The sequence below is a fragment of the Neolamprologus brichardi genome, chromosome 19, assembly GCF_056152115.1.
Source record: "Neolamprologus brichardi isolate AB-2024 chromosome 19, ASM5615211v1, whole genome shotgun sequence".
In the NCBI taxonomy this organism is placed as follows: Eukaryota; Metazoa; Chordata; class Actinopteri; order Cichliformes; family Cichlidae; genus Neolamprologus; species Neolamprologus brichardi.
In genome coordinates this window covers 11,744,296-11,816,384 of record NC_142122.1, presented here as the reverse complement: position 1 = coordinate 11,816,384, position 72,089 = coordinate 11,744,296, and the positions used below count along the sequence as shown (strand labels likewise).

The following is a 72,089-nucleotide window of genomic DNA, read 5'->3' as shown; positions in this document are numbered from 1 at the left end:
TATTCACAGGGGAGCACACTTTCTGATCCTACTCACACTCCTCGTGTATTTTCCTGCCCGTTCGTTGGCCCACTCCGCACAACCTGAAGTTCAAGCCTGAGAGATGCCTCCTGGTACTCCTGACGACAGGAGTTTAAGAAAAATAGCTGCGGCTAAAAGGCTTGGCAAGGTATTCTACATGGGCATCCGAGTGTGTTTGTTTGAGGGGGTACACTTGACCTCCTCCCTCTCGAGGAGCAATGGAGGAGACAGTGGAGAGCTTCTCAGGGCTGCCAGTCAGACTTTATCCTCTCATGGTGTGGCTGCTGCTGCATGTCTCAGCTCACACCTCCACAATGAAAACACAGTGAATAAATTGTCATGTTGAGTGTTTGATGTTGCACCTTTTTGTTCAACAAATTACTGCGTTTCTGGCTCGTAGTGTTTATTTAGAAGAATTATTTGTGGTTTTACCCTTTTTAAAAACATCTTACAGCCTTGAAATTGAAATTTGAATTAATTGAGCTGCTCTTTATAGTTGTTTTGTAACAACGTTCTTTTTGCTTTACATTTGGCACTAAAAAATAACTTGTGTCATTGTTACATTCAGGAGAAGATGTGAGGTAGACTCAAAAAACACACACAAAATGCTCAGAACCAGGAATTTCCTTCCTTTGTGTGTCCATGTGTTGGGGTGGCAGTGGGGTTATTGGAAGTCATTCTGGCGGCAAAGAGATTATTCTTGTCACTGGGGGGCTGTGTGATGTCCTTGGCTTGTGACCTTTCCACATATTTGCAAAAAATGCGTTGTCCAGAAGTTGCAAAAAACTCTTGGGAATGAAGCCTTGATGCCATGAAATCCTGCAGTGCAGTACTACAATAAAAAAATCTTTTGTCACCTTCTTCAGTTTACTTTCATTATTTTTTTATTGAAAACTTTAACAAGAGATTGAATAAATCCAAGGTCACACGTCGTCCACATGCTGCACATATACTCTATAAAAATCCCCGAGAAAAACAGTCTCACTCGGTCTCAGAACTTTGAATCACGCCTCTAACTTGGTTTTGTTTTCACCGTGTCTCATCCACTCTCAAGATGATAGTGCTGATTGTGATTTGTATTTTCAAAGCTGGGGCGGGAAAGCGTGTGGGTGGGTGTTAAGGGGGTGTAGGTGTTTGCAGCAGGAAAAAGACAATACAATTAAATGATTAATGCACAGAGGGGCCACTGACAATTAAAACTATTATAGAAATTAAAATGGCATTATGTCACAGTGGAAAGCTGATGATACCCGTGCCGTCTTTTTAAAAGCAATTTTCATAATTCCAATAATTGAAATTACGGCATATTCATTCATTTACTGGGTGAGGAGGGCTAAGAGCGGCTACTAATGAAATGCAATCATTAGCATCCAAACAAAGTAATTGGGTCGTCTTTTATCCTTGGAGATAGGTGATAAGGCACAATCACCCCCATCACCCCCTCCATCAAAATGCAAAAGCAAGTAATTAAAGCACAGACAAAGATGAGACCAGCGCTGCTGCTGTGCTGTACACCTCTGAAAACAGTACTGATTGCCTTGATTAGAGACCTTACTGTACCCTCTGATTTTGTTTATGGATACTCTGGCATTCTTGGGGAAAAGAAGGGGTTGTGGGTGGATGGGTGTGAGTTCTTAATGTGTTTCTGAAATTGCAAGAAAACACATTCAGAAAGATGAGAAATTCTCCAAAAATGTTATATATACATTAAAGCATATGCCACGGTTGGTGCTTTTGCAGGCGATGGAGCTTGAAACTCCCACCTAAGCGCACATTTGTCTCAGTTAGATATTAGCTCCTTGTACATGCTTAAGTAAATGGAAAGTAGTACTACTCTGTAGTGACAATTACCAACCTGCTCCCGAGGACAGAGCGGCAAGAGAGGGGAGGATGGCTGGAGGTGGAGAGGTGAGTGGAGAAGAAGAGAGAGGTTGAAATGAGAGGAAGATGGGCACATGAAGAGTCTTGAAGAAAAGAGCTCCTTCTCACTCGTCTCTCTAGTGGGGACGCCATTCTCTCTCCCCTTTCTTGGCTACCTCCTCTGTGGCGTTCAGGGTGCTTCTTCCCAGTATGCCCCCTTCCCCCAACCCACATCCCCACACCCCTCTTCCACCATCCTGGGAGAGTGTCATTAGGCCCTCCTGGAGGGGAGTCAAGAATATAATGCGAGAGGGGCCAACTTCTAAAAAAAGAGCCCAGTGGAACCTTTTCTACTTGTGCTGTCCCCTCATTAACAGCCTCCTCTGCTCTATGCCAGCTCCAAACTTCAATCACACCTTCTTCTTTGCGCCCATCTTCATCTCCAGTGTAAGGTAGCTTGTGTATCTACCCCCCTGAGGGCCAGGGAGGGAGTCCATTTCTTGCTAGTTCGGCAGAGAGTTGACACAGTCACCTCCTCCTAGGCCCTAACACTATACTTCCACCTCTTCTGTGATGGACTGATGGGCGAATAACAAAAGAACCTAGAGGGGAAAGAAACTCCTCTTCTTATAGCCTTGGCCCTGAAGCCCACCATTCCATTTCGCAGCCTGTGAAAGTAGGGCTTTTCATCTCAAAAGATCAACACATTTCTCTCCTGCAGGCACCTACACCACTTCTCTCTCCCATTTTCTCCCTCTCCTCTCTTTCTATACACCTCTCTCATTCTTACTCCTTGGCAAATGGGAAAACTGTCCTTGGTTGGATTCTGTTTTTCAAAGGAATCAATTCTCCTTTGTACACACTTGATCTGACCCTGTGACAGGCATTAAGTGTGTCTTCTGCCTGATACAGAGGCTCGTGTTCTGTGTGCTGATGGACGCTGCCCATTATCACACACAAGTGCAAGCACACACTCATGGACATTCACAAAAAGGGGCATTTGTTCACATATCCATGCATGCAGACACATGTCCACATTCACACAAGCATGGATTCACGGTCATGCTGCACCGAGCCACTTGCATGCAAACAACAACAGACACATACTGATTCACACAGTCTTGGTGAGTGTGGCCTTTGAGATAATGTGCAGAGAGTATTGGTAAAATCCCTGTGACTGAGAATTCATCAGGTATGCCCTGCTGAGCTCAAACGAATGGCTTTGACAGGAGCACTAAATGGGTTGAAGAGGTCACAAGGCAGAAATGTTCAAAACTGAAGATAAATTGGGAAGAAAAATGAGGAGTGATGATGAAATTTGAGGTTATTTATGGGCACCAACCAGCTGCAGGTAAACGTGCAGCCTTGAGTAGTGAAATCGATAGCTTCTGATGGGATTAACAAAATAAGAAATATTAGAACACTAATGACTTTATGACCTGTTACTTTAGTGGGGAATGAGTTGTGAACACACCACTGACATGTGATCACCTTTCAAGATAAAAAACCCTGCTTAGAACAACAAATACGACAAGTAGAATGCAATGGGATGTTTTTAGAGCTCGTATTAAAAACATTTGACTGAAAACATCTGCAAACTGCAGGAAAGAAATGGTGCTGTGAGAACATAGAACCAAAACTCTAAATTTACAAGTAAGATAACACAGCTCCGTTAACCATATCAGGGATGGTAACACACAATGTATAATAACAATGTTATACTATAATATTATACTGCTTGCAGGAAACCTCAGGCCCAGTCTTTGCATGCCTTAGAAGTAAGGAGCTGAATTTTGAAAAAGCTTAGTCAGTGATCAGTCAGTACACTTGTGTCCATGAAAGCACAGAAAGAATATGTTAGAGGGAAACATTTGCTAATTATACTGATATTTTATCTTTTTGGAAAACTCATATCACTTTAAAAATATGCTATATTTTTCATGACTGGCACTTATTGTCTGTTACACAGTTTTCAGTGCAGCTGAAGCCTTCCACAGTGTAATATTATAGTCCCAACATAAAAAAAGATGCTTGATCATGTCTTTTTCATATAAATAATATCGATGTTAATGTTTTCCAAAAGATGCTGTGTCAAAGGTAAGTGAAAACAAAATGCAAAACTTTCCAACCAAAAGGTTGGAAAAGTACCTGGTACTAAAAAGAAACAGTCGCATGGACATTTTGCAACTAATTAGGTTTATTTGCAACAGTTCAGTAACAAGACTGGGTATAAAAAGAACATCTTAGAGAGGCAGACTTTCTTAGAGGTCAAGATGGGCAAAGGTTGCCCAGTCTGCGAAAGAACTTGGTCTGCATATTGTGGAGTCATTTCTGAATGATGTTCCTCAAAGTATTTGTTTGAGTATTTCATTTTATACAGCACATAATATCATCAAAAGATGCTGAGAAGCTGAAGAAATCTGTTAAATCTGCCAAGAGGCAGATCAATATTGGATATCTGTCTGTCTGTCTTTCATTATTCAGATAGAAGACTAGTCCTGTCTGTTCTGATTTCATTCTCAACTAGAATATACAGATCTCCATCACTTGTCCTGTCTTTATTCTCAGCTTTACCTGTCTTTTGAATGCTCTTTAATTGTCTGTGATTTCTCTGTTGTTGGTGTGTGTTGCTGCAGATACAAAACCCCACAGAGCTTTGAAAAGGCAAAAAATGAGAAAAGAGGCTGAGGAAAAGCGAAAGGGGAGACGAAAGAATGTGTTTGATTAGCGCAAGTTTGCTCAAGCTCAAGTTCACCATTGTGTTCCTTGTGGATGTGTGAATGTTACTGCGAACAGAGAGGCTAAGAAAAGACAGACATGTGAAACATGCACACTGACATTTCTTAATCAAATATGGCAATCAGGGGGCCAACCAACAGTATACCATTTGCAATCCCTTTTAATTCATAATCAAAATCTGAGCAAATGAGGCAGAAATTGAGAAAGACTGAGGGGTGGGAGGGAGAAAGAGAGAAGGAAAGAGAGGGAGAGAGATGCAGGTCATTACATCTCTTTTTACTGGCCCGATGAGAGCAATGTAGAATTAATCAGAGGCCATTAGGCTGTATTTACTTACCACTGCAGGGGCTCAGATCTCTCTCTCCCTCTTTCTCTGGATACAATCCCTGATATGATCCTACTCTGCCCCAGCCCTATAACAGAAGATGGAGCAGGGCTAAGAATAAGGGTATAACGAGAATGATCCCGCATACAAGTGTGTGTGTGTGTGTGTGTGTGTGTGTGTGTGTGTGTGTGTGTGAGAGAGTGTGCATGTGAGCTTGTGTCTGTATTTCTGGACATTATGTTGCATCATGTGGGTGTTGTATGCACCGAGGACCCGAGTGGTACAGAGAGGAAAGGAGGGGAGCTGGAGAGATGCTCTTAAATCAGAGTGTGTAATCCCCTGTGGGGTCAGCCTGCGGCCTCTGATGTTGACTCACAACTCAGGCTATCACACATCTCTCTCCCTCTCTCTCCTAATGCACTGCTGCCATTACTCACCCAGGTCCCGCCAGTGCCCAAATCTCTCTGATAATGGGTCTGATAAAGGACAAAGTTAGCACCATTTTAAGAAAATGGAGATCACACCTCTTATAAAAGGAAAAACTTGAGTTTTTAAATGGTGTGATATTTGATATTTATGGTTAATAACTATATTATTAATGCTTTATAGAGTAACTTCTTGGTTGCACACTGCTGGTCTATGATACTAGAAATATTAACAGTGTTACATAAATTAAAGAAATATGAACAAGCACTTGGTGAAGGTGGAAAGACAAAATTCCCCTTTAACAGGAAGAAACCTCTGGCAGAACCAGGCTCAGTGAACACACATGCAGTGACCTGTTGAGTTGAGGGGAAAGAGAAGAGAGCAAAGAGAGACAGGAGAACAAACAATGGGAAAGAGAGAGAGTTTTACAATTAGTAATGATTAAATGCAGAATGGTGTATAAACACACAGGGAGTGAAAAGATTTTTCAAAATGGAAGCTTCTAAGCCTAATCTTAAAAGTAGAGAGTACAGAAAGGGTATGAATCCATACCCGTTCTTCTTTTGAAAAAACTAGGAATCCAAAGTGAGTCTGCAGTCTAAGAGAGTTCTGTTTGGATAATAGTACTATGAGGTTTTTACAATATGATGCGGCCTTAATATTCAAGATTTTGTATGTAAGGAGAAGTTGACATAAAAAAAAGAGTGCTATTGAATGACAGTTCTTTCAGTTTTTACTACATCATAAAATGTTTCCTCTGTAAAGTTGACCTTGGATTCTATCTGTATTATTATTGTACCCCTGCACAAAAACACCTGAAAAGTCCTATCTGAAACGAGTTGTTTTAGCTTCATTCTCCGTCACTGTAACGAGGCAATTCCTTGCAAAATTCAACAAGTGGGTGGAACTTCTGTGCTCAGTGCATCTGTGCTCACAGCCAGAAACCGAACATGACCAGTATTAGAGAAACACCGTCCTCTTGACATCATAAACATCCAAAAGGGGATCAACTGTCTAAGTGTTGAGAGTAGGGATGCAACGATACCAATTTTTTCAAACCGATACGATACCGATACTTGGATCTGAGTACAAAAACCGATACTTCTACCACACACACACACACAAATACAATGAATTGGAAGACAGGTTTTATTTTATTCTCTGCCGATAAAAAATAAAATCTTAATAAAAATGACCACAAAAAAATTTCAAGTGAAAAATAAGCACTTCTGTTATATTATTGCAGAGTCTCCACATTGTAATTTAACAAAATATCACTGAACTTTTGGCAATGTCTCGAGCTTTCAGAATAATAAATAAACACTTCTGTTTGGAATAAAATAAATACAAATTAGGTTTGAGAATAAAATAAACTTTTAAATTATTGCAGAGTGTCCATAATGTAAACAAACAAACAAAATAACTTAAGTATTCGGCATTGACGAACAAACTCCTCATCTGCCCGTGGATCATCAGTCCACTGTGCCGTTAAACCAAGAACTGACATAGTGCACACACTGCTTGTCTTTACCTCTTCAGAAAGTTTTGGCACCATTATCTCCCTGATTTTCCACGACCGGCATTGGCTGGTCATCCAGAGCGATAAAATGAGTCAGAGCCTCTGTTATTTTAACTGCCCGTGGATTTTCTCTTGACATTTTTCATCGCTTTTCCAAAACCTGATGTAACCTGGACGTGTGTCCCTCTATCTATAAAGAGATGATCTATACTGCTCGCCCAAGTGCAATGTCTACAATATCCGAATCTAGGTTTGGGAAGGAGATTGGCAGTAGCAACTCTGTAAGAGCAATAAGACTTCCAACCCACATAACACGCACAACCACAGGTTTGTGAAACAAAGTTTGCTTTATATATATTTTCCTTGGATCAGTTCCCTTTGCTCATCCTCAATGTAGGGATACCTTTAAATGCAGTAACCATCTCAAATGCATAACAAAAATAATTGAACAATCAAAATAGATTTAAGACAAGAAACACAATATTTCAACACCCCAAGAAAAGGAAAAAAAGAAAAGAAAATAGCATGTGAGTGTCCAGTTCCTTATGGTGTCAGTTTATCCAGTTACCCACTGCCCTGGGTTAAGAACTGAAAACGACCTGAATCTCAGGCGAGGAAAAAGTAGCAAAAGAAAATGATAAAGTATCTCTCAGGTGGGCTTCCCTTTGTTTTTTCCCTACCGCCCTCCTGGTACGGCAGGCATCCACGTGTTGGCGTCCTGACACACAGAAGGCCTCCACAGCAGCAACAGTGTCTTAGACCCACGATACCAGCTCCTCACTTGGCACACATGGAACTGTACCTCAAAAAAAAAAAACAGTCTGCACACAAATACGCAGAATGTTAGATGTCCACATTCCTTAAATGTCCTTGTTCCTAATGTCCTTGGTTCTTTTAAATATTAAAATAAATTTGCATCTTGTGAAACATTAAAAGTAAATACACTGGTATTACTGTGCATCACCCGCAGTTACAGCTATAGCACAGCTATTGCACGTGAACTGCGCATAACCACTTAGCTGGCCGCGGCTGAACTAGCAGGCCCAAAAAAGAAAAACACTAGACACTCATAATAAACAAACTGTCACAACATCACAATACTATAAAAAACACATCTTAAACATCATTAAACACATTTACTACTATTCTGACTGGTTAGTTATTTTTTTTCAGTGCATTGAACTGCAATAGCGGTACTAAGTGAGCTAGGCTAACTCACCAGAATAGTTCAAAAAGTTCGAAGAAACACTCCGACTCCTTCGAGGTAGGTACCCGTCTGTGGTTCACCGCTAACGACAGCTCTCTCACAAATGTTAATTGAACCTCTTTTTTTTCTCTCTTTCAACTGGAAAACAGTGCTCCGCGGCAGCATGGAGTTTTTCCTTGCCGTCTTTGTTCCCCTACACCACACATTCGCGCGCACCGAGCTGCAGATGATGCCTTCAGGGCATGCCCAGAAATTAAACTATCAAACAAGAACTACGATGCATTCAAAGAACCCTGTACTTCTGATTGCTGTAAATCTTACCAGGGTTACACTGAGTTAAAGTTGGCTGTTCCAGTCCACACTGCTGACATTTTGTTTAGCCTTGCTACAGCAGCCTCCAGTTTCTCTTTTTTTATCTGGAGCCGCCAGTCTCACTGCCTAACCCTGTGCCTGTTTAGCGCGGGATGTCCCCCTAGTGGCCAATCTAAAAAACTACAACAGAAATGACAAGCCACCCTCTGATTAATGAAATAAGTTAGTATCGGTTCATGGTATCGGTTAACTTTTACGAGTATGAGTACACACACATTTTACAGTATCGGCCCCGATACCCAATACCAGTATCGGTATCGGTGCATCCCTAGTTGAGAGCAGTCTGTACCACAAGGTTTTGGTTCTGATTGATTACTTGCCTAAACACTAATCTCATGATTTGAAATTTTGGCTATGTTTAATATGGATAGTGGAGCAGTATATATTCATTGAACACTTTAAAAGGTACATCGTGCAAGTACTGAGTTGGACCCTTTTTGCCTTCAGAACTTTTTCCCAGAATTTCTTTGTGGCATAGATTCAACAATGCACTGGACACCTTCTTTTATCATAAAGGCATGAAGATGGGCAGTCCTCGGATAGGTTGTAATGTATAAATGATACTCAGTTGGTAGGTGCCCAAAGCATGCCAGGAAAATACCCCACACCATCACACCACCAACACCCGCATGAACAATTGCTAACAAGGCAAGATGGATTCAGGCTTTCATGTTGTTTACACCGAAACTGGACTCTAGCGTTGCAACAGAAATTGGTCTTCTGCTGTTGTACGCCATTTGTTTCAAGGTTCAACATCTGTCTCTTCTGCAATGCTTATTGTCAGGATCCTGGGTCTCCTGACCCAGCGTTTTTAGTTCTTTGTGATTCTTGTATTTTGTACTCGTGTGATTTATTCTATGGTTTTAGTTTTGATCCCTTGCCCTTCATGTTTCTCTGTGCCCCCTCTGTTCTGTGTATGTCTGTTTGCATGTTTGAGCTTCTTGTTTTCTGTCACTCTGTATTGTGAATTATGTTCTCATGGTTGGTCTTTTGTACTCCCTCGAGTCTAGTTTCTTGTGTTCCAAGCTTAGTATTTCCCTCTGTGTATTTTGGTTCTTAGAGTCCTCTGCCTTATGGTTTATGTCTGTGTTTCTTAGTTGCTGTCTCCACCGTCTCTGTGTTATACTTCCTGTTTTCCTTTGAAGGTCTGTGTCTTATCTGAATGTGTCCTGCTTTGCTTCCTTGTCTCGTCAGTTCTGATTTCTCCCAGCTGTGCTTTCCTTCTGTGTCTCATTCCCCTCGTTACTTCCCAGTGTATTTAAACCCTGCGTTTCTCTGAGTCAGTGTTGTGTTGTCCCTAATGCTGTGTGGATCTCCCTATGTCTCCCTGTGAGTTTAGTTTGTCATTTCTCTAGTTTAGTTTGCTTTTGTATGCTTTTCCCAGCCAGCAAATAAAGCTGTGGTTTTGAGTTCATCCCTCGTGTCTAAGAACCTGCATTTTGGGTCCAATTCCTGCCTGCCACATAGCGATTCATGACAGAACGACGCGACCACAACATTGATCCAGCAGACTTACCCGGGGAGAGCGATCTGATACGAGTCCAACGCCTAGTCGAGTGGATAACCCACACTTCTAATACGAGGGCAAAGCTCTGCTCAGCTATCCTTACCTCACTTAGGTGCCCAGCCAGAAGCTCATTTAGCTGCCCAGCCAGAAGCTCTCTTAGCTGCCCAGCCACGAGCTGCGTCTCCTGTGTCCCCGCTAGCTGCTTCTCCCGTGTCCCTGCTAGCACAGTCGTTAACTCCACCACAAGCTCCATTCTCACCTCTACCATCACTTCAGTCATCCACTCAACCACCGGTTTCACTTTTGCTACAACAATCTCCACAACTTCTTTTGAAGTCTGTAGCTCAGTCTTCAGCCCCGCTACCTGTAGCTCTCTCTCAACTCCACTCTCACCACAACCATTACAACAGCTGCCAGTTCAGTCCCCTAGTTTGTTACATATTCACCCATCTGGTCAGCTACATGTTCAGCCAGGGGTCCCCACACCCTCTGGCTCTGCATCTGCTCCTGCTGGAAGCTCGGGAGAGCCCGGCCAGCACTTCCTCGTCTCCGCTGGGGGTTCTGGAGGGCCCGGCCAGCAACCTGCCTCTGCTGGAGGGTCCGAGGGGCCCGTCCAGCCGTCGCCCACAGCATCACCATCATTGGCCTCGCCTCGCCTTCCGCACGGTCGACCACCTGAAGGTCCGTGTCTTATCTGAATGTGTCCTGCTTTGCTTCCTTGTCTTGTCAGTTCTGATTTCTCCCAGCTATGCCCTCCTTCTGTGTCTCATTCCCCTTGTTACTTCCCAGTGTATTTAAACCCTGTGTTTCTCTGAGTCACTCATGCTGTGTGGATCTCCCTGTGTCTCCCTGTGAGTTTAGTTTGTCATTTCTCCAGTTTAGTTTAGTTTGCTTTTGTATGCTTTTCCCGGCCAGCAAATAAAGCTGTGGTTTTGAGTTCATCCCTCGTGTCTAAGAACCTGCATTTTGGGTCCAATTCCTGCCTGCCACATAGCGATTCATGACACTTATAGATGTTTTGACTATCTAGTATTAGATATTATTAAAAATAATAATAATAACAAAATAAAGAAGGTTCAACATACTCTGCATTCAGAGATGCAGAATATGCACACCTTGGTTTTTGACTTCCTTTCAGCTTAAAGCAGTCTAGTCATTCTCCTCTGACTTCCATGACATTTGTCCTGGTTCCTAGGACTGTGATTTCTGGGCAGAGACCGCTGATGTTGTGCCTGAAATCTGCTGGAGCCATTCTTCCAGTTTTAGGGTTACAGGTCCTAACGATGCTATTACCTTCTACTTCTGCACCAGTTGTTCCTTCAGCTCCTGGTACTTCCCCTGGTTTCTGATGTTGGTGTTTGCTGGGGTTGCCACATCTATCTCAAACAGTCTTCTGCTCCAGCTGCTGGCCAACCAACCATAATGGTGGTTGACACCATTATGGTTGGTTGGCCAGCAGCTGCTTTTCTGTCTGGAAGCTGAAGTCCTAAAAGACCTTAGCCCTGTAGTTCTTTACCATCTATGTTTGCATCTTTCATCGGGACAGTAAACTATACCAGCCACTTGGTTGTACTTCTTAGTATATGCTGTCCCTTCTTGATCTTACATCCTGCTACAATGTGTTGGATATTTCCCTGGGCATCTTTGCACAGTCTGTAACTTGGGTCAGGTCTTTTGAGGTGGCCCTTTCTAGTTTCTAATAGGATTTCTTTATGTCAAGCACTTCCTTTGTCTGTCTATGGTTCCTCCCGTGGAGGGGCTTGGTCACCCATGATAGTTCTCCTCCTGTTCCACATTACCCTCCCTCTTCAGCTGGCTCAGGCACTCCTAAAGCAGCTTTTTCTGCTGTTCCAAGATCAGCTGGATGAGGTGGCCAGAGTGAGGAATAAGCATCTCTGTGAGTTGAAGTAAAAACATGCAAAATCCAGACAGACTTTGCATGTTTTCAAATCACATATTCATAAATCATACACCTCAATGTCCCAGTTGACCAGCACGTTTGAATCTGGAACAATGTAGAGCTCAGAGGACATGTTTAGTTGACCAGTTGTGAGTTCTTTTTGACAGTAAACCACCTTTATGTTGTTTTTGGTCAATTCTATCAATTGCTATATTTCTGTTTCAAAAATATTAATTATAGCTGCTTTAAAAAACAGACATATGCTAGTATAGATCTTAATGCATGGTTGTCATGATTTTTTGTCAGAATGTTTACTCATTTAGTTGGGGTTACAATGCTTCATTTGTGGGGTGAAGGGTGGGGGCGTTTTTTAATTGATGTATATTTAAATGTAAAAATTAAAAAGTAATGTTAGAAATAGATTTCACATTTTCATTCATATTCATGTTTCATTACATAATTCAGGAGTATTTCAATACCTGACAAACAAAAACCTGCCATTTAATGAACATTAAAGGCACGTTTATGATCTCTAAAGCATTAATAAATTACTTATTAACATCCATTAAGTAACTGGGTTCAACTGATAAAGCTTATGTGAAGGATGCCTTATTAGAACATGTTCAATGCGAGAAGAGACTCTCTGCTTTGAGAAAAAAAACAAGTTTTCTATTAGTTATTTTGTCATGTGACCTGAAAATGCAACTTTAGGGTCAGCTTTCAGCGACTGTTGACGTTAATTTACCAGTTGAGACGGCACTTTAAAGTCCCTGGCACTGACTGACCACGCCATTACAGAACAAACCTTTTTAAACAACTGATAGTGAGACAAAGGAGGCTGCAGCATACTTTCTGTGGGCGATATGAGCAAACAGTTAATGACGTTTACTCAAGATTACACGGAGCTCACCACCAAAGGAGTCTGTCTTAGAAAGAGAAAGAACCAGCAGAAAAGAGAAATACGCCAAAGAACAAAAGGAAGGCAATTCAATGCTTCGGTCATTTAGTCTACATTGTTGTTTGTCTGTTTGTTGGGTGTGCCAGAGGAGTGGAGGAATGCTATGTTTAGAAGTGAATAATTTGTCCAGGCCTTGAATGACACATACAGGCACAACTCTGACTGACTGCACACAAAAGCATGTGATGAAAGCATTTCATGAATAAATCATAATTTAAGAAGAATAAAGATTTCTCAAACAGTATCACTCATCATGTAATGCAATAAGTCAGTGTGACACCAAAGAATACTTACTTGGATCATGCTGATTGCGCTTAGAGCAAAAAAACGTCAGTCAAAGTCTTAGGCTGAGAGTAAATGACAGAAAAATTATGTTACTTTAGGTAGACTTGTTTTTTCAGAGCCTAAACATTGTACTTAAGTAATCTATGTCCCCTTCTAGCAGATGGGATCGGTTTACTAAAATCACAGACTGAGTAGTCAAACAAATAAGTATTCATAGAGGCCAGGTGAAAAAAACAAACAAAAATAAAAAGTAAAAAAAACAATCCTATTTCTCAGAAATGCACTGAAATACAAGTAGAGACTAAAATTCATTGAAGAGTACACAAGAAATGTCTAAAATATATAAATGTGCTAATGCAGATTTTTTGTTTTTGTTCTAAACACAGCACGGACACCTGCATAAAATATGAGGACCTAAGGAAATCTGGTACTCATTTACACAGTGAGAGTGTAAAAGTGGCATTCCTTTGGAGTCATACTAAATTGTAGTTAAAAAAAAACAGTGATGGGAATAAAGAGTCAGTTGTATTTGAGGACTGGTAACAAATTGTCCATTCTAACTCTAAGCTTATCAGCTCCTTTATGCATTTGGACATTGCAAAACATTGCACACCAAAAAAAAAGAAGAAGCCAAAAATATAGGCATTTTTGCCTATTACTTTATTGGTTATACAACTAGACATTTTTGTTATGTGAGTGAATGGACCATTGAAAGGTGTTTCAGAGAAAGTGTGCATGAAAGGTAAAAGAAAATTGATGCTTAATCTAAGTTATTGATTTGAAAACCTAACTTGAACCAGCAGTGCATGTATATCTAAAGGGTTTGGCTGTAAAGGTTAACTGAAGTTCCCACACCATTAAAGGACTAAAGTTTAGTGTCAAATTTCCTTTCATGTCCCCAACAAACAGAGCCAGACGGCTGTCTCTTCCGCCCAGATACGTCTGCAGCCGTACTGTAAAAAGCACCACAACAACTGCAGCTGATTCCTCCCCGAACGTGTAATTTTCTCATTTAGCTCACAAGCGTTTGGCCCGACACCAATTAGCACAGGGCCCTGACCTCGGATGTCTGTACCAGGAGACATGGCGCTCAACGACGCACCACGTGGTGTGCCTCAATCAGCCACTTGCAACCTCTTTTCTATTTTGCAGCCATCAAATCATTGCTATATACATAATTCATACACCTCAGATTTGGAGGTTTATTATAACCCCTCTTTTACTCTGAGGGTATGATTATATGTCAGCTTCAACTTTATAAAAATAGGAGAAAAGGGCTGTCTTTCTCTCTCATCTACATGCCATCATTTTGCATAGAGTTAAATGTTGTTGCAGTTTGTGATATCAAGTAAGTTTATTAATTTCTGCATCTCTGGCTATTACACACTAGTGATAGTGAATGTTAATGTGTGTGCTCTTGAAAATAATATTTTGTCTGGCTATGTTATGCAATACCAAATCTCGCCATACGGGGGTGGGGTCATACCAGAGTGCTAGTGCTGTCACCCATGCCCTCTTAATATTGAGAGAGCCATGAATGTCAAAGGGGAGGGTGTAATTGGTTTCAGGGATATCTAAATGTAATGGGTAGATTTATAATATGAAATTTTGATTACTGCCGAGAACCAGGAGGCAGATCCTGTGTTTTCTTGTTCAGGTATATGATGGAGACGAGTGTGAGGAAAGTATCATTACAATGTTCTGTATTAACTTGTAATTCTAAAAAATTAGAGCTTTCATCCTGGGAAACTTCATGCAGGACTATAAATAGTAAGTAATACATGTGAAATGTAACTGTGGTTTTACATTAGAGTGCACTGAGCTCATTAGATTGGAGTAAATGAAGTTGTTATTAACCTCTTGAGTTCATCTTATTTGAAAAATGTTCATTTTTGTGGAATCACGCTGTATTCGATTAGCATCCTGCTATATTTATTTTCGAATAATTAAGGTACGTTTGCACTGGTTTCTGCAAGCTTGTGATGTATATTGGTGCGAACAGGTGTTTATGTATGTAAATGTATACATGTGAGCATATGCGAGTCCATTTGCACATGTGTGCATGCACATGTGTAAGTGTGCAGCATGCACATGTCTCTCCTCCTTGACGTTGTCTGTGCACCCCACCAGGCAGCTCTTGGCCTCCTCCTTTCATTGCTAAGAAACCATCCATTCTGTGTGAGTAATCAGAGCTGTGCCTCCAGGAGCCCAGCCAAGCCTCTCATCCTTGGGCTGCTCAAGAGCTGCTTTAATTAACCATCATACCACAGATGGGATCGATTTTTTCCCCCCTCCACCCCCTCTATCTCACCCTTTCTCTATGCCTCTCTCGCTCCCGCTCTCTCGTTGCCTCTCTCTCTCTCTCTTGCCCTTCTATCTCTGCTGCTTCTTTCCTCCACCCTTCTCTCCCATACACAAGTCCCATAATTGCACTGGAACGGTGCCAGCCGCCAGTCAGGCCCCAGACTACAGGCCTCTCCTCTCTCTCTGTTCTCCTCCTCAGCCCCTGGCCTCACCTGCTCAATACCTTATTAGTGTCGGGATCTGTAGAGAGTCATTGCGGATTAACTAAAGAGATGTGAGATTGATTTCTGCCCCTGCAGATAAAATTGAAGTTTTCTTCATGTGTGTGCACATGAGCACAAGTGTGTGTATGTGTGCGTCTGTGTGCGCGTGGGTATGTGTCAACGAGGGATGGAGGCTGAAAAAGAAAAATAAGAGTAGGAAAGATGGTTCTTTTTTTAAAAAAAAGACAAAGCCAGGCTCTTTTAGGCTGCAGCCTTGTGTGAATATACTGGATCCATGTGCATGTTGTGTGTGTTTGTGCATTACTCTCTCTTCAGTATGTATGAGGGTTTTTGAAATGAGGGTTTGCTAATTTGCTATTGGAAGACCCACTTGAGCCTCTACCTCTCACACAACAAATTAATCCCCCCTCTTGCTTTACCTTCATTGGTTTTCATGTAGCGCTATGAAAGCACTACACAGACCCGTATCCCTCCTGTGTTACAGTGTATTCGTGAAAGAGCTTCTCCATCCATACACATGACCACACACATAGGGAAAAAAAAACCATACATGCACACCCACCTCCATGACAAATCTGAAAGTCCAATCTCTGATTCTAATCTTCCGGAGGAAGAGTCACCAGAAATGCCCTATTCTTGTACGTATGTTCAGGTAAATAGCGCCCTATTGATTATTCATGGTTCAGGGATGGCTATAAATGTGTCAACGAGGTCTCAGAGGAAGGCAGTTGGGTGAGAGATTAACATCTATTTCAGAGATAGGTGAATTTGTAGTGGAGGAGAGGTGGGTGGGGGTGGGGGTGGGGGTGGTCGCAGGCAGATTGTGTGTGAGCGGGGAGTTGCAGGAGGTTGGGGCTGGAGCGAGGTGGAGGGTTGTCTCCTCAGGATTGTGCTGTAATCACAGGCCTCCGTCTACATGGCACATCTCAAGAGTGGTGTCAGCTGGGCTCTCTTCTGTTTGCTAATAGCAGGGGGTCAGGCCTCGCTCACAAAGAGGTGCGTTTGATCCCCAGGTATGGGACACAGAGGGAAGAAGATGACACTACTGAATACTAACAGGTTGTGCTACATGCCTGCTTATCTTTTGTATAATGTGAGTGTGTGTGTGTGTTTGACGTCCTAATGGTATGTGCTTTGCAAAGAGATTAGAGGGTGTAAAGGTTGAAATATGAGCTTGTTTCAAATAAACCATCCAAACCAAAAACAAGAAAAACAGAAGAAATCATATAGGGTCTAAGTGACACATACTAAGACCTACATTATTAGTTCTTAGACTGGTATTAGATATATGCACAGCAATAATAATATAAGAATGCATAACATAAAAGAGAGACTATTTTAACTAGCCTTGAGAAGCCAAAGAAACTTTCCAAACAAACTAGCCCTGTTCTTGTTGTTGTGTGATGGCAGGTGCATTGCCTTTGTGTGTTACAGCTGCTGATTTGTAGTGCGGTGTTTGTGCGTTTGTATAGAAGCCGTTGCGGTGGCGGTTGTGTAGCAGTTCACGGGTTCCAGGGCCCAGCTGCCAGAGTGAGGCAGAAGAGTCAGACATCATTGTGGTGTGATTTCCTCCTCTCCTTGCAGATGGAGTGTTTTTGTCAGAGCGAGGGCCACAGTGATTGCCTCTTCGCCACCGGTGTCAGCCCAGGATAATACTGCAGCCGTCCCCCCAGGAACAAAACAGGATCAGCACAATCCATTTTCTTTTTCACGGCCAAAATGGAATAATTTCAAAGAGACAATCCTTGGTAGTCTCCAAAGCCCAGGAAAAATCAAAAGACAACCATTATGGCAAAAACTGTGAAAGAGGTGTCCCACCTTTCTCCTTGGCTCTGCCAAATACGATGCCCAGCTCTAACTAACAAGCACGGCTACAGATAGACAATGAAAGTGGATTGAAGAGCAAAGCTAGCAATCTCACAAAACGCAGCACTAAAGCGACACATGACAGATTCATGCACAGAGACTACAGATGAAGAAGCAGCAAGTGTAGTCCCCAGCATGGCCCCTTACATTAAATACCACACTCAGATCTTTATATTTAAAATATTGTGGTTTTATCTTTGAGTCCATACATCTGCAGCAATCTGAGTTCTATGGCAACCTGCCCTTTACAATCCTAATGACACTTCAGCAAAGTGTGGTGGCTGAGAGAGGGCGGGAGCTGGGAGGCTTTCCCTCAGAAAGAGCTGAGAGCATCTTATTGGAAAAAGGGGCTAAGAGTGTTGTTGTTGTGATGCCTGACTCCATATTCTTGGGTCATAGATATTCAAGAAGCGCTCCTCCCTTTCCATTTTCTCTTCCTGTTGCCATAGCACATCAGTCGGGACATGCAGTCCTATACTCAGCCACCTGCAAATGAATATCCGTGGAGAGATGGCAGTGTGACGGGGCTTGAGCATGATGGTTTTATGTTTAATAAAGATGGGGACATGCTGGAAAACTCTCCTGAAAGTGATTTTTTTCTGCACATTATGGTGCAACAGAAATAATCAAAAGTGTCTTATCCACACCTTTTTTTTGTGCATTTAAGAGAAATAACTCTTCACACATTTCTCAAGAACTTGGCATGACACATCTCAGGTTTAAAGCTCTGCTATGCACAGGTGCTTGAAGGACAATATCGGAGTAGTAGTCTATTATTGTACAGTGTGAATGAATGAAGAGTGATTGAGTGCAGTACTCCACGCCACCTATATAAAGCAGAAGTATTGCAATGTGAGGGCCAGAGAGAGGGAGAGAGAGAGAGAGTATGAGAGAGCTCTAGAGGCCTAAATGGGGCAAAGGGAAGTGGAAGTGTCCAGTAGGGGGTCTGCTGCTGTGGGAAGAGAGGGAAGGTGGGGGAGGAGGGCTTGCTCTATGCAGTGCCTGGGCCAATGCATGAGGGTTTGTGGCTAAGTGTCTCATCAGCATCCAGCTCAGGTGCTGCCAGGACCCACGCACTAACTATGCCCTGACTTGATTGTAATTGCCTGAATTCAACTCCCGCTGCTCCCTCCTGGCAATATCACAGGCACATTTAACTCCAGAGAGCCTGGGGACTGTGCAGCAGGGCCACAGAGAGCAGCTGACTGCCTCTTGTTGAAGCCTGTGGGCTACAGGGGGATCCTCTCTTGTGCTGTCTGCTTTGTGGGGGAGGGTCACAGGTGCATGCACTCTCTTTATCTGGGTGTTTATGAACATGAAACAAATGCGTCTGGATTGGATATAACCTGAGAGTGATGGTATTTGCTGTGTTTTTCATGTTGCTTAAAGAGAGTGAAATTTTGCCACCGGCGTCCCGGGCCACCAAAAACCTTTACATGCAAAATGTGTGCTAGCAGCAAGCACTAGTCCTGAAATTGGAATTATCCGTGTGGTTTCAGAGCTATGAGAACCATAAATTATTTAACATTATCTTTAAAATTTCCACACAATCAAATGGCAGAAAATAACACTCCCTGTTCCTGTCAGCCTGTGTTTATCATGTCCAATTCAAAACCAAAGTATACACTTGATTGCTTCATTTTGCCACCCACAATATTTTTATTTTACACATAGTTGTGATGCTGCATACTGTAGTTATGCTAATGTTTTGTGGGTTGAAAATCACTCAACAGAAACGGTGAGATGGAAAAAGAAAAAAAAGCCCAGACCACCATCAACGATGTTGCATTAAGTCCATTGGGACTTTCTCCTAAAATGCATCTGAATTTGGCTCCAAATCTATAGTTATAGAAAACTGAAGCTGCGAGCATTTGAGCCCCTTTTGTGACATTTGCGACTGACAAGGGCATGGATAAAGTACTTCTCCCTTACGGCGACAAAAGCCCATATTCAAACACAACATCGAAAATTACAAGAAAAAAATAGATTTTCCAGTGGTAATACGTAATCTATGTTTCCTAATCGTCCAGCTTTGAAAACTGCAGCAGGGTTAACTTAAAAAAGTTAGCCTGTGGCGCTCCTCATCCTGTGATAATAGGCCTGTCTGTAATGAAGAACAGGCTTGTTGCCAACAGGTGGTCTCTTTAAAAGACCAGAGCCACAGCACTCAGGATGGGGAAAAAACTGCCATGGCAAAATGTGTCAGAATCTAATGTTCTGCAGAGTGAAAAGCCTGTTTTCTGTCTTTTGTTCCCAGCTAGAGATTCAGCCTTGTTCCTCATTGTTCAGGGCACAAACGAGCAACAGTCTTTTTTGACACTGAGCCACAGATGAATAAAGACTGGAGCTGACTAGTCACAGGAAAGAGCTTTCTTTTTGGAGGACTTGGAGCCCATTAGGAGTTTCTGAGATATGAATGGATATGAATCCTCTCCTTCGACCCCACAAAAAATACTGGACCCACGGAAGACAAGGAACACCTCTGTGTCTTTTTACTGAGGTTCCCAAGGACATTTTAAGACATCTGGCAGAGGAAGGACTGATTGACAGCCAGGAATTACATAGAGTCAAAAAGGAAGTGGCTCTTTGTTCATTTGGAAGGGTACAGGTACACTATTCCTACATAGCCATAGAGCACCAACCACTGACACTAGTGTTGACATATTGACTTTGTGTTCTTGATATAAGCAGTAGGAAAGAGGAGAGGTAATTGCCATGATTTGAAACTGCATTACTGTGACATAAACTTTACATTTTTGTTAGATCCACCGTAGGAAGCTGCATGCATAATGTGCCAGTGAATAAATCAGACAGGATAAAGATAATGAGATATTTAGGAAGCCACTTCACGTAGACGCTAGATAGCGTATTTGGCTCAATGGGCAGATGATGGGTGGATCCCAGAGAAAGCAGCCCACAAAATACGAGCTTTTGTCCAACTCCATAATCCATTTGTTACACTCAGACCAATTTGTCCTCATTAACCCTCATAAGGGGACTGTGTTTGAGACAAAAGCTCCAGAGGAACAATGAGAATACCCCCGGCCTCCCCGCGTCCACATCGCCACAGCTCAAGTGCTCCCCTTCCCAGCACATTGTGGCCCCTTGTTGCCTAGAAGGTTCCAGTCTATGAGCAAGAGATGGACAGACCCCAACAAGCGGGGTTCACCTGAAAGAAGGGGTGAAAAGAAATTTCCCCATTTCCGCGTTAGAATGAAATATCTTCCGAAAAACACAATGCGACGTCTGCCGTTGTATTCAGGTCACTCCATCAATCAACTCTGAAATAAATCTTGACAAGATGTACAAAGAGCAACTGGAGAGAAAAGGAAGGGGAGTTACAGTAATTTCCCAAGACGTGAGAAAGTTGTGTTTTTCTGGACTTGTCAGTTTGTCACACCTGCTGCAAAAATTATATTGAAAATGACATTGCTATTTTTATTCAGTTAGAAGAAGAAGAATTTCTGTCCTGTGTGTCTGAAAAATAGACTGTGCCTGGGTCTGCTAGCCATGAATTCAAGCTGCTGGTTTTTATAACATATATACAATATTATAATATAGAATTTAAAAAAATTTTTTTTCGATCAATCTGTTGAGTTTTATGTTTTAAAAACAAATTGAGTGCTTTTCTCGCCTCTAAACTGGGCTCATTCACTTCACAGTATTAAAACCCAGCTAATTTGAATGTTTATGACACTTCATATTTGCACTAAATTTAAGAGGATATTATTGCACATTTTATATAATTACATTCATTGGACAGGTCTTGTTAGTACTTACTTTACATTTATTTATTTATTTCATGACATCAACTCTCCAAGATAATATGCAATGGTCCTTCCTTCTCTGAATCTCTGAATTGATGCAAGTTCTACTAAAATCAAATTTTCCTTATAAATATTTAACGTTTTCAGATTATCATCTCGACCAGCTGTGGCCGTAGTGTGTTAAAAACAGTGCCATTTCTAATACCAATGAACACTTATGGGGGTAAAAGTTAAGTATTTTTTTTCCTTTTGATAAATTTGCTGCTCAAAAATACGACTTTAAATGCAGAAATCTGCGTGACAAATACTTGTGTTAGTATTTTTCTTAAGCTTCTACATACATCCTCTTTTACTGAAGCAGTTTCAAGATAAAGCAACAGCCCTTCAGACTTGCTGATAGCTGGAAAAAAAGAAATCATAATTACAGCTTCACTCACTAGCGAAGTTAAAGCTCTATGCAAAAGCCTTTTATGAACATGTCACAGTGTCAAACGCAGCAGCGTCCCATTTAATGCTGGTTTGTTGGGTCTCCAATATGTTTCCCAAACAGAGTTGCAGTAATCAGGTCATTTGTTATAATGACAACCATTAGGGGTGATCATCGTCACACAGCAGTCAGGCAGATAAATCAGGTGCACTCTCCCTCCTTTCTCTGATTCATCTCGACTAGACACACACACAATGTCATGCATAAACGCACACACTTGCCTTCCTATCATTAGGGTGTGAAAATGAAAATGTCAAAGATCCAATATACATGCATTCTATAATGTTAAATTTAAGAGTATTTTAGGTTATGTGTTATCTATTTGAGCTGAAATTTGAAACTACTTATTTTTTATAAAGTTATAATATAAGCAAAAATATACTGATTATAAGGCTGGATACTATGTTGACATTTGCTTTCATTTAAAAAACAAATTATTCACAGTGAAATTGTTTTTTGATCAATCTGCTTAATATTATTTGCACTACTAATTTCTACCTATAAAAGTCACAAACTGCATTTAGCTTGAGTTTTAGATTTAACTAATATAGTAATAGCTGTGATGAAACCACGAGTCAGGGTTTTCATGGAGGAAAATATAGATTTATTTACAGAAAATTTATATTTCATTTAACTGTTATAGCAGTACACGATTTCCATCCAATATCATCAAATGTCACATGAAGAGTTTTTTGGAGTTTTTAATGACACAGACGATGAGAATGCTGCTAATGAGTAGCTGAGAGTTGGAGGAAAAGAAAATGATGACACACTAAATGCTTGAACAGCTGAACTCGAGTATTTGTTTGCGCTTATGAATATATCACAATGTACAATCTGTTCCAAATTCAGGCCCAAACTCAGTCGCCCTCTTCAGCAGAGCTGCTTTCACTGCGCTTATCTTCTCATCCAGCTCTGTCAGGCTGCAGGACTGAAGGACAAAGTAAGAAAAAAACTGATCAGCTCACTTGATATAGGTTAACCTCCACTTACAAAGTACTGCGAGAGGAAAGGAAACGCAACAAACCTGAGCAGAGGACGTCTTTTGTCGTTTGTGCAGGTGACTCTACAAAGCAAGCACACAAATACACATAAGACCTTCTTAATTAGGGCAATTTTTAAACAAGCTTTGAGAAGCATACTGAGGTGCTCATCTGTGCTCCTTCCTACTTTGCCCTCTCAAGGACAGAAAAAAGTATTATCCCAGAAAGGAATACAATGCAGTAGAAAAAGGGAATACACAAAGCTGAGGATAAGGAAAGGCTCCATTTTAATCTAAAACATTTTTTGTGTCCTTATTGGATGCTTTTACAATAAATAGGTAAACAATAAACACTGAGAGACAGATAAAGGTGGCCTCACCTAACAAGACCTTCATCAAAAATGAATAGAAAACTTCATGTATGTGAGACTGCGTAAGCTTCTGTACCTTTAGTTCCAATTTTCAAACACGGTCAAATTTTTTATTGATATGTTGCTGTCTAATTTTGTTAGGAAGCTTCCATTAATATTCAGTATTTAAACGCTGTCCCTGGAATCATGGGCCAACTGTGTACAGCTTTTTGGAAAACACCAAACTAATGCAAAAAAGGGAGGGCTGGGTTGGAGGGGCGGGGGCGAACTTGGAATATAAAAGACCCCCATCCTCATCAGTTTATTCAAAGACACTCAACAACTCTTGCTCAGCTCACACAAACATGCAGTGAGTCAAAAGCAGATGGAGAGCAGCATACTCACAGAAGCAGCATGCTGTGCTGAGAAATACCAGGATGAAGAGACATGTAGCATCTCAAGTACACTTAGATAACTAACACACTGGACAGACTCCTTCAGCTTGGGAAATCAGAGTCTGTGTGACTGCTGATGTCTGACAGGTTGAATAGAAAGTCCAATAAATTACCTACTGTCATCTTTTGAGTCAGCGTCATCTCAAAAGCAATGAACAGTTGTCAATTCTGAGATTCATCCGTCTGCCCTCACCTAAACGTTTACGTAAATCTAACCAAAGGCACTGCAGTTCTGATTTAAATCAGCTTAAGTGTTACTTGAAGAGTGAAACGTGTTGAAGTATCAAAGCATAACAGAAGAAATTCCATTCTCATAACCCACAAACTCCTTTCAGTAAGTAGATATCACTCTGAAATGATTTTTCCTACAACAAACCAATACTCTCCATGCCAATTTAGGCATCATACACAACTGAGCTGACAGTGTGTAAAATGGACAAACTAAAATTCGACAAACTAAAATTCGAACTAAACTAAAGCCTTACCAATGCAGTATCTTTTGTCTTTCTCCAATACGAAAAGGGTGCCATCTGTCGTGAATTGAACCTTAAACTAGCATCCTGATCACAACCAGAGCCTCAATACTCAAAAGTCATTAAGAAGTGCAAACTAGTTGCAACTCCATTTGGAAATGGAAGCAAAGTTGTTTTCAGTTCCAATTTGACAACATAAAAGCACTTCAAAACAAAACGGAGAAGGAGCAGACTGTCGTGTTCAACAATTTCCAAATTCTCTATGATTATTATGACTTGAATAAGGAAGAAAAATCACTGACAACACGTTGGGGGGAACCCCCCCCCCCCCCCACACACACACACACACAAAAACCCTAATCAGAGCAGGACGCATGATTTATATGCTCCACATTAACACGCCTGTAAACTTCAGTCTCACGAGGGCCCGGAGAGTCTTTTGTGTGAACAGGGAGGTGTGCCTTCATGGTTAGTTTCTTTCAGTCAGACTCCTCAGGTGAAATGCAGCACCTGCTTACTGTATGAATCGCAGCAGACAGGCTGGCAGCTGGCAATAAACTGGCTAAAACTGACACAAATTGTGCAACTCATAGTATTTCACTAAGACACATGGCAATTAAACTACATTCAGTGCCTTAAAATATATTCTCATTCCTCTTTCAAACATGTATGCCCTCTGCCATAAATAACTATTAACGCCTTTGATGTATCTGTATTTGTATTTTGAAGCCAGAGGACTCACTGTGGATTGAAAGTACTCAGGCGAGAGTCCCTCCAACTCGAGTATACGATCCTCCAACTTCTTGAGTCGCTGGTAGACACTCAATGGAACTGGACCCACTAAGGAGTAAAACACTTGTTGAACAGTTTGAAAATTTATTACTGCACAAGACTTGAAATTTAGAGTAGGAGCAAACAAAGAATGACTGATAACAACAGATAAACCAAATAATAGATCACTTTATAAATAAAGGCTTACTATAAGTAAAAAATACAGTGCCAATAAAAGGTGTCATGTAATTGCTGAGTTAAATATATTGTATAATGTTATATACAAGACAAAAATAATTTGAGCCTTACAATAACTTCCTGTCTCTCACCTGCTGGAAGTTTGAGGTGAGCCTCGATGTTGTTGAGTCGTTCCTCTATGGCTGCATTTCCACAGTCTCTCGTCAATGGCCCCCTCTGTTTATCCCCAGCCTCTGCTTGGTCTCCCCCACTACGGGTCTGGGGTCCGTAAGTGTTTACCACTCGTGTGACTGCCCAGCCAAGAAACAAACACAGAAGATACAACTCGGTCCTAAACAGATTCTAGTAAACAACATGTTTTAGTTTAATTACACAAATGATAGTTTAAAAAAGAAGCTGTTAAAAATTGTGACATTTTCTTACCTTTTACGTGGCTTTTAAAACCCGGGTAAGGAGTGAATACTGCATCTGTTCTGGCACAGCTGTTTTCTACAGATGATCACATTTAATATAAATTGCAATTAGAATTACCAAATGCAATTAAACATGATTACCAAAAGCTGTATATGTATATCACACCTGAATAACAACTACTCCTGATTTCTGTTACTGGTGTCTCACACAGGCTTTGAATTTAAAAAAGGTTCTTCTGTCTCGTGTTTTTCTGGACTAAGCGGGTTGTGTTTTGAGGCCGAGTGTGTTAGCTACTTCAGCCCCACTCTTGGAGCAGTTCAGCCTGACCTCTCGCCTGTGGAAATCAGCTCTCTCCCAAACATTGGCAATCTGTGTGCAGGCACCCTCTCCACCCTGCCCCCCCCCCTCTCCCATTCTCACCCTGATTGCAGTCGATCACGTTGCAAAACTCGCGTACATTGTTTTCATTGATCTCCATCTGCTTGCGTTCCATAAATGCAGATATTCTTCGCTCAATCTAGGGTTACAATGAAGACAACATAATAAGATACAATGGATTGATGAGGTGGCAAGAATGCTATGTTTTTGACTATTTAACGATAATGATGTGGGACAAATAGGGTGCGTCAATTTACATTTCACAAATTTCCAGGTAGCCAAAAAAGTTGAACTGCTTGCCATCATCACATGATGGAATATGAATACTGTTTGCTTGGCTACCAAAATAAATGCACAACAGAATGGGGCCTCTTGTCCTTCATCCACATGCAATCTCAGAGTAATGAGCATCCACTTCATAATCCATCAAGGACCTGGCCCTCTCTCAAAACCCTCCAGCAATGTGGTCTGTTCTACCCCACCGCAGCACTAAAGGACCCCTTATTCTCTACCGAACTCAGCTTATCAGGTCTCCATCAAGCATTTGCTTTGCTGCGGCACGTCATGTGCACATCCTCTGGAGCAATTACTTATGATTATTCATTTGCTTGACAGAGTGTAAAGAGGGCTCTAAAATTTCACTGCCAGAACAGCTGACAGATCTGCTGACAGCGACCAACCTCTGACTTCCCAGCTCGGATCTGAACCATGACGTCATCAGCCGCCGTCTTGCTCTCTGTAGCCCCGGAGCTGTGCGAATGGTGCTCAGACTGCGTGGCCGTATGTGCACTGCTTGAAGATGAGATGACAGCATCTTCTGATGTGTTCTTTAAAGAGGATGCATCAGCCTCAGCATCCAACAATGCCTTTAGGCTTTCTGAAACAGCCTAAATAAACAGCAGGCCAGAAAGAAGAATATTAGATGTAATTATTTAAAGCTCTGAAGAATAATCGAAAATTTAAAATTCAGATATTGTTAATTCTAATCTACTTTTATTTCCTTGCAATGCTAACACAATAAAAAGCTGCATAATAATCTATGTCAGCTCTTGAAATTCCTCTAATGTTTTTACCTGTAATTTAGCGATATGTCCTTGTAATGAGCTGTAAACATGAGCAGGTGGAGATGATTGGAGATTCACAGCGCTGGGGTTGACATCTATTTTCAAAGCAGCATCCCCAAATTTCAGCTTAATTTCAGGAAAGACAACGTGTGGATGTTACTGTGGATCAGCATTTAACATGCAATTGCATGCCAACAGGACAATATATACATTTGTCTCATATATGCAAGTTACAATTGATTGATGTGAAAATACATAAACTATTTTTGATAATTAACTGGGTAATTATTATTGATTTGTTACTGTTCAAGAAAAAGCATTTAGTGGTATCAGCTTCAATTTAATGTAAAATACAGGATTAGTTTCCTCTTGTTTTCAGCTGTTTTTTGTCACTGTAAAATTAATACATTTGGCTTTGCAATGGTGGTCAATCAATACATAATTAAAAATAAGATTATCCCAGACTTAGGAAAATAATGAACTTCGATAGATTCATAAAGCGAGTGAAAGGCGATGGTTTTATTTTATTTAATGCATATTTTATTTGTGCTTTACCACACAAATAGCAGGGCTTGAGATCATTTACTGCATGTATGGAATAAAGAGGTTTATTTAGATGTGTATTCAATCCAATATGAGAAGCACGGCAACAGGGATAATGACATGAAACATTGCTGTTACTGATGAAACAGAATGCCTAGTTAAGCCCAGTCAAGGCATAAGCTCGATCTTATATCTTAAATTACTTTAAAAACAACACTGAACCATTTAAAGCACAGTTACTTTGCAACAATCTGCTTGTCAAAAAAAGCACCACAGCGCTGTGTGAGTGACAATGAATGAACAGTGTGGGTCCGCTAAACAGCCCTGCTAACACCACATTGCTAAAAACATTAGCATGCAGCCAGCTAACACCCCGGACTGAAAGGAGCGATGTCCGAAACAAGGCAGCTTAAACAATCCAAACAAACCTCTTCCCCGAAGTCTGCTAGCAGTTGCAGTAACGAATCCATACAGTCTGTATAGCTGGACATTTTACTGGAGTCACTGGGAGGAGCATGATTTCTACTTAGCTTCATTGCCTCCGCCATTGCTGTTCGACAAGCCGAAGAATACTGTGCGCTGATTGGTTCGAGTGCAGGCTCCACACACGCATGCGTACACGCACACAACCGTAGTTGTGAGAATATTAATATTACTGCTATAATACTAGTAATAATAAATGCTTAAATTAAATTCACTATTTTTACTGGGTTGTATTGTGCAAGTATTTCTGAAAGCTTTAAGGCATTTCTCTTTTTCAGTCTTTTAACAGATTGAAAGGAAATTGTTTACATAATTCTTAAAGTCAAGGATCAACTTTTAAAACTGCAATTACAATTAAGTATATATCAGTTTTCTGTAGATATAGATGTTAGATACTTAGATATTATCAGGCTCCATGTTAGCAAATTGAAAAAAAAAAACAAAAAAACCCCCCCAAACAAACAGCATAAAAAACAAATAAAGTTCTAAAATGTGAAATTTAAAAATCTTTGAACTGTTCTTCGACGCAGGGTGGGTAAGATCATCTATATATATATAGGAAATCTGATTTTATAAAACTTTGAAAAACCTGTTTTATAGCTTTATTTCCAAACTTCATGCACATTTCATCTTTTACCCAACTGTTTCTACTTCTCTTCAGTCTGTTCCCATAAAATCCAAACTAAATATGCCTATTAATGACTATCATCAAATATAATAGCCCTCTTCATGCATTAGTGACCCTGTGGTTTTATACAGTAATCTATTAGCAGTCAAGCAACATTTTATTGATGCCTCTAGTCAAGTTATTAAGCTAATGTTGTAACGTCATACACTGGTAGACAGTTCTATTAATAATCAAGTATTATTTTAATATTAATAAAATAATTGTATGACTTGTATTCTCTACCTGAAAACAAGCCTGTAAGTAGTGCCACATCTGGAACATATTATTAAATGCCCAAAGATGTCCAGTCTCTGAACTTTCTCTTTTAACGTCTTTTAAAGCATGTTTTAAATCATTTATTCTCTGTTGTCTTATGGCACGTTTATCTGTCTAATTTTATTTTCACTATATGTTTAGAGTGCCAGTTCTTATATATTTGTATGACCTGCAATTTGTATTACGTTTATTTTAAAACACTGTGAAAGCAGTCTCCCCGTCTACTGAACTCACTCAAATGTGCCGTTAACTGTATTCTCAGTCACTTACTTTTCAAACAGGCGAAAGAATGGTCACTCAATTATAAAGATATTGTCCCTCTGACCGCAGTGGACTGTGCAGCAGGGCATTGGGATGGGAACCTGGTTACAATGGCGTATTTTTCTGTGTTGAGTGACTGTGGGAAAATCTCCCTCCTCTATTCAGACATTTTTCCCTTCTTTTCATATAATGAGGAGAGAGACTGATGAAGGAAACAACAGAAAAAGAACAATTACAGGCAAAGAGAAGGCACAACCACTCAGAACTCAATAATGCTCTTTAGGAGGGTTAATCATTTTAGGAAGGGGTCTGAAGACAAGCCTTTTTACTTTAATTCATGTCTGAGGTGATATTTTCCCCCCCAAAACAGGAAGGAACTGTAACACTTGACATGGTTTGACATGCTGAGCTATTGCTGAATGTTCCCACACAGCAAGGCGCTCAGAAATTAAAAAACTGCTCATTTAATTTGGCTGGCTTCAGACCAAAGAGCTGTTTATTCTTCTAACGGGGAAGAGTTGTGATTTAAGGCATTTATATGAGCCATTAAAAAAACATGATAGCCTACTTGAGCTCAGTGTTTTTACATTTAGCTATATTTACATTTTGAAACCAAAACTAAGTATTACAGATATTCACAATCTTTAAATGTCACCTTTTCCTCTAATATGTTCCTACATCTTAAAAAGAATTTTAGAGGATTAAAAAAAACAGTGGTTGAAGAAGTATTTACAAGTACCACAGCCTAAAAATATATTGTTCATGCACAACGGCCTTAGTCATTGTTGGCTTACACTGTGGGGTCATTATTACTGATGCATCAACATAAGTAGTACTGTATTTATCTAATTGGCTGAAAATAAGGTACAGCAAACTGATTTAAATGCACTAACTTGTTTCCAGAGAATGATTTGACCTCGGGTTTTTCTTGCTGTTATTAAATCATATTAATTGTAGATTCCTAACATAACATTAGAATTTATAACCATTTATTAAGTATTTATGCACTGCTTGTAAATGCTAAAGCCATTATAGAGAATTGCTAAAAAGTGTTACAAGGATACCTTAATGGTTCTTTGTGCAACTTAATAAGATTTTTTTTTCTTTGCTTTACAAGAATGTGGTCTTGGCAGGCAGAGGGAATTTGTGCTATACAGGAAATAAGGTGGTCCTAGTGTTAGAGGGAAGTGAGTGAAGAGGGATTGTTGCTGCCTCTTGCCTCAGCCACATCAGCCACCTGCAGGAAAGTAAAAAGGTCCGCTTTTGAGCCTGTCTGCTGCACGGTGGCAGATTATGTTGACAGAGCATGAGACGGAGTAAAGGCCAGACATGAGGATCAGGAGAAAGAGGCAGCACAATGTAAAGAGCGAAGTGGATTGCAGTAAGAAGGTTTTGTCTCATTTCCACCAGAGAGGAATAATTAAAAGTATTCCTTTCTTGTGAGTTTGGGACCAAGCTTCCCACAGATCAGCTCATTACGTACTGCTTTTAAGTAATAAAAAGATATATGTGGAAACAAATGTAAATTTTGCAGAAAAAATGTTTTTTAAAAAAAGACTAGTCATGGTGCTGGATTTGAGAGTGATTTCAGTAGCTTTTTACAGACTTTTTCTGAACTGCTTTGGCACATTACTTGCAACACTTTTGGAATTCTTAGTTCTGAAGATGTGCATGAACTGTAAAGGTAAAATGTTTATGTACTGTTGTCTTCTATGTCCACTCATATAGTGGAAATCACTGGGCTGCCACTTTTGTCCACTTGGTCACAGATTCCCACTGAACTCCTAATCCTCCCTATGAAGTGTAACAGGGGAAGAACTGCTTTGTTTGGTAGACCCATCAACTGCAGTTCTCTTTCTATTTGCTGTTGTTTCTCCTTGTTACACTGCCACACATCCTCGCTTGTCTCCCTATACTAACGCTATTGTCCCAGAAAAAGGTTTATTTGGGCTCCTACTAGTTCATAAACTGTTGTAAATCTATATCTATATACAAGCATTTATACATATATAATTATATGGACTTTTACATGTGATGGCTTATACAAAGAAATAATGCTATTATATTTTGGAGAATAAAACTTTTCAGTTGATAGAAACACTTTTTTTTTTAAACACAAATACATTTTTTTTTAAATTTTTTTTACACTAGACAACTAGTCATTAGACTTTGCTTTTAGGTGCTTTGGAGTCCTCCCACCGTCCAAAGCTGTACTTGTTAATTGGTGTGGATGTAAGAGTGTGTGGTTGTCTGTCTCTCTGCTGACCCGGTGATGGAGTGGTGACCTGCCGAGGATGTTCTCTGCCTCTATTCCCACTCACCCCAGGACCTAGAATTGTGTGATACCAACACGTTCGGGCTGGTGATACAGTATTGACAATAGTACCATGTTTATCGGGTTTAAGTTTATGATTATCGACATAGTTTAGGATGCAAGTCAATTACCATTAGTTAACTGGCAACAAAAATAGTAAATTAGTAAATTCAAATTTTTTATTTGTATAGCACTTTTCACGATAAATATCACAAAATGCTTCACAATGAAAATAATAAAACATAAAAACATGTAGTCCACAGATCTCGAGCTCAAAGGGAGCTTGAAAGCACTGTCATGAAAGCTCTGTCTCCTTAGTTTTTTTTGTCTTGTGTGCTGCACAGCTAGCAGATCCTAATCTCATGACCCCAGGGACCTGCAGGGGATGTATGCATGTAAAGGCTCACTGATGTGCACTGTTGCTCAATAATGCAGGGCTCTAAAAGTCAAAAAACAAAATCTTAAAGCAGACTCTCAAGTTAACTGGGAGCTAGTGGAACTAAATTAGCAACAGTGAGAGGTGGGAGGCGAGTGACTTGGAAGACTTATTCAAAAGTTTCGTGGCAGCATTCTGAACCACTTGCAAATGTTCGAAAGAGGTTTTGTTAAGACATGTGAACAATGAATATAAATAATCCAGATGTGATGAAATAAAGACATGACTAAATCAGAGTATGACACAGTGGAGCTCAGCTTAGCAATATTTCTTAAGTGATAAAAGCAAGCGTGAACCAGATATTTAACATTAGCAAAGTTAAAGCTGAATCAAAGTGTTCTATAGACATTTTGGCAAATGTAGCAAGTGTAACTACAATTTCCATCAGAAATGTGTTCAGGGCACAAAAAAGGACTTTTATTTTCTCCTGGAAAATTTTCAGCCATCCAGCTGATAATAAAATCTAACCAACTAGACAACTATTTAACTTAGAAACAGCTTGAAGCTTAAAACAGATATATAACAAGATGTCATCTGCATAGAGTGATAAGAAATTTTAAATTATGCTGAAAAGGGACTAGATATAAGAAAAAAAGAAAAGGCCCCAAAACAGTACCTTGCAGCACACACTATAGGCAAGAGAACTGGAAAAACATCTTTACTTGGAAGCAGCTACAGGAATTATTCAGAATCTTTTTCCTGCTTACACTAAGGGAAACCCAGCTCTTCATAATTCATTGTGAGTTAGCAATGCAATGTGATGCAGCCTCAACTAAAAGTTAGCCACAAGGGACAGGGAGGTAAGTTATTGCTTTAAGCCACTTCTGATTGTGAAGAGCATTAATAATATGGACAAAGTGTTAAGGATCCTCATGAAGTTATTAATTGGCTTTTACTGCTGTGCACTGCTGTTTCTGCCACATTTAGTCTACAATCACAAGAGAAAGATGTAAGTCTATACCAGCACTCAAGCTCTTTCCTGTGCGTTTGCTTAATCAGCTTAATACAGGTCAATTTGAATGTTATGGAGCAATTCAAGAGGTCTGGTGTTTGATCAGTGTTCATATACGGTTTTACCTTCTTTTTTTCAAATGTAGCTTTTAACAGCTTTATCAGAACACAATAGAAATTGTTTCATGGTAGTTTATCAAGTGAAACTTAATGATTCCAGCTGAGCAAGCATTTGGTGACAGTGCAGAGGAAGAACTCCTCTAACAAGAAGAAACCTGTTGCATGACCAAATCCAGGGAAGGCTGCCTGTAATGAATAGGATGAGTGGAGAAAATATCAGTATTGAAAAACAGAAAATAACCACCAAGCCTTGGTGAGCCAGTAAGCTTAGATCAGAAATATTCAGATAGAGAGCCAGACTTAGAAAGGCACAGAGATAGTGAGAAAAACAGAGAGAATACAAAGTTAATTAAATGAGAGCAGCAGTACTGGATGATGGAGGTCAACCAGGAACTGGGTCCTGTAGCAGCATAGTCAGGAGCTGCCAGCTCTAAGCTTTGCTTCAAAAGTAGAAAGGGTTTCTGACCCTTAAATCAAACCTGGTTCAACAGGGGATCAGTTTAAAAACACAACGAAGCTTAGTCATTAAGGGAATTAATTTTATTTTTATTTCTGGAAGATGAATTTGATCTTTATTGCTAGTTCTGATCAGTACTGATTTTGGATCGCTGCCAGGCTTTTATGGGGTTATTCTGATAAGGAATTAGAATAGGGAAGTAAAACATGTGTAGACTACTTTTCAGCATCACTCTGACAGAGGATAGTCCTAACTTTGACAAGGTATAAGGCCTAAGGATATATTTTTTTAAAATAATATACAATATTTAATGAAATGTTCTGCTCATAAATGCTCACAATAAAAACAGATGCCATGGTAATGCCAACCAGAGTAACTGTTTTCAAGGTCTTAAAAACAAAACTTCTTGATTTAGAAATTAAAAAGTTTACAATTCACAATGTTCTTATAGTTCAATGGATTTACTTGGTCTGATTTACAGGTAAAAGTAAATTTTTGGGTAATGTGAAAAGTATTGGCTCTACCATAGATCCTTGAGGAACTCCATGACTAACTTCTGCATGTGGAGAGGAGTAAACATGAGAAAACTGGAATCTAGTGAACAAAATTAAGATTATGGATAAAACAGTGGGAGTTTTGAGTGAAGTTCACCCGTGAAGCCGTGATGAAGTTGCCATTCTCAAGAGAATGTTAAAGTTACCCACTATAATTTATGTGTAATAGCACTATTCTGAGAATTTTAGATAAAAACCAGAGTATAGGCCTGGAGGATAATACACAATCCAGTTGTTTTTTCCATTTTAGTTTTCAAATTAGTTTTAGTCTAGTAACCAAGGAGATGTTTGGTTAATTAAGAGCATTTCTTTCATTCTTTCAATTAATGAATTACTCTTACAGTAGTTATTTGTAGTAATGAACCTACAGAGACTGTTACTTCACTAGCAGTTTCTAAACAGATGCAATTTAAGAATATGTATTATAGTCTGGCAATACATAGTCACTAACTATTACAGTCACAATGAAAGCTACAGCTATGACTACAGCTGTGAAATGTATGTAGTGGAATATAAAATTGCACCAGTACTGTACTTAAGTAAATGCAGCCAATTACATTTCACTACTGGTTGGGTTTCATACTTATAAAAGTCTGACCAAGTCACCAGTGGCAACTTAGTCCACCTACATTGTCCTTAACGCAGCTGAGACAGTAGTCAGCAGAGCCTAAATGGCTGAAGTGAAGAGCGGTGAGTCAGAGTGCTTCAATCACTCAGCAGTCTTTCCCTGAGAGGCTGTATGTAGATAGTTCCCTTGTTATTATGTCTTCGGTTAGAGCTATGGAAACGTGTCCGAATCATATTCGTGTGCGCCTTAACACTTAACATGAGATATCTGTCATGAATAATGATAGAGAAAGCATAAAGGAAAGTGATGTTGTAGTGGGGATGCACAATGTTTCTGAGGATCACCAGCAATTTTAGTAGAAGCCCTGCATGTACAGCTGGTGGAAAAAGTATTCCAATTCTCAAGTAAAGGTACAAAACTACGCCTCTTAATCAAAATGTACATATAGTACAAATGTTTCAAATGTAACAGGATTCATTATTCATCTCAATAAAACCACCAGTGTGGTTTTTTAAGTCATTTTGAATCTTTTTTCTAATAGACCTACTTCTTATGTACCATTGTAAAGTTTTAAATGAATGGGATGGAGCTAATATGGGTGAATGGGTTTTTATCTGTAGAGCTTAGAGATAATGGTTCAAAAAAGTGAAAAATATCCCGTGGGCAGCAATTAAAAGGGTGAAAATGCCTTGTTGATGTCACTGTAGATTCCTATGCAACCAAACAAGCTATGCAGAAGAGCATCTCTGAATGCACACATTCAACGTTGAATCAGATGGGGTACAGCAGAAGAGCACACTGTGTTCCACTCCTCTCAGAACAGGAAAATGAGGGTAAAATCCACATAAGCTCAAAAAATTGCACAAAAGAAGACTGGAAAAATACAACCTGGCCTCATGAGTCTTAATTTTTGCAACATTTGGAAGGTAGAGTTGTAAACAACATGAAAGCTTAAATCCATTCTGCTATCAATATCACCAGTTCAGGCTGCTGCTGGTGGTGTAATTGTGTGGCAGATATTTTTCTGGTACACTTTGGGCCCTTTAGCACCAACTGAATATTTTTTAAACACTGCAGCCTACCTGAGTATTGTTGCTGACCATGCTCATCCCTTTATGAGCACAGTGTGCCCATCCTCAAATGGCTGATTCCAGCAGGATAATGCACCATGTCAGAAAACTCTAATCATGTCAAACTTGTTTCTTGAACATGAGAATGAATTTACTGTACTCAAATGGCCTCAACAGTTACCACATTTTAATCCAGTAGAGCAGCTTTAGGATGCAATAGAACAAGACATTTGCATTGTGAATGAGCAGCTGAAATCTGCAACAACTGTGTGATGCTACCATGTCAATACGTACCAAAATCGTCCTTGCTGAGTCTGCCATGAAGAATTAAGGAAGTTCTGAAAGCAAAGGGGGGCAAAACTGATATATGTGTCACAGGGTAACTAATGAAGTGGCTGGCTTATTACTAAATTATAGGTAGTGTTATTCCATAAATATTTATATGTTGTTTGCTTTTATGGATACTTAAAAGAAAGGTTGGTTTTTTTTGTACAAAGTTGGTTACAAATGCAGAAATGGTACATGAAGAGCATGGACTTGGTTAAAACAACACACTAATTTTTTGTGTTTTGGATGTCAGATGTCCACATCACTGTTCCCTTTAAGCTGAGCACGTGAGCAATCGTGCACTGCTGACACAGTCTCCGCGCACTGAAAAATAGCGATATAAAATAAATACATGTTTTTACTTTTACTCCAATTCAGGCTGGATCTTTTTTTTGTGCGCAGCGCAGATTTTCTGTGTGGGGAGACCGTGTCAGCAGCGCGCGATTGCTCACACGCACAGCTTAGAGGGAACACATGTATAATAAATTAAAATTTGTATCTAAAATGCAGTGAAAGTGAAATGGAAAAGTAAACAAGTACTTTTTATTAAAGAAATATACTTTGCATCTTTTCATTGTTGTTACTTGTTTGGATTGATCCTGCTAGGAATTGAAAGAGCAGTGACAAAATAATTCTGTAACACTGAAAAGAAACCCAACTAAAAATGTGTTACTTTTCACTCAGTTCCCAGGTAATGCACCTAATCTCAGTCTGCAACTCTGTCTCCCTGCGGGCCTGTAAATACATCCTACCATATTACTCCCCCATTCCCCATTGCATGACACCATCCCTGCCCCCACCTTCAGCTGACTGCACCTGTCACCTGGGGGCCTCTGCCTACATTCAGGATCAATTTACATAACCTCATTTAGCAGTTCACAAATCAGAGCCATTAAGAGCTACTAACAGGAACCAAGGGTTCTAATTTAGCTTGCCTTTCACAGTGGGAAAATTGTTCAGTTCAGGCCTACAAATAAAGATTCAGGTCTTGGCTTTGATTGTTGATTGTGATGGTAAATGTACAGATGATTAGAACAGATTTTCTCCCTGTATTGATTTCCTGCCAAAACACAGCAGGCACTGGTCCTGTACTGGGAAACCACAAGAAGAGGTGAGTGCTAAAGAGTTTGTGGCAGACATTGATATGTACATATATTAAGCATTTTAAGTATAATGCATTTAATAAAATCATTATAACGGCCTCATTTTTTGGCATGGCTGGAGGTGCACTTACATGTATTAGTAGTTGTGCTCGTTATTGCATGTTAAAAAAAATGTTGAAATGATTTTCTGGAAACGAAAAATTAATCAGGGATTTGAGGATTTATTCAAAATGACAGTGTATTTACAGTAACCTAGCACTGTCATTTCTCTTTGCACATTAGACAATATCCCTCAAATTTTAGCTGAACAATAATTTGAAGACTAAAATGTGTTTATTTACATTTGTGTGGCAACGTGACAGTAGCAAAACCAATTCAGAGTGGTGAATAGCTGAAGTCAAGAGCTGAAAAATTATTTTCAATCTGCAATCAATTTGGCAAAGATGGGGCTCATGGAATAAAGAGGCTGATTCAGATTTCCACTCGTTCAACACTGAACTTGGTGGTACGGCATTGTGAATGTGGGATTTTAGGGAGCAATTTTTTTTTTTTTTGGGGGGGGGACGGGACGACGACATGTTTAATTAATCAACAAATCAGCACTCTCCTCACTAGCGTTCCAGGCCCATATGTTTGCACTTCACACTGTAGGATAAGGAGGAGGCTCCATAAGAGATGCATCCAGCCGCCTACAGATTTTGTCTACTGCTGCTGCAAAATGTGATTGCATAACATCAGTCATCAGCAGGCAGATAAGAGCTTCAATAACAGTAGGCCCATAGAGTTGGCAAGGTTCAGACCATGTGTGATGAAAGACCCAGACACATGCATTGACTGTATAAAAGCTTTGGGGGTCAAGTCACACAAAAATGAAAATGTTTATGATGTGTGATTCAGTAAAGTGGCCCTGTCCAGCTTCGGTCCAGCTCATTTTTAGTCGTTTCACTTGAGGATAATTTATTACAAGTGTGCAGAGCAGGTCTATGTGGGGGTTGGGATTTAGCAGAATGGTGCTTGAAAATGCTATAGCAACCAACAAGAGGTTGTGGGCCTTTGGTAAAAGCAACTCAGATTGTGGAAAAAAAGGAGATAAGATAGCATGCTGATTGTGAGAGTGAAACATGACATTTCCACATAACACTCTATTAAAAAACACAGTTTCGTCTGTTTTTTAAGCAAATAGGCAGGCTAAACTAAATGAGAGTGAATATAAGTGTTGTACAAATTGCCTTTTGATGATTAGAACCAACACAGAGTTTTTAAGGTATTTAAATTGAGCTCAAGCATGACTTTCATACAGTTTTAGCTCAGAATAAATCGTTCAGCAGATGGACTTACTGAGGCAGCTTGACTCAAACTCCTTTCCCCCCCTAAAAAGTCCCAGCCTGAGTCAGATTAAATGCTAACAAGAAGTTGGACCCAAGCCATTCCCTTGTCCATCACTCCTTAAAAAAGGGACAAGGGGAGAGACAACTGTTGTTGGTGTGTAGCCTAGACGAATTACTTTTAATGAACATGTAATTAATGGAAATAGACTGAACGGTTTCAAAGCAAACAACGATTCTAATTGATTTGCATTTTCCCTTTTTGGGCTCTCCGATTCCTTTTGTCAGGCCTTTCTATTGATTACCCGCTATGTGTATCGCTCCGCATGTGTTTTCCTTCATTAAGAGATAACGGGTTCCTGATTACTCCCATCCCTGGGTTTAATGTTGCTTAATGTCTACTTTGTTCCCGTGTCATGTCGGAGGGCAGCGAGAATAATGAGAGAGTGGGTGGGCCGTGATTGGCCTGCAGTAAGGCAATAGTGTTTTGGACGCCGGCTGCAAGGGGATCAGTGAAGAGGTTAAAAAAGCAGAACCTTTAGGGCTGGCTGAAGCGCAGCGTGTGGCCCCTGAGTCCGATTCACTCTCACTTACACTGCTGTTTTCTGTTAAACTGCCATTTGACTATCAACACCTGACACCCCTATATTGAGCTGCCTGTCAGCCTGACATCCATGAAATGTGTGTTATAGGCTTTTTTCTTTCCCCCGACTAAGTGTTTAACATAAATGCGCTGCCATGCAGCTTCTCTTTGGGGATTAGGATATAAACCCCCATTCTGTCGATTTCCGTTCATTTACCCTGTAAATTGACCAAGTAAGAAACCACATAGCCTATATCCTACTGAGCAATTCAGCCACCGGAATAACATACAGTGACAATTGGCCAAAAAGGAGAACTACCGCGTTGTGAACAGAATTGCATGTTAGCTAATTGTTAATTTAAGCGGCTCGCAGTGGCTAATTATGTCGGCACAGCCAAGCCATTTGCATGATGGACCAGCCACCTGCCTGAAGGCGCTGCCAGGGCAAACTATATAATTACTGAACAGCAGTGGGGCAATTTTTGACTGTCGCCCCTTTTGTGTCACATGAATTCCTCGTAATGACATATTTCATTAGGGGGGCAAATATCACCCCTCCTCCTGTAGCCGAACAAAACATGCAAGTCTCAACAGGTCCTAATATACAGGACCTATTTACATCCACCTCCACCCCGTGTTTTTATTAACCTGTAGTTATGTGCGTCTTTACTGTGAGTTAAATGGACGCGCTGTGCCTTTTCTCAGCTCGGCTCATATAGACTGTGCTCTGGTTAAAAGGGACCATGGCTTTTCTTAAAGTGATTGCAGCCTGAACTCATTAAGCTGTCAAATGTCCAGGCTTTGGGATCTTGATTGCTTATTGTGTAGCAACATTCAAGGAATTTTTTTTTCAGTCTGCAAAGAGACGCAGCCTACCCCACCATTCACTCACACAGGAGAATGGACTGACTGCTGGATTATCCATGGATTCAGTGCGGTTTAATCAAGTTGTCCCTCTTTACTGAGAGCATATGGGAAGTTTCATTCATTTTATGCTTTAAGTTTTCACGTTAGGCATGTGTGTTAAGCCTTTAATGCTTACTGGGCAAAGCAAAAAAGAAAAATCAGGGTAACTGGTTTCGACTTTTAAGGTTTCTTACCTGAAAATGTTACATAGAGCTCTGGAAGAACTATTCATAGCAGTGGCACATATAACAATACCAGATACAAAAAAGAAAGCTTAGTATTGGTTAAAAATTGTAAAAATAAATAAATAAAATAAAGTATGGTTAAAAGTAGGTAGACTCATTATACCTATCAGCTGAGAATTGCTATCATTAATTTTTATTTGGATGAAGTACTCCCAATGCTGTAGGTGGTCAGTGGTAACTGCAGTGATGAGTAGTCACTAAACAGAAGCTGTTTTTACTAAAATCTTAATTTGTAAATTGTAGCTTTCAAATCAGTTTAGAAGAGTAATAGAAAACAGAGCTCGGAGTAAGCCCATGTATCTTTACATTTACATATAGATATTGAGTATATCCACTTGGTTACTCTGCAGCACTCCTTTTAATATTGCGTAACATCCTTTATAAACTAAACACACTTTTTTGTGTTAATTCCTCTAAAAAATGTTATTATAGCCTATAATTCATAAGTGCTCTCATATTTATAGCATGCAAATCAATTTAAATTCACTTTAGGTCTCACTATTTGAAAGGGATAGCCTTGGACTATTCAAACCTTCATTAAATGGAGAAGTTATTGCTGCAGGCGTATAGAGCGAGCAGCGGCACCCGGGTCGGTCTGGAGGGTCTGGTGTTAACGGGGTTAGTGATGGCTCGTTGGTTTCTAAAGGACTCCTGCTGGTACTGTACACAGACATGACAACTCCGCTTTAGTCTGGTCTCATTTAATTGGCATGTTTAACAGGAACACACACAGCGTGGGCGCGCACACCAGCTCACTCGTTTACTTGAATTTCTATCCTGATGAGGACCTTCCACACAGAGACTTAAGTCTCAATCCAGCCTTATTCTTATCCACATTTCTGTCAAATGTCAAAAGTATGTTTACATTTATGTGGTGTTGGGTGAGTGCACAAAACAAACATATTTCAGACTGTTACTTTTGGACAAACACACAAGTAGAGTAGTTTTGAAGGTATGGAGAGTTGATGAAACAATTCATGTATTGTGCCATACAAAACTGGGTTGGTTTATGATGCTTGGATATGAACCTGCTCATTTTGTCTTTTGGATTAAAAAAAAAACTATACCCACTCAGGTCATAAAGGATGGCAGTAACCTTGCAGTGTTTATAAGATCCTCTCCTGAAATAAGCTCATACAGACCCATGAAAGCAGGCCAGGGCCTATTCTGAAGGACAGGGGAACTAAGGACCATGGCCAAAATATAGTTCGGAGGATTTTAACAGTACTTGTAAATAGGTATTTTTTTTAGCGATGGAAGGGTGGGGAATGTCTAAAAAACTTAAAGTTTAAAGAAAATTAACAATTTATTGTTGTAAAGTATAAAGACTGATCAAAACATTTCTTTTTTTTTTGTTTCTAAGTGTCTTAAGTGCACATGTGTAAAAATATGCTGTGAATGTTTTTTTCCCAAGTTTGCACAATATTAAGTAATTAAATAAGAGCATTAGTATTAAGTGTTTGTAGTACGTGTTTTATAAACTGCTTTTCACAAACAAGCAGTCACAAAGCACTGTACAACAAAACAGCATGCAATAAATAAGAAAATTAAGTGCTGTAATGGCAATACAAAAGTTAAGACACAGAATAAAGTTTACTAGTTAATAAAGTAAAGTAGCTTAAAAAGTATCAGCAAAGTCAGTTAAGCAAAAAAAAAAAAAGTGTTTTATTTTATCAATACATTTTTATCAATATTTAGAGGGTTCTATAATATCAACAAGAGAGATATGTAACAAGAGAATGGAAATCAGGTGACACTGCTTCTAAACATGGTCACTGAATACGAGGTATAATGTCCACTGTTTAAGTTAAATCCAACTAGATCCTGGTGTCCAGTGCTACTCATAATGCCAATTTCTACAGCCCGAAATCCTTAGCCTATTACTTATTATTCTTTTTCTGCTCCAAGTCTATTCTAATTTTATGGCTACTTACATTAAAAACTCCTAATGTATCTTGAACTTAAGCCGAACTGGGTCTTCTATGGATACAGGTAGAAAATGATTTCATTAGTTTAGATGAAGAGAGCCTACGGTTAACATGTGACACCCACACTGCCTGCCCTCCAACAGCAGATATAACCGTGTTATTGCACATAACTAAGATTTCATTTTTGTAACAGATTTTCCTTTCACTTTAAAACTATCAATAATATAAGAAACTTAACCACCTGCTATTTTATAACATTTAGTTTGTTGGTGTTTGTTGCTGATTTCAAGTTTAACCTTTGGCTTGTAGTATGTCCTCAGTGTGAATCTACATAAATAAGTTGTGGGTATGCATTCCTGTCTAAATAACAAGTCAGAAATAAGTAAGTACACAGAGGTTAGATTTAATTTCTAATATTTTCAAGAACAATCGTCCTTATTTAATAAGCTAGTGAAATAAAATGCTTTCCTTTTATTTATCTGATCTGGGCAAACTGAATATGTATCATCTATTAAACATGCATTTGTAGCTTTATTAGAAATTCTCTTTCACCGTTGCTCAGTTTGGGCATTCAGGTTTTCTGTGGCCAGAACTGGTTGATATAATCCAACTCTGACAAAGAAATATATGCAGTATCACTGTTTCCCTTTTACTTTACAAATTGTCTGTGTAAGCTTAGAAATCAGAACAAATTACAGTTTCTAAGTCCTACTCTGTGTCAGTTTTTAAAATGATTTATTTGCTTTCTGTAAAACAACAAAAACAACAAATTCAATATTTTATAAAATTATCTAAACGAACATAATTTGTGGCAACCACTACCATCATAAAAAATGGCACGTGACCACATGAAGCTTCTGTTTTGGGAGGTTTCAATATGTTGGTATGTGTATTTTGATTTTAAGCATCCTACAATTTGTTTACATTTCTAAAATCGAATTTGTCTAGATCTAATTTTTTAACCTCTTGTCCTACTCTGGCAATGGAGGTGCAGAGGCCAGCACTCCCCTTTAGATTTCTTAATATAAGATGATTGCTAATCTGCACCCCCTTTTTATAGACCCCATCCTCATGTTGTTTCATTTAGAAAAACCAAACCAAACAATATAAAACAAACAATAAAAAAAAAAAAAATCAAAACTGACACTCTTTTTGACGGTGACTTTAACATCTATGCAGATGACACTCTCCTTACAATCAATTACCTTAATGAAAAAAACATGTTAAATCTACAAAACCTAAGAGCCTGGTGATGATTTAGCCGAAATCTCTTATGCAAGAACTCTGAATAAGTTTTTTCCAGACAATTTAAAGTGCTTTACTTATTTTGATGTTATTACAAAATGATCAGGAACAAGTGAAATATGAATCTAAATGTTTCAGTGTCATGTCTAATCCAAATACAGAATTTTGCATACAAATTTATTAGTATTTAGAAATTCTGCACCCCACTGTAAATAGTGTAACATACCTGGGACTTTTTCTTTTACTTACTTCAATAATTTCAAAGGAGAAATGAATTTTTGTTGATCACTTTAGGGAATGTTTTTAATTGTGATTTTGATTGTTTTATATAGATTACTCAATTAAATTATGAAATTCTAGAAATGTTTTTATCCTTTTTGCATTGAGAGGTTTGAACAAAGTTACTTCTTGAAATTTTACAGTGGCAGCACTGGGATTCACGACAACGTCCAACATGAGAAATGCAACTTAACCATCTGCAAAATTCTCTGCCTTAATTGTCCTTGAGGAATATGTTGAACCCCAGCTGCCAAACATGATTAATTTACAGACTTCTTTTTTTACTCGTGCAAAAATATACGAGAACATCTATTTACAAGTTTCGTCGGTTTTTGGGTTGTGCATGAAGTCCATTAAGTATTGAATTGAAAAGTCGTGTGATTTGTGCCGTTTTCTTTTCTTTTTCTTTTTTTCTTTCTTTCTTTCTTTCGTTTTGGGTTTTTTTTTTTTTTTTTTTTTTTTTTTTACCCAAGCAGTATTATTAAAATGAAGATAAATTGCAGCCAGTCTCAGGGAAATTTTTCTCAAAAGAAACAAAGCCAACACCGAAGATATATAAAATGCGCTTTGTTCATCAGAGGGAGGGATAAAGAAAGACTCCACTCAGCGAGCTCTGAATGCTGCATTTCATGCCTTCAACAATTATGCTGAAAGGTCAAGTATTACAGCATCTTGTGTTCCGCTTTGCATGCAAAGTATTTCAGTTCGCAAATGACCCTCGTTTGCGCTCTTTGCACAATGGCTCGAAGAAGCAGATAAACGTAGCACAATTAAAGATTTTTGCTGCTAGCTCACAATAACATTTACCAAGGGGGGTGATTGCATTTGCTGTGTAATTGTCCTATTTGTAATCCTCATGAATGCTTGGGCCTGCTGCAATGATATGTTTAGGAACTTAAGAAAGAAGAACGAGAGTGGCTGTATTTAAAAAGAACAGTTTTCATATATACATATAGATTTATAAGATTATACAACTACTAATATGAAAATGCATTTTTTGAGTATATTTTATGTAATAAATGCAGACTTTGTGGTCATTTTTCATTTTCCCGTTGACGTATTCTTTTCAGCACCGTGGACAGCACCCGTGTCATCATTAACATCTAAATCAGAAGAAAAGCAACTAAACGCACTACAAACACTTACTTAGCATATTATTATTATTATTATTATTATTATTATTATTATTATTATTATTATTAGTTTATGTGAAATTCAAATAATTATTGGAGCACTTCTTACTGCCGAGAATAGGCCACGCCATCGTCACATACTAAGCAGTATGTATGTCAGGAATCACACACCAGTGAACAAAATCACCAACGACTCACTAGTTTTTGCTTAATGATTGCAGGTCTGTTAATATTAATAGGTAATCTACGTGAGCATTACTCTTATTTGAATTTTTCCCAATATAAAAAAAATAACTTTTGAAAACTGTTTTGTAAGTTGTAGTTTTAGAACAAATTAAAAAAAAAACAAAAAAACCCAAAAAAAAAACAAGCTACTGATAACTGCCCTGCAAGGCTCACTGTATCTAACTAGTTAACTAGTTAGCTGTGAGGCTGTCTCTTTACCGCGATGTCAATATTTGTTGGGTTTAATATAAAGAATCTAATAAAATGCTTAATGTGCTCTGAAAAGAAATCCACAATTTATACATTTTGAGGAAAAATTAAAATAAAAGTTAAAGAGACCCCAGCCCCCGCTTTTATTTCATTTCTGAAGCTATATACATATATATATACATTTTGTCCTCCTCAACTTTAAATTGAGTATTGACTATGTACTACTGATACACTGGGTCCCCGGTGAATGAAATTCAGCAACTAGTCACTAACTCAAATATGATTACCTTGAGATTAGAGACTAATTGCTTGGGGTTCATGAAGACAGCCCACAATAAAGGCAGGAAGACTTGAGAAGTTGCACTGTGGGTTTCTACAAAAGAGAGCGATGAGAGCACACACGTTTCCAACAAGTCATTCTCAACAGCTACAAGCTGCACACAAAGACCACACACCGCGCCAAAGACATGTTAATGTAATCCCAAAGTTCTCACTTCTCTCCCGAACAAAACCTGCTCTGCAAAATACCTAATAGAAGATAGTTTCTGATGCTGGTAAGATTTCACTTAAAGTCTCTAAAATTGCTTTTCTAGGGGCTGCCTGGTGCCCTTAAACTGTATCTTTCTCTGGCTTCAAGGGAAAGCCCAACTGCGTGCTTGGAAAAGAGACGGACTTGAGTTTAGTGCCTAATTTTTTTGAACATCACATTTTTATACGATAATACTGACTGAATATGTTTTTGGATTTTAAATACAAAGTTGTAGAAAATCAGTTCACGTTCTTGCATTTGTATTAACATTAGCCCCCATTAAGCAAAAAGCACTGCTGAGCCCCAGTTCTCTGAGTGTTTTGCAGAATTTGTGGTAAAATGGGACTTATGCAAAAGTCACATAAACAACTTGTGGTCCAGTTGTGGACTAAGGCTTCTAACTGTACTATATGAGCCGCATGTACTTTGGCCACCGATGCATACGGCAAGTATCAGAAAAAATAGAGAATATTAAAAAATAAAAAACAAAAAAACCCAAAACATAATGGTCACCTCGGGCGTCAAATAAAGACTAGGTCTGAATAGCTGGGTGACTTTGGAAAACAGTAGTATGTGAATAGTTGAGTACATTCCGGTCTAGAAATAAAGAAGTTTCCATATAATTAATAAAATTGCAGGAATTAAAAGTGCAGCAGGACCGGAAAAGTCAGATAGGCAAATGGAAGGAAAAATTTACTTTGGTTGGACCATGTGGAGTAAAGATCAATTATCTCAAGACAACGGATAAACATCCAGAGAAGTTTTATTAAAGTGTATGCTTTAAATCCTCACTTATTTCAGGCAGCATCAGGAATGAAAGCGAGTAGAAGCCTAGAAGCTGGAAGATTTAAAAAAAAAAAAAAAAAAAAGCTTTAAAGATAAATTATTATCATTACGTATCCAGACTGAAAGGCTCTGAAATTATAGCTTTATGACACATGACAGCGCTAATTTGAAAACAACTTACCCTGGTCAAGCCATAACCGAAAATCGCCCATCATTAACCCCGTCGCTTAGCTACCACATTGTTTACTGTTTAAGACCTATATCTCTGTTAGGTGGCAGGAGAATAGTCTCTAATGATTATTATACCTTTTATTTACCGAACCCTACAACTAAAGGAAAATAAATTACAGCTTGCGTTCTTTATTTTGAAAATAAAGATATCTCCAAGTGTCAAACATCCCACAGGGTTAAAAAAATCTACAGTCTAATATTTAACATATATAAATATATGTGTGGAGACAGGTTTGTTTTTAATGCCCGACACAAACAGCCTGTTTCCTTTCAATTCGCGGATTGATTATTGATGAACCATCTGATAGCCCCGCGCCAACAGTTCACCTCACGAGTCTTTTGAGAAGAATACGGCGCTGTTTGGCGAGGGATTTCATCGATAAGCTGCCCTTTGAGCAGCGTTTGTGTTTGATGTTGGGAGTCGAGGGACCTTACCTTTCTGACTCACGCCGAGAGAAAACACACATACAGAAAGAGAAAAGAAAAAAGCACATAAAGGCTCAGTTTACTCTGCAGGGCATGCTTGTGTGAGTTGCAGCCATGAAACGATAAGCCTGCGAGGTATGTGATTTAGCAGGAGAAAAAACAGGGGGTGGGGGTGAAATAGGCCCCAGTATTTACTGTCATGTCAGAACTAACGTGGCATTTGGTTATTTTTTTCCACATTCTGACATATCTGAACATATTTTTGAAAACTTCTAGTTGCTTGTTCTTTCTGCATTTTATCTGCAAAAAACTAATAATAATAATAATAATAATAATAATAATAATAATAATAATAATAATAATAATAATAATAACCCTGCTGTTTTGTTGTCTTTACCTAAATAATTATTTAATTTCACAACAAAGTTTAACTGTTTGGGTTCCATAATTTATTAATAGGACTGTTTTGCTGTAAGTCAAATATCTATATAAGTTACAAAGAAATAAAACGTACAAATACCAGTGAAACGACAACAAACCGGCAATAGCGTCAAAAACTTTGTACAACAAATAGCTAAAATTCAAACCTTTTACTGAAATATACAAGCTAGATCTACGGCTTACATTAAATTCTATTATGAATCAGAGTCATCACATTTGTGTTTGAGGAGGGAAATTTAAGAGCACCCAGCAGTCCTGCAGTCTATCTGCGTCCCTGTTTCGGGTTTAGTTATCCCAACTATGGGGCCTATTTGACTGCTGATTCTTCCTTTGTGTCAATATAATTTACATAAATAAATCCCAAGACTTTTACATCCGCAGTTTGTGAACAAGTGTTTCTTCCACAAGAGTCACACTTCCTTTCGAAATGGGGAGGAGAAAAAATTCAAGAAGAGCTGCGTCGGTTTCACTCGGTTCTTGTTCAAGTGCGCACATTTACAATGCCGAGCATTAACATAAAAATGTCTTTTCTTTTTTAAAATGAGATTTAAATCATAGCCGGCGCCTCTTGTCACCATGTCCTGCCGTATAACAGGGCTGAACACTGCAAGGCCGAGCCGTACTCTGCGCCGGGGGAGTTGAGGTGGGAGAGGCCGGCCACTTGGCTCTGAAGTGAGGGCGGACTGGAGGAGTGCTGCGCCAAGTCTGGAGAGTGACCTGTGCTTCCCACCTGCTGGCTCTGATGCTGGCCGAGGCCGGACGTGTTGTTAGACATAATCATGACATTGCCCCCTTGCTGGTGGTGCGTCTGAGCGGAGGATGTGGGCGTGTGGCCGCTGCCTTGGCACGGCTTCCCATCCTTTACCAGCACCGGCACAGCTACTCTCCGAGGTGACTGCTGCTGCTGTTGTTGGCAGGAGCCGCTCTCCTGCTGCATCTGCTGCTGGGAGGCTTTGTCTTTTGCCTGCCTCTTCATTTTATACCGGTGATTCTGGAACCAGATTTTCACCTGGGTCGGGGTGAGGTGGATCATACTTGCCAGGTGTTCCCTCTCCGGCGCCGACAGGTATTTCTGCTGCTTGAAGCGTCGCTCCAGCTCGTACACCTGCGCCTGGGAGAACAGCACTCGCCTCTTTCTCCTCGGTGTGGTTGACAGAGAGCCCATGCCTTTACCCACGTCTGCCAGGGAACTGAGACTGCCCATGCTGCCCATGTTCATCCCGGACGATGAGCCCATGAAGCGGGAAACTGAGGGGGGGGGGGAAATAATTGTAATTAAATTTATTTTTTAAAAAGTTATATTCTCGCATTACATAGAGACATTTATATGGAGAGAAAATTTAGTATGGACAAATATCATTTGCAGATGCAAAATCAACAATGTTACTCAATTATCAGCTTTTTATAAATCTTCACGGGTCTCAAAAAAGCAGACACTTTTATTTACAACACCTAAAACTCAAAAGTGTCAAAGTCAAAGCGTGTTCATAAAGTGACGAACTACATCGACCAAATTTAAGGAGCCGCTCATAAATGACAGCAAAGCTGTTACTGCTGGATGAGTGTGAAAGCCCTGAAGGAAAACGGTTCCATTATTTTTCTGTCGTGAGAATCTTTACAAATGTTGAAATCTGTGGATTAAAAACTTGAATATTTGCGCGATTTCTGCCCCTCCCTAATGATAACATCTAAAGTACCGAAACTTGAAAAATGCCAATTTTGTGCCGAAAAACGTAAAGATTATAAAAACTGTACTGCAACTCCTAAAACACAGCACCGCGAAACATCCGCAAAAATATGGATTTCAGCTCAATGCGGACTGTGATAACTCCAAGCTGGAGTCAAGGAACAGGTGCAGGATACTCACTGGTGGAAAAACGCGGATCTGGGTTGGCTCCGTACCAGCCGGTTGCCGTGGCGCTGCCCCTCATGCCGTCTTGGTAAGACGGCAGGTCGCCCATGTTGCCCAGGTTGCCGTTACAGTAGCCCCCCATGGCCGTGTGTGACAGCTGAGAAACACCTGCCGCAGTCATGTGGTAAGCCGCAGACACAGTCCCATTATGGCCCATGTGGTGCTGCTGCATCGCCGCCTGTGAGACTTGCGGCTGCCGGTAAGAAGTGAGAGGTGCCCCCAAGTTGTTATTCTCCATACTTACTTTCTTATAGCTCTCCTCAAGGGGACTCAAGATATCGGAAACAGAAAAAGGAGTCGTATGCTTAGGGCTCATCGACATTGTTCTGGGGCTGGAGAGGGAGAAATTAGAAGGCAAGGCAATCTCTCCTTCTGCCTTTTTTTTTTTTTTTTTTTTTTGGCCAAAGCCCCTCTGCTTCCTGTTGTCTCAACGTCGATCCTGGTAGATGAACACGTAAGAGAGCGCCTCAAGTCCGCCTTAATTGGATTGAGTGGGAGCTCGGTGCTGGCTTTGGTTTGTTTTAGCTGGGTGCCAGGTTTAAGGCTACCATCAGAGGCGGGGCATCGCCAACAATACAAAACAGCTCTAGCCTCCTTTCGTCGAGCGTAATTTCATTTACAAGACATGTGCTCCCCTCCCACTAACAATAACATAAGCACCGTACATGATCATAAATGTTCATCCCCGAGACTGCAAGCGGTGTCCGAGCACGCTGCAGCTGCTGCATGTGTGGAGTTTGGGACTTGTTGATGTTGCTGATGAACACGTGGCTGCACCTTGAGATTGCAGTGACCACAATACACTTTATTAACTGTAGTGATGTTTACGAGGGCCTCTTGATGAAAGGAGGCCTATATGGACTTGAGAGTTGGAGAACCACTCCTCAGTTGAACTACTGACTTTTAATGGCCATGAGAGGCCTCCAGTGATTGCAGGATTGTTTGTGTTATGCCTTATCGTACTCAGACATGCAAAAGTGCACTTGCGCGGAGGGAAAATGACTGATACTGATAAGTAAATAAATACACATCCGCGTGTTAAGTGGCTGCGTAAATGATTAACCCCCCTCGTTTTTTTCTTTTTTTCCTTTTGATATCATTGGACGCAAGGAGCGCATTACCTAAATTCAGATGCACACACTCGTCTAAGAGACCCAGTGAAAAAAAATTGAGTCTGGAGTAGGAGAGGCTCTCATGCGAAGTTAACGGCGTTCAAATAGCTACTCTCCTGCAGCACAACGCCAGGTAGCCCTCAGTAGCATCTTGCCTTAATACTCAAGGAGGCATTACCGTTTAACCCAATCATATCTCATTTGTAAAATTTTGTATGTTTGCATGAGAAAATATTTTTTAAAAGCCTTTTGGTGCCTCTAAGTTCAGTTTTAGGTGGAAATCTCCTCTTCACAAACAATATATATATATATATATATATATATATATATATATATATATATATATATATATATATATGACTATTATCATTATCATTATTATTATTATTTAGGATTATTTTAGCTATAAATCAATATCTTACGTATAGGTTACAAATCCCACGCATTTATAAAATTACACCGAATATAACAAATAGGCGAATTAAAATCGATGCAGTAACTTCTACTTACACAGTCTGTGGATGCCTTGAGCCTGTGCACACATTAAACAGATAAAACAGCTGATAATGTAGAGGTCTTGTGGGGCGGTCTAACGTCAGGTGCCAGATGCCGCAGAAGTCTGCGCCTGCAGACTCAAACCATCTCACCTACAGGAATTAAGGAAACACAGCGTCTTCTGGTGGCAACCCCGCTTGGCCGTTGCGCTGTGATCTCCTTCACTCCGCTGTGATTCTAAATGTTTTTGGGTTTTTTTAAATTACATGATATAATATTTGCTTGTTTGTCATTGTAAGAATGGCGCAGTAAAGGCAAAGACCTGCCAAACGGGAGCTAGGGTCAGCGCCGTGAGTGTGTAGCCTGCAGTGGCATACAGATCACTGCCAGTTTGTCTCGGGAATCACCAGTTCTGCTATTTTCCTGGCTTGTGAATATTTCACGGCTGCCTGCATGTCCTTGCAGGATAATCTGCGCTCTATTTACAGCCCACTAGTCCAATTTAAGGAGCCCCCACAATATACATATCAAAACAATTCAATCCATTCTATTCCAAAACAACCTAATCCAATCTTTAATGAAGCAATATTGTCATATAGTCCAAGACTAAATGTTACAGCTGCAATAAATTGTTCGGATGATAGCCGCGGTGCGGGTGCATAATCGCAGGCAATTAAAATTACAGCATCTTTCTGCATCCAAGGTAAATCTTGCTTATGCATTCCTTAATTACGGAATTTCGCAAGACATTCTTAATCATCTAAATCAGTACTTTTTTCTTGTTCTGGCACACAGTTATTACGGCCAATTAGTGGCAATTAGTTCAAATGTTCCGACTAATTCCTCACAATAATAAGGACACTTTGAAGTGGCGGGTATGAGGCTACCGAGCCTTTGTTACTGAGGCTTCATGTTGTTAGTTATGAACTGATTGGTGCATGATATAATCAACAGAGCAACTACAGACCTTGAAAAATAAAATGCGGACGATAAAAAGTAAAAAGGAAGTTGCTTGCTGTTGTTAATATCAATTAAACCCTTAATTTATTTTACATTAAAACATATCCAGAGCAGCAGGAAAATAACAAATGCACCACATTTAAATGTTATATAAAAATACTGAACTTTACAAATTAATTTCCAAAAACATCCACACTCGCGTTTTCATCAATTTATCAAGTATACATAAAATAAATCTATCTCTCTTGAAATAATACGACAAATAATAAATACCATGTTATTAAATTAGTGCAATTTGTATTGAAAACCAGCATAGCGTTCAGGCCACTTTACAAAGTTATCTTTGTTAAATGTCAACAGTGTTCTTGCGCCAAAACACTAACCGTGCCTGATAAACCTGCTGACTCTGGCTTTATCAAAGTGGTCAGATTAGAGGTGCAGCAACTACCTGCTATTGCTCCTGCAGCCTTTGGCTTGCCTGAATACTCTTTTCTTTCGAAACTTACTCCAACTTTTGTTTTCTTGACTAAGCTACATCTCATTCACCTTGTACCCGTAAACAACCTAAAATAGAAGGATAGGAAAAAAAAACAGAGAGAAAAAGTGGGCTGCATGTGTGTGCTTCATCATTTCACGTGAAAGTCCTGACGACCTCGTGAGTCATTTCCTTGTTTCGGCATCAACTGTGAACTACAGGAGGTCACTAATTAGTAATAACCCTTTATTTCCCCACCTCATAATTTATCCAATCAGCTCACGTCATTCTGAATTTTTGAGATTTATTTTGTAGACGTTGAAAAATCCACTTGGTTCAAATGAGAGGTGTTGTTGGACCCTGTCACACAGCCTATGAGGAAATGCTGAAACATGACGTCACGAGACGAAGCCAATATGATGCCACTAGGGGCAGCCATACTGCTGCACCCAATCAGCAGCTTCAAAGTAACGTAGTAGTTGAGTTCCAAAAAGTGAAACCAGTGTTTTTCCAGTGAAGCACGACCCCTAGCGGTCCAGAGGCTCTCTCCATCCAAGCAACGAAAATCACCCTTTAGTGGATTTCTTTCATGACGGGAGTGAGAGGGTTTCCGAAATGATACCGTGTGTTCTTGCGCCATCTGGAGGTTGGTGCTTTATGAGCAGCATATCCCAAATAAATGATTGCAGTCACGTGGAATTTACTCACAAATACCCACAGATTGCTTCATTTTGAGGACATGATAATTCGCACCACATGAATGTTATGAAAAATAATGCCATTACACAAATTCACAAGTGGGGCAAGCTAGAAAAGCTCTTTAGTGTTTTAACTAAAACTATACTTTTGGGATTATTTGTTGAAAGTCACTAGAAGTTATTCGATCAGACAGTCGTATATCTGTATGGGTGTAGAGGTGTTGGGCAATGAAGACATTTCATATATTGAAGCTTTCCAGGTTATCATTATTTATCTGAATGTAGTTCTTTTATTGGATCTTATGTTACTTTTTTATGTATTCTTTTATTGCTTAATGTCTATGTTTTTACATTTCTAGACTTTCTGGCCTGTGTTTGTCTTTTAAGTTTTGTGTTATTGTACAGAACTTTGGTCAGCCCTGTTGTTGTTTTTAAAGGTGCTTTATGAATAAAGTGGTATGGTATGGTATTTTAAGTGGCACAGACAGAAATATCTGCCTGTATATTTTAGATTGAGACCAAATGATTACAAGACAACGGGAGCTGTTTAACCCTAAAGACATTATTATGCAGTGTAAACTTGCAAAACTTAAGGAAGCTCTATCTGCATTTCGACATGAGTAATTTATTGATAGATGTATTTATTTTAGTTTCTTTTTGTTTGTCTTGCTCTATGGTGACATGTATTGAATGACCCTATGCCATATTTGTGTGTATTTTCTCTTTTTCCCAAGGAGGGGGTAATATAACGCTAAAGCTTTTCAAATTTAAACTAAATATTTTCACTCTTTGGCCCTTCCACAAAAAACATATATATATATTTTTAAATATGACACACTAACCTGTATCAGGCAGTCTATTTTTTAAAAATGTGCATTATGGAGTATAAAACTGTAAAATGTCTAATGTGATACACTGACTCTGACTGAAGTACAAAAACATCATGGTGCACATCAAGAGAAACATGAAAGTATAAGGAAACTGAGTAGTTTGAACAGGTCAAAAATAATACAATTAGTTTTTCTTTATATGTTAGAAAAGAACTCAAACTGTGGTAGTTTTGGTTTAGTATTAAATCACCATGAAAAAGTGCTGGAAAGTCCAATCATTACACAATACCCAAATTCTCACAGCGGGTATAGCAAACTGCAATAAGGGATCTCATGTCTCCCAGCAGAATTTAAATGCAACAAAGTGAGGTTGGTCATGACCCTCAAAAACTGAAAGACCAATATTTTCAGTGTAGAAGTGTTGTTGCCACATCTGTTTATTGAGTTACTTCCTCCAACAAGCAATCAAATCCTTGCCATTAGATACAATCTGGACTAAACGCAAAGGCGAAAATGGTGGCATGTGGAACTGAGGAAGGTGCACTGTGAATACCATGAAGAGCAACTGAACCCTCTTATGTCCTGAGCTTATCAACAAAGAATCAAAGACTTGAGTATCTTTTGAATACAGTATTCTTACAGATAAGTATCTCAAAAACTTCTCAGCCTCAAATACCATTAAATTCTGAGATACTGATGTGTTATCCAGTTTATTACAATTAAATGATTGCTGATCTGATTTATTGATTTAAATCAGGATATATCTTAGTTATTATTGAATTTCTGTAATCCATGCCATCTCGCATGTTTCAGGACTAAACATGACTTATTTTTGTCATAGCTGATAACGTGATTATCAAATGTTTCATTTACCATTTAACCAAAAGTCTTTCATTATAAAGTAAGAGGAACATTATCAATATGCTAATATCAATAATCTTCAGGGACTTTTTCAGCTTTGACTGCAATTATTTATATTTGTCATTGGTTGTAGCAATAACAGCTAGAGCCTATCCCTGCTGTCACTGGGCAAAGGGTGAGGTACACCCAGGATATAGGCTAAATCAGACTAGCCTGGATTTTTAGGACTGAGGGGGGAGGCTGGAGTACCCAGAGAGATCCCATGCAGGCACAAGATAAAAATGTAGACTCCACACAGAAAACCCCAGTCAGCTAAGTGCAAACCATCAGGTGATAGCCACTGTAGAAATAAGCTAATGCTCTCTTTTTCATTTACTTATTTTACTCCTGCTTAAAATATAACTTTACATCAGTCTTTCAGATGTAAAAGGATTTAAACATAGTGGACATGCTGATGTAATGCTTTTCTCACTTTATGTAGTGTTGAGTGAGAAAAGCCTTACATGTATATCTGCTCAAATTATTTTTTTGCTCAAAGGGGTGAACAAAGCACATTAGAAGATGGTGCCCCACTCAGAGGTAAAGGCATGCTCAAGAGCTAGGGGCAAAACACTGAGACCCCTGGGAGGGCTGACTGCTAAACCTTGATGTTACTCCATTTAATCTAAAAAACAAAATAGCTAAACTACAGCAAAGCAAACTCAGAAGTCAATATATTCTTGCATGAAGAACACAACAAACCAGTGAAACTAACTTATGAGTTTTGTGTGGAGGCAGGGCTGGACTGGGAAAAAAAAATCCGCCTGGGCATTTTGATCCCACCGGGTATTATAGGAAAAGCCATAAAGCCTTTGAATGAAAACAGTGATGTACACTGTCTTGTTGGTATATATGTATCAATCTAATAAACTTAAACTTACGGCATCCTCCCTATTCTGGTATTTGAAACAGTATTTAGCAGAAATATTAAACAACCTAACCAATAGGGTTGCCAAATCCAAGCAAAAATAAGGGAACCACCCCCCACCCTCCGCCTCATGATGCTTAATCGATGTAATAGACTTTAATTTAATGCATGTGTAAAACAAATGCACAGAAACCTTTTACTTTTTTTTTTTTTTTACAATAATTAAATAGATTCAACATCTTTCTTCAACAGAATTGCAGATTGCACAGATGATACCTTCCCAAAGGAAAGAGTACTATGGCTTAGGGTGTATATTAGATTTAATAGTTACTATATACAATAATGGATTTTTATACATTTAAGATGAACATTTTGGTTGTAAGATTCAGATAATCATTTATTAAAAGCTAGACATTTTAAATGAGAATAAGAAAGAAAGGTATTTCATTGTGCTCCCCCTTTCCCTGTTAATGCCCTACCTGGCCCCCTGGCAAAACTTTGCTAGATCCACCCCTGCACAGTTACCAGCTGTCAGCTACTAGAAAAGGATCCTGGTGTTATTTGTCTCTCAGAAACAGTTCATAACTTCCCGTCAACTCATTCATGTCACCTAAAATGTAAACCTGTTTCTCCATCACCTGTTCAGCTCTGATGATTCAGTAAGGACATCTCCTGGTTTCATTTTCATGTTTCCCTCTCACCACATATCCAAACTGATATCATGACCAGCAGCTGTGGCTCCTGCAAACATCAGCTGATATTAGAAAGAAATACTAAATAAATTCTAATCGCATTCATTTTCATCTCAATACAGAACTTTAACCCTCTCAAGGCATGCGTTGCTGATTTGCAACAGTTAACTTTAAAGAACTTTAAAGTTCGACCTCATCGGCTGTAATTTGTCCAGGCCAGAGTTGATCATGACCAGTTGGCCAGTCCACCACCTTTCATTGTTTATACCATTACAAAAAAAACCCCCAAAAACCAAAACAAAAAACATCGGCCCATAAAAATGAAAAATCATCATAGGCCCACTGGGCAATTGCCCAGTGTGCCCGATGGCCAGTCCAGCTATGTGTGGAGGGCTAAGAGGTGTGATGCTTGCAGATTCAGACAAGAGAAAAAAGAAAGGCGAACAGCTTTCCATAACACAATGATGAAAGAAAAGACAAGATGAACGTTTTTGACTTTGATTTGTAGGTTTGTATAGAAAGCAAACAAAATAACATCCGACAAAATAACCGTAAAGGCCGGTTTGGGGTTAAAATGTTTGGTCTTAATGTTTTCTCTACAAAAAAATATAAGATTTTAAATTTTTAAAAAACAGTTTGAAAAGGTGGCAATATTTGGTGAGCATCTTTACAACAATTTAAAACTCCTCCATGTGGCCTTAGCATGGACCTTATAGCTCCTTATAACTTTCCTGGAGGGGCCCCAGTGCAGGCCAGTGAGTAAAACTATAGGATGGGCATGTATTAGCCTGCCCATCCTTTTCAGGCAATTCTTCTGACCAACTTAAAAAACCAATGGCAACCTCTAAAAAGCCTGTCTTTGTCACCCTTAAACCCCAAGATGCTTTAAAACACCATTGTGCAGTTAAACCTCATAAATTTGTCGCAGGGACTGATTAAACATCACGGGAATTGAAACACTAAAGATTTTGTCTCGGTCCCTTTTGGATGAGGGACAATGGTCTATTCACAGAGAGACACCCAAACAAAAAGAGCATTTAAGGAGAGATGCAGCGAGCTGAGGGGTTCGGCCAGTCCCCTCCATATGTGATACAAGGTGGCCCCAGTGATGCGGACAAAGGGCCAGGTGACAGTGACGATGGGCTGCAGGGTCACAGGACGAGCAAACAACATTATAGGGGGCGTGAAAGCAGAAGACCCCCCTCATCACTGATGAAAAACTGACATGATTTTAAACACTGAGGCATATTTTTCAAGATAAGCATGAGTGGACCTGCTTTCTTGAGGTGGCACAGCAATGTTAAAAAATAGTCACGTATGTATTATATTTAGGAAGATCTATAATATTACAAGTAACATTGTAGTGAATGTTTTTGTATTACTCTTGAGGATTGGTTTAAACTGTTGCCTGAATGCAGACACACAAAAACCCAAATGTGTTGTGTTTATACTAGAAAACAACAGTAAGAGCTCGTTTTGACTTTTTAAATCATTTGTAAATTAGAACAGTTCAAGTGTGGAATAAATAATATTAAATTTCTGTATGAGAAGTGAAAAAGGGTTGATGATTTGCCTTCAGTTGCTGCTATGCCCCTCAAAAATCACATCATCATCATCATCATAATCACACACACACACACACACACACACACACACACACACACACACACACACACACAACAAGATTTCCAGATAAAGTTAATAGCTATATTAAGACCACTTTCCTCAGAATAACAAAAGTTAATTGTATAAGGGAAAAGCAGCTCTTAGTCCCAGACAACAACAGCGTGCTGCAGAGGGACAGGCCTTAATGTTTACTGGCTATTCTTATGCCAAACCTAGTCTGTTCAGATGTGATGTTTGCTCAGCTTTTGGGTGCAAAATTCGTTTTTAACATTATAAAAGCTCCCTGGGGCCTCTGTCAAGACCTGCTACATTTTTTAGATAAAAAAAAAAAATCTTTTTTTCTTTTAAGGTTGTTTTTATTTTAGAACTTCACATACATTTTTACACAAAACCTTTTGCAGGAAAACGAAAACCTTTTATCTTTAGCTTAGTCTTTAGAAATGCATGCACAGGGTACACGCTTTTGGGGCCAACACATAAAAAAGAGAAAGAAAGAAAGAAAGAAAGAAAGAAAGAAAGAACATTACATTGTCAAAATATCATACAAAATATGAAGAATTTTATTAATAATTTTGTTCGCAGACAGACAGTTAAATCTTTAAAAAAGTATCCTTGAAACCAACAAATGACATATTCTTCCTTCATACTTATATAGCGGCTTTGCCCCTATTCTCCTATCCTCTTCTACCGCCTAATGCAGCTACTGGAACTCAATTATCAAGTCGTTTATGTAAATATTACATTTAAAAAGGCTTAAAAATCACACGAATACACCTCGGTAATTAAAAATCTAAAGGCTACAGCAATAAGCCATGTAAGAGAAAACAACATTTAAAATTTCCGCATACGTGCGTAAAAAATGTGCAAAATATAATTCGTTCTATAGAAAAAATCTAAACGTTTAAGTGGCTCGAACATTTACAAAACATTCAGAAAACATTTGATGCCGTTCTAAATGAGTTTGTCCATCGAAACAAGACCTTTACTTGAAAGAATTAAGATGAACCGAATCACTCCAAAAGTCTCTCCAGGCGAAGCTGGAGGCCGCCGCCACGGCCGGAAAGTGTTGGTGGTACCTTGGAGGAAGAGCAACGGGGGATGGATGCTGAAGAGATGTGTAAGCTAAAGGGAAGGGCACCGGCTGAGACGACGGAGGTAAACACCCAAATTTCTCAGAGTCAAGTAAGCATGTGTGAAAGGGTTTCCCGTCTCGGACCAGGATCGGAACAACGACTCTGCGCAACACCGGCGGCTGCGGGATTTCTACGTCCTGCAGTGCTCCTTCTGCTCGACCTCGCTTCATCTTGTAGCGGTGGTTCTGAAACCAGATCTTCACCTGGGTTGGAGTCAGGCTCAGCAGCCGTGCCAGCTGTTCTCTCTCCGGACCCGACAGGTAGCGCTGCTGGCGGAAGCGCCTTTCCAGCTCAAGGGTCTGGGCCTTGGAGAACAAAACGCGGCGTTTCTTGCTCTTCTTGCTCTGCTCAGGCTCTGAATCGAGGGACGGGTCATCGGGCTTAGTTGAGTCAGGAGAGGCCTCGAAATTGCAATCGTCAGAAGCTGTCGGGAAAAAAAACAGCAAGTTAGAATAAGCATTGTTTAAACTGATCTATCTATCTATCTATCTATCTATCTATCTATCTATCTATCTATCTATTATTTTGAGAAAGCAAGTTGTTAAAACATTTCAGGGTAGTCTTAGTTTTTCTCCCCTTGTTTTTAAATGCTGGTTGTTTTTAAAATTCATTATCACCCATCTGTCATGGCTTTAAACGCCTACTTACACATGCAAAGGCTCCGCTCGCAGTCGATCCATGAGCTGTAGGGTGAGCTGGAAGAGCAAGAGGAGTAAATCGGGGAAGACCGCTTTGCTGCATCCGCATCCTGCTCAGGCAAATCCAGGATGCTCCTTACGGAAAAACTGAACTTGGTCGGTGCAGCCATCCTTTCCTTGCATGCACTCTGGGTTTGTTCTGGCCGATAAGGAGCAAGCACTCAAACCAAATCTATCAAAAAAAAAAAGTCCACTTCACGCACTGTCCAAACACCAGTGTGCGTGCTGGCCTCCGTATTTACACAAACAGCACTTCATAAGCTGCAAACACAAGGGCGCTCGCTTATAAATAGCCTCCTCCTCTGCTGAGTACCTGAATAGCTCGAGTGCTGACACCCAATGATGGTTAGGTGTGAACTGAGAAAAAAAAATCCTCAGAGCTTCAAGAATGAGCGAAGGAAACACTCGTCATCATTACCGATTCGTCCCGTATCGTCAAACTGGGAAACAGATAATGGTAATTGTTGGAGCTGAATCACATCTTGGGTGGCAACTGACAACAGAGCCCGTCCCATCCCCCCCCCCCCCCCCCCCTCCTCTCTCTCCTACACCTCGTCCCCCTCCTCCCCCTTTTTTGCCCAAACAACGTGTCTAATATTTGCATACAAAGTGAGCAATTAGCGTGATGCCTGCCAGTTGGTTTAACTAATACGCCTCTAATGGGCGTATTAATTGCAGGCGTGAGAAGTCTTGACGTTTATGGACGGCGGAGGATTTCCAGACTTTGTTTCCGAAACGTCCTTTTTGGACTAGATGATTTATTATCACGTTTAATTTTTGGGCAAACAGAAATGTTAAAACTTGGTTTGGAAGATATGATTTGAAATAAGGGAGTTATATTATTGACAAATATTTTTTTTAAGGTATTTGTATTTTATCGTGTTTAGAACTGCTAATATAATAGCGATAACTGTAACCCAACAGCAGATTTTTACCTAACTTTAACACGAAAATAAGCCTGGGGGATTTTCTGATAAATTGCTGCAGTGGTTGGTCAATTTGTTACCCTTGTGCTAGCCTATAAAGCACATTAATTGCAAAGCGTGAATCCAGTCTCATGTCAACACGATGTTGGTGGTGGTGGTGGTGGGGGTGCTTTTCCTCCTCCCTACTTCTAGTAACTGATATTGATATCCACCCTCAGCCACTTCACCAAGGTGCACGAGGGCCGAGGAGGAGAGTAGTGGTGGACATGCCTCCCCAGTCGTCCTGGGTGGTCGGACGAGGGGGAACACAAATACATGCCAACCAGAGAAGGGGAACAAAGGGGGAAAATGTAGCCCCGCGTCCGAGACCCGTTGGAAGCATTTGTTCCAGTCAAGATTTTGCATTTGTTCAGTCCAGCAATAATGCTTGATTGACGCCCCGGCACAATGTCCTTTAACTTAGCAAGATAAATCCGAGCTTGTTCTGTGTTGTCATGGTTTTGAATGGAGCTGAATAGGATCTGGGACACTATCTACTGCTCTGCGTCTACTGCCACCAAGTCTATAGCCCAAAGCAATATTCAGGACTTGTTAAATTCCATTTAGATTTCCGAGTTCAAAAAAAGTCGCTGACCTGTATTATTACTCCGCCAAAATGCTCTGAAATCCACCTTTACCTATCGTTTTACTCTGTTTTTACGCACACGTAATCTCGTCCATGAAAACCAAACAGTGTTAAGTAACCTTTAAGTGTTTGCATCACTCACAAACGTCTTAAAAGACGCACTCCTCCCGAAGCACATTTTGTGTGTACACATCGGCCTCCCAGTGGTTGACAAACAGCAGAGGATTACAGTACTGCAGGTTAGCTGGAGTGGGTAGTTTACAGAGGGCACTCGATTGGAGAGCAAAAACACCCAAAAGCAAAGAAAAGTCATGTCCAAAGAGCGGGAATTTCTTTGACCCAGCAGCCCCTTAATCTATTTAACACCCGCGGGCTTCAGCCAGAGTGGGCTCTCTGCATCTCCCAAGAGCTCTCCACTGCCAAATATTTACTCTGTTGTTCAGCTCTCCATTCCCAATCCCTCCTCAGCCAAATGGAGATTTTTCTCTCATGGTTCTAGTCAGCAGCTGAACTGACAGTTTCCCCAGAGCTTTCCCTAGAAGTTCGACGAAGAGACCTCTTTCTGTTTTCCACCCTGCAATCATATATATATACTTAGTGACTGTAGAAAGCAACATTTAACATATGCAATGATAATTTTTTTTCAATAACTGTATTTTTTTTTTTTTTTAAAGAAAGCTTAGAGGTTATTTCCCCAGTCAGAAAATGTTTCAGCTTTTAAAATGAATGTTTAATGAAGTCTGTTCCATATAACATTCTCAAGTAATTTAATCAGTATTTGGTTTATAAGCTCATTTAAAAAAAGAAAGTGCAAGTAAGACTGTCCTAACCCGGAATATTAGATTTTATAGGATTAATTCACAGACCTGAGTTCATGGATTTGCATTTTTTTTTATTTATATTTTTATACACAGTGCTTAACTTGAGATATCACTTAGTAATTATGTAAAATTATTTTTATCCGCATTAAATCCTTAAGACAGAATTTTTGGACTGTACTTTCATGAACTTTCATGAAGTTTAAAGCAAGCAAAATCTCAGCAGTAAAAATCTGGAGTCAGTTTGGAATCAGTAATCTTTTTATTCCGACTCACTCCAAACTCATGCAACAGCATCAATAAACCAACTGCTGACATATATGTATTATATTTGTGTCTAAAGCTGTCGCATCAGAGTAAAAGACAAAAACTGCTGGAAAAAAAACAACAACATTTATCTGATTTCAGTCTGACTGATTATTTAACACCTATGGCAACAATGGTTCCTCTGTTACTTCTCAGTTTAGTGTGGTGTCTCAGCGTAACATCACGCTCCAGCAGCTGCACCTGCTGCTGATGTCCTCTCCTGTAAATACCATTAGCATTTTGGACAGGGGCTGTGGGGGATAATTACTTGGCAGCCACATCGCTCTCGCTGCAGTAAACTGGAGTCTTGTGAGGCTGCTTGACCGTACAGCAGCTGTATGTTTGTACTCGGTGAAAGTGTGTCAAAAAGTATTGTTTTTAAAGACAATAAACCAGTGTGTGTCAAAGACGTTTTTTTTATAAAAAGGAGTTACAAAACTCCCAAAGAAACTAAAAATATACAAGAAAGTATTCTAAAAATAAATAAATAAATAATAAAAATAAAACAAAGCCACGGGAGGCAAAAATATTTGAGAGCACCCTGAATTTCAAACTGATGATTTTAGTGGAAAATAAATCACCTTTAGAAATAAGAATGAAGTGGAGACAGAAACACCAAGAAAAAATGAAGTTAAAAGCGAAATATTCATCTTGATCATTTAATCATACAATAAAGTTAGCACTTATTGATCACTGAAAAAAAACAAACACACCTGTCAGTGCAGTCCTGATAGATACTTTAGCAAACTCAGAATAACAGTTTATGTTCGGTGCAAAGCATGATCAATATACACCTTTTGAAGTCAAGTTGATGGAGAGACCCACATTTATAAATATTTACAAATTAATTGATATATAACTGAGCTCTTGTCCTGATTATGACAAGACCAATATACAATAAATGACTAATTGTAATCGTTCTATTGACTTCTGATGCCATCAAAAGCAGACATGTATAAATGGATCCATATGCATGCAGAGATGATTTAAAACCTACAACATTAATAACATGAGTATTCTGTCACCAAAATGCTTTCAGGCAAGAAAATTCAATTTCCCACAATTTCATTGTTCATTTAAGAGAAACAGCATTACTAAAAACAAATAAACAAACCAAGTAAAGTCTTTTTCATTCATGCTTTTATATACGCTTACTTTGTATTTCGACTGCATGATGTATATTTTTAAAGCCTTCTGAGTGTTGTAGATGCATCTGACATGTGTGATACTTGGTTGCCCTCTACAGGATTCACGTTAAAACTGAGAGGCAGACTCGTCTTAGCATTTTCCAACCAATCACAAGCTGTGGGCGGAGTTCATTCCACTAGTCTTTAAGTTCTTTTGAGCTTAATGTAGCTCCAGCACCCTTAGTATCCCTGCGCCAACATATACAAGCAAACAGATATGACAGCTCTGCAGTGTCTAGCTTAATGTTTTCATCTATTTTTACTAATTTTTTGTTTCCTGAAGGGCTTCAGCTTTGTGAACTATACAGCTATGGGGGAGAAGAGACTCTTGCTCTTATTGTCCTTACACTTATTTTTCCTTGCTAATCTTATGACGTTATGTTATGATGTTTGCAAAATGAAACTGCACGGAGAATGCAATGTTTTACAAAATACAATACCCTTGAAAACAAACACGTAAAGCATATTTATGCTCGTAACTGATTATCTTTAAAAAAAAGTTATATACTCACACACATATATATTTAAAATGCATAGTTTATAGATAGTTTACCACCACCATAAGAAATATCTGCTGCTTAACATTTGTTAACAGCTTTCTTTGTGCCAACTGTTCAGTGGGTCTAACAGGCCAGGGTCAAAGGCCAGTTTATCACTCCTTTTAGCTGTAATACATAATCGATTATGGTTTTGTAAGATGTGTAAAAACTATGGATTTTTTACCTGACTTTTTATTTTTGTTTCTCCAGTAAATATAGATTATCTAAAAAAGGTCGTATTTTTATGTACATTTAAATAACTATTTCGGGAAAAGGCGGGTGGTCGTTAATGTCATATACAGCAGAACCTTCAATTTGAATTGACGTTTTTTTGTGTGTGTGTACCAAGTAACTTGAACTTATCAAGATAAAAACAACTTGGCCTGACATATATTCACACAGACAACCAATAGCAGGAGGGATGAACGCAGTGTTTAAGGAAAGAAATGCAAATAAACGTATACTTACGTAACAGACACGTCACAAGCATATTTGAAAGTGAAATAAGTTCAGTCTAAACAGGTGAAATAGAACTCAACATAGTTACAATTTTACTAATTGAACGAGCCAATCCAGGGAAGTAAAAACTTATCATTTACAATGGACTACAGGCAATTAAAATTTTATATGTGTAGTATATGATTCTGGTGTTTTATTAAAAAGTCGTGGAATAATACTTAAGAAATGTTTGACGTGTTCCCTGAAGATCCACCAGATGGCGCCACTGCATTTTACAATACACAGATTTGCCCAGGTAAAGTGTGTGTTGGCGCAGCAGCGTTTGTGACCCCCTGCACGGCGTGTCACCAGCAAGGACGTACGGTGAAACTAAAGAAGTTTAAAACAAATTGGTCACAATTTTGTGTCAACAAAGACCAAATGGAAAGATTTTAAGCCGGTTCTAACTAATTCAGCTATTTGATGCTCAAAAATGTAATCCCTTTACATTATTATTATTATTAATATTATTATTAATAATAATAATAAACAATATTTAACTCACTCCACCCTTATCTTGAGACAAAATTTGTTCTCATTCCTGTGTCTCCACAATGCGTCCTGATTAAGGAGGCCTCGGTGCTTCAGTGCTGATATTCCTGTGTAATCCTCTCTTCTTTATGAAACACATCAATCACAATTTAACTGCATGTTCCCAGAGAGAACGATGAAATGGTATTCTTATTTCTATCATCCTTAAATTAACATGTACTTCTATTTTTCGGCGCCAGACTCCAAATTAAATAAAAAAAAGGGGGGCTATCAGAGGGCCAGTATTTTGTCAACGTCCACGCTGACATTATACATCTGACTCTCTCCGACCTTTGTTTGTGTATGAGGATATTGAACACTCCGTCCACTCAGTAATCTAATAACACTGCGTAAAAATCTGAAGCTCGTGTGCCCAAACTTGACTAATTGCAGGAATGTTTCCGCGCTTATGCGGGAATCTTAATGGATTAGGAAATTTAATATAAGTCCAGACCAGGTATGACTCAAGGATTCCTCGTATCTACAACGCATAACATAGCGGTGTGGTCTGTATCAACACCCCATTTGCACTTTTTTTTTTTTTGCACAAAGTAATCAGCGCGTAAAAGCGCAATAAAGGTAGAGCTCTCCATTTTCCCCCCAGTGTCCTTGGTACGGGACAAAGAGAGGTCCAAATTAGGGCGGAATGAAATATTTAATACTAATGGATGCCAGGTGCCAGACGAACAGATGTCAAAGTGATGTATGCTTAAAAGTGTCGTAAATATTGTTTCTTTTTGTCCCTCTCCGCTGAAACCCAGGCCTGGCCTCTGAAACACGACTACATTCGTCGTTAACCTGCGTTCGTCCTCATTAAGGCCGCACTAAAGTTACCGGGCCACTCAGTCCTGGAGAAGTGCTAACCTGTAGAAAGACTTTAATGGTGTCACCGCTATTTGGACTGCAAAGGTTAGAATCGTCGGTGCGGGTTATTTTAAAGGCGCCAAGCGATGGCATTATCCTAAAAAACAACAGTGTCCACACAGTAAAAATCCACACAGTCTTATCTCGTTTGTATCAAACAACTGGAGGGGAAATCACGTCTTTTCCGCTTTAATAGCGCGGATTAGTGGTGCTCTTGGGTGACAAGCTGCTGCTGGACCTCAATTTTCCGAGCAGCGCACGCACGCACACACAAACACTATAACTCTCAGCACGTGTGTATCTTATTGCAGATGTCAGTCATTTTGGGGACAGTTAGTATGAGATGACAGACCTCCAACCCCTTTGTGAAACAAGAAATCACTGCGTGTCCCCATAATAACCCATTAGTGGTAACTTGGATTTCCCACAGGATCTTACTGGGAACATTAAACCTGGAGCTGGGAACTTTTTTTTAACACCACTCTGTAACTTTCTCCACGGATAATCTGAGCAGCGTGGTGGCTCTGCGTGTCAAGGTTGCAGATAAGAAACTGTCTTACACACATTTTTTTCAGACCACAAAGAGGAAGTAGCAGTCTGGGCGGATTACAGTCAAAGCCTCTCAATCCAATTTCAGCAGCTTGTTTCATGACACAGGGGCTTAAGTCCCACTGGTACAAAGTCACACAGCTAATAATAATAATAATAATAATAATAATAATAATAATAATAATAATAATAATAATAATAATAATAATAATAATAATAATAATAATAATACACAAAGACTTTAATTGCAGTTATTGTAATATTATTATTGTATTATTGTAATATGCCGTAGGCTATTTGGTTTAGCTATTAAAGTGATCTTTGCGAAATATTGGACATATCAATACCCCCTCCCCCCCCCCCTCCCCCCTTTATGTGCTGCCTTTTAATTTCAAGAAAAGATGATTATTACAAATTCATTATTAAAATCTTGTTACGGACTTTAAATGCGCACTGTTTGACAATGGTCTGCCTTGTGGTTTCTATAGTAAGTGTGTCACTTTATTTCTGTGTCACACTTCCATTCGTCTTGATATGACGGTGTCATCCGATTGAGTGGAGAATAAAAGGTAAAAATGTGGTAGCTCAAACTACATTAAATGGAACTAATGACGCATTAGAACGGTGTCTAATTGATCTGATTAAAGGGCTATCAGCTAAATGGTTGATGCCTGCTAGAGGATGCAGAACGTAGCCGTTTCGTCATCATCATCATTTTGAACATCATCATTATTATCGCATTTGCGGTGGATAGATAATGAATGTATTTGAATACGAAAATTTCTCAGTTTCGATACTGACCATTTTTAAAAAGATTACATCATTTTGGCTGTTACGTTAATAAAACGTTATTTAAAATTATTATGAGATTATTTTAGCATCCACGAAAATTAGAATGTCCTCCCATCTTTGAATTAATTCGGTCTGAGTCGTAAATTGATTTGTAAGATAAATGTTAGTGATTTACGTTTGCATCTCCAGTAAAGTGGGCTAATATAAAATTAGATGCACCAATTTTTGAATGGAACTAAAAGACACACGGGATATAAGTTGCGTTTAATGTTGAGCATTTCTTTTGCATTTCCACGAGGCTTAATCGAAATCCTGCAACCACACAACTGTTTTAACGGGTTTACAGTTTAGCAGATACCAAAACAGTCTAACAGCCTGAGAAACCAAGACCAGGGAGTCTAGTTCAGCTTTTTCTTTTGTTGTTTTTAAAATTTTGTATAGCTGCACCACAGCCTTGTGGTGACAACTGAGCTCCTCATGCCTTTACTTGTCGAACATGAGGAAATTAAAAAGAAGAGGTGGGTTAGTGACTTCGCTCACACACGAAGCGGATAGTTGTGGTAAGAGTGCATGTGTCATCCGAATTTATTGCTGTTTTGCGAGTATAGTAGCACAGGTAAACAAAATCATGGAACCCTTTCTTATCACTAATTATTTTTTTCCCTCTACCCAGATAGAGGCCTTAAGATGTCGTTTATAACCTATGAATATGTTTTTCCAAATAAGAGGATGAAGCACACTCCATAACTTTGCTCTAAAGAAGAATATCCTCGCGTTGTGGGAAATGCAAATTGGACGAAACGCTTACGTTTTTCACTCAGTATGTTACACGATAAGCATTCACAGCTTAACATGTTTATCTGCAGAGAAATACCAGTCTGAGTGTTGATGGATTATCATCAGCATTACATCCCAGTGTTCAGTTTTCTGACAGGTTTTTTTTTTTTGGAAAAGAAGAAAAGCAGAAGTAAATCGAAACTAGGTATTTTTGCCAATATGTAGCTTCGATATTTATGAAAACGATCACAACCACGCCATGCACTTTGACGTGAACTGCAATATAAGGAATTAAACATGCAACCATGCAGTATGTGTGGCTCCCAAACACAGCTGTTGGAGCTTGCGATTCCACTGAAGGCAAATAGAAGAAGGGAACTATAAACAAGTGAAACAAATAATTACAATTCCTAAAATTGTCTTCTTTTTGAGCTCATAAAAATATTAATAAACGGTCCAGTGTCTTGTTCTCAAACAGACCACGTTATTAAAGCATCTTGGTTTAAAAAACGGAGAGAGAGAAAGAGCTTTAATAAGAAAAACCTGAAGGGGCTCAAAGGCACATCAGTGCAAACAAGCAGAGGAAGTGTTAGAAATTCAAGCATGTGACAATGTGATGTTATTTAGAAAATGCTCCTCAAGCATTAAATTATGGATTTTGACGTGCTATGGAAGAGCTGCACTTGCGCAGGCATTGTGCGTGCGCAACACCAACGGACGCACGCTGTTTGTGTGGGCCATGAAACGCTGGGGTATGCAGTCGTCTGCTTGGCAGCATATAGCACCAAATAACATGACTCAGTACATCCTGCAGGAGCTGGACTATTTCAAATAGAGCATGTTCGTGTTTTTAACGAAGCATTAATACTGTAGCCTATATACATACTTTAAAAAAAAAAAGTCTTAAAATAAAAGTGTAGACTGTAACTTTAAAAACCCAACAACAAGCCTACTGTTTTTCAGAATAGACAAGAGGATAAGCCTGTTACCAATCCATCTCTGATTTCACAGAAACCTTATTAGACGGGGGAAAAATCATTTGGGTTATGCTCTCTCCTGCAGAGCACAGGACGAAGCTCTGACTCCATCATTACGCAATTTGTCTGACAAGTGATGCGTTGCCTTCACTTGAGGTATGAACAATTCAATTCGACACGGACCATTCTGGGCTCGTGAACAGTACAGGCGTGTCACAGCCATGTAGAGTGTGCAAATCGTGCGTGGAGGCTCACTGATGCCAACATACTCCATACAGGCTAAACCGCTATTATTTACACATTTAGTCTGATAGTGACGACACAATTTTTTTAATTTATTTGTATGTGTTTAATCCACTCTAGCAGCATTCTTTAAAAATACACTATTATTATTAGTACTAGTTGCGTTTTACCGTTAATAAAAGTACAAATTACAATAATTATAATAAAAATAACAGTCATGATAATTTGCAACAGTTTCACTGACTGTAATAATCACATTATTTTTAATTAATTTATGGGGATTTTTGAACAACTGCGTAAAAATGTACTGTCTATTCTTTACAACTACCGTTTAAATGTTAATAGTTGCGGTGCCATTAATCAGATAAAACATGTATTTCGCTAGCATTATTATTATTATTATTGTTTTAAAACGTCACCCAGTTTCAGATAGCCTCACCTTAGACATGTATTGTGTCACAGAAACGGGAGGAAGGTGCATGCCCGTCCGGCCTAAAATGCAGAAGATGAAGCAGTTTGGGAAGACCTTTGATCCCTCGCTCCTGACCTTGTGTTATTTCAGTTACCAGAGGCACCCCAAGGCAAACAAGTTGGGCACGTTTCCCCGCCGTAAACATTATCCTTGTTGCATCAGCGGCCTGGGAACGGAGGAGGGTGGGCAGGTGGGTGCACAAGAGGTGATGCGGCGATAAATACATTTACAAAAACAAACAAAAAAAATAAAATAAAACAGAAGAAAGAGTCCATTAAGACAACCCCAACTGGTCTTCTTATGACAAATAACCGTTCATGAGGGCAAACACAACTCCAGCGTGGGGGGAAAGAAAGTAATTTACGCGTTTCTAAAGACACGTCTAACCGACTTGCATTGCCGTTGAGGCACTATAATTTGTTCAGTTTCTGAGTTTGACGCGATCCTAGCAAAGGTGGGAAAGCTAATCATAATATAGGCATCCAGCATCCAGCCTGCAGAGCTGTGCGTGCTGAAACAAATACCGAGAAAGACTTTGTGTACATTCTGGCCCCTCAAAGCCGCTTCGGTGTTTAATGTTAGCAGAGGTTTTCAACAATATTCCTAATTGCACTGCAGCGCAGGGGTGCTGTTTGATGTTTACTTGCACACTGATCTCTTTAGATTGTACAGAGATGAAGGTCAGTCATGCACCGTGGCCTTCTTAAAATATGACACGGAAAATCCAAAGCATGTGTCAAAACGGGGAGTGAGCGAAGGCGCAAAATTATGGCGTGTGTTTGTTTCTCGTGTCGGGGAGCAACAAATCTTTCTTATTGCTTGCAACTGGGGTTTCTGTGCAGAAAGTGCTTGCCTGCTGAACATGTGAAAGTAAGGAATATTCCCTCTAGAAGACACTGAGCTGCAAACGTTGAGCTTGAAAGGCAATCGCGTAAAGGTTAAGAAATAAAAGGTAATTATGTTATCACATAAGAACCTTAACAACCTGCATTCCATTAACGCTCGCTGGGCATAATTGGCTAAAAAATTGGCCTGCTTTGCGCAGGCTAAGCCTAAAAAGACGTGCAGCTTATAATAGAAATGTGAAAATAAATAATTGTTTAAAAAAAAACAACAATGATTTGAATTGTATTTTTCTTTTGACACGTGTCCGACTAAAAAAACGAAATAATACCTAATGTCAAATGGGCACAAAATTGAAACCTGGCCATGGTTTTTAACTGTGCCATGTATTTTCAAACTGCATGACAAGAGAGATTAATTTCTAAAGATTAAACTTATTCGCCTCATTTTCACCAAATCGCTGGCGCGTTTGGACTGCTGTCAGTCTATGCTCGACGCCTGAAAGAGAATAAAAGAAGAAGAAGAAAAGAAATACTTGGGTGACAAATAAGAAAAAAAGTTATGATAACCTTCAAGTGCAATGAAATAGAATTTACAAACATCAACCAGCCAATTACATTACAGAAAAGCAATCATTCATTTCCTGCCATTTCCTTAATGATGCCATTTAAAAGCTTGAGATGAAAGTTAGTGTGGCGGAGCATAAAGCCACACAAAGTCGGGTCTTTGGAGCTGAACTTTTATTTTATTTTGAAAGGCAACTGATTATTATAAAAACAGCTGCATAAAATAAAACTGGTTACTACTGGGGTCGAAAATGCACACATTTGTGGGGTTTCCCCCTATAAATAAATTCACATAATATTTCAGTTGGTATTTCCTTGTGATGCTCACAAATAGGAACCTGTTTGTCATCTTTTTTGGTATCTTCACATCATTGTTGAAAGAGTGAAGATTGCACTCAACCTGCCTCAAAAACAAAGCCATTCATGGTGGCATGTCCCCGTTTTTTGGATAGCAGGACGAGTGTGACCCGGGTGTGTGGGTGTGTGTGACACTCTGAAGTTGTCATGACAAACTTCTGGGCCAATGAGAATTTAGGTCTGTGCAAACTCGAAGGCAAATGGGAGGGTCCGATCCAATCAGCGGGGGGAGAACCCTCGGAAGCCCAGCCTCCTGATTTCAACAGATTGAAATGTAAGCCTGTCTCCAGCGCCGTCAGGAAACAGATCGAGAATTTTGTCTCTCTTGTTCCTTATCGCGCAAGAA

General features: G+C 39.4%; 4 protein-coding genes across 5 annotated transcripts in view; 1 reads left to right on the top strand and 3 right to left on the bottom strand.

Annotated features, from left to right (window-relative positions):
• Positions 1 to 22,348: 22,348 nt before the first annotated feature.
• On the bottom strand, positions 22,349 to 27,956 carry mbip (MAP3K12 binding inhibitory protein 1). The gene is made up of 9 exons (XM_006798793.3): positions 27,824 to 27,956; positions 26,862 to 26,978; positions 26,469 to 26,675; positions 25,831 to 25,927; positions 25,420 to 25,485; positions 25,128 to 25,286; positions 24,770 to 24,867; positions 22,795 to 22,833; positions 22,349 to 22,698 (listed from the first exon to the last, which is right to left on the bottom strand). Exons 1-9 carry the CDS (start codon positions 27,941 to 27,943, stop codon positions 22,591 to 22,593), a joined length of 1,011 nt encoding a protein of 336 aa, XP_006798856.1. The 5' UTR covers positions 27,944 to 27,956; the 3' UTR covers positions 22,349 to 22,590.
• Positions 27,957 to 47,474: 19,518 nt separating this feature from the next.
• nkx2-1 (NK2 homeobox 1) lies at positions 47,475 to 49,883 on the bottom strand. The gene is made up of 2 exons (XM_006798792.3): positions 49,342 to 49,883; positions 47,475 to 48,722 (listed from the first exon to the last, which is right to left on the bottom strand). The coding sequence occupies exons 1-2, from the start codon at positions 49,706 to 49,708 to the stop codon at positions 48,046 to 48,048; spliced, it is 1,044 nt and encodes a 347-aa protein (XP_006798855.1). The 5' UTR covers positions 49,709 to 49,883; the 3' UTR covers positions 47,475 to 48,045.
• Positions 49,884 to 58,577: 8,694 nt separating this feature from the next.
• On the bottom strand, positions 58,578 to 60,295 carry nkx2-9 (NK2 homeobox 9). Its single transcript, XM_006798791.3, has 2 exons — positions 59,824 to 60,295; positions 58,578 to 59,599 (listed from the first exon to the last, which is right to left on the bottom strand). The coding sequence occupies exons 1-2, from the start codon at positions 59,981 to 59,983 to the stop codon at positions 59,025 to 59,027; spliced, it is 735 nt and encodes a 244-aa protein (XP_006798854.1). The 5' UTR covers positions 59,984 to 60,295; the 3' UTR covers positions 58,578 to 59,024.
• An 11,732-nt stretch (positions 60,296 to 72,027) lies between these two features.
• Positions 72,028 to 72,089, top strand: part of pax9 (paired box 9) — an 8,242-nt gene continuing 8,180 nt past the window's right edge. For both annotated transcript variants that reach the window (XM_087833080.1, XM_035911108.2), the window contains exon 1: positions 72,028 to 72,089. This exon is cut by the window's right edge and continues 111 nt beyond it. The gene's annotated coding sequence lies outside the window, so the exon portion shown is untranslated.

What these genes read in the sequence shown, in the direction of transcription:
- mbip (XM_006798793.3), bottom strand. Translation starts at nt 27,943, where the DNA reads ATGGCGGAGGCAATGAAGCTAAGTAGAAATCATGCTCCTCCCAGTGAC. An exon ending in TCCGAGCTGGGAAGTCAGAG is followed by an intron (nt 25,928 to 26,468) that starts GTTGGTCGCTGT and finishes TTGTAACCCTAG; the next exon opens with ATTGAGCGAAGAATATCTGC. An exon ending in AAAAGACGTCCTCTGCTCAG is followed by an intron (nt 22,699 to 22,794) that starts GTTTGTTGCGTT and finishes TTTGTCCTTCAG; the next exon opens with TCCTGCAGCCTGACAGAGCT.
- nkx2-1 (XM_006798792.3), bottom strand. Translation starts at nt 49,708, where the DNA reads ATGTCGATGAGCCCTAAGCATACGACTCCTTTTTCTGTTTCCGATATC. An exon ending in AGATCCGCGTTTTTCCACCA is followed by an intron (nt 48,723 to 49,341) that starts GTGAGTATCCTG and finishes CCCCCCCCTCAG; the next exon opens with TTTCCCGCTTCATGGGCTCA.
- nkx2-9 (XM_006798791.3), bottom strand. Translation starts at nt 59,983, where the DNA reads ATGGCTGCACCGACCAAGTTCAGTTTTTCCGTAAGGAGCATCCTGGAT. An exon ending in CGAGCGGAGCCTTTGCATGT is followed by an intron (nt 59,600 to 59,823) that starts GTAAGTAGGCGT and finishes TTTTCCCGACAG; the next exon opens with CTTCTGACGATTGCAATTTC.